We start from the raw sequence: 70,749 nt of genomic DNA, 5'->3' as shown, positions 1-70,749 counted from the left end.
CCACCACCCGGTCTCAGAAGGGCTTTTAAAGGCAAAATCACAACAGCTCTTCTGCTTGGTTAAGATTATATGGTCAAGGTGACCTCAAAACGGTACTTGAACATCTACCTAAGTAGGTTACACAAGCCAAAATTCAGCAGTTAGTCATAGCATAACAGCAGATGGTCACACTGTGGCTGTACATTTCTGGGTGGAAGTCAAGGAGTCAAAGTTGCAGGGAACTTAGCTTCCATGAGTTTGATTCAGAGACAAAATGGCTATTAGGTAACAAGATGGATGCCTAGCACAAAATGGAGTTTCTTTAGCCATCACATTGAAAACTGAATGGAAGGCAGCTGGTCCCATGGTGGGGTTGTAGTCAGATGGGGAGCCTTTCAGCCTTTCAGCAAATGGGGACCACAGGTAAGATAAGGAGCCTCAGGCTGAGGACTTTGAGGTCCTGGGAGACTCAAAGATGTCCTGACCAAACACAAGCCCACAGCCAGCGTGGTGGTAGACACTTTTAGTCCCGGCAGGAACAGAGACAGACTGATTTCTGTGAGTTACAGATCAACCAGGACAACATAGAAGGACCCTGTCGAAAGAAAGAAAAAAAAAAAACAAAAAACCTTCACCCTCCTCATGCAGCAGTACCTTGCTGACTGCACTGAAAGGGAATGTCTCCTCTAAGAATCCTCACTAGAGGCCAGCTCATCCCTCCTGCATTCTCTCTGCTGCCCCCTGTTGGTGGCCCCTGTTTTCAGGCCTTCGTCTCAGGATTCCAGCTTTTTTATCTGGAAACCCAGCCTCTGTGAAGAATGAGAACCTTGACAAGTTTCCCCTGGGAGCAGAGCTAGAGAACAGAAAGCTGACTACCCAGGAGCTCCAAGAAGAGACTTTTATCAGACTGCCATACTTAGTTCACATAAAAACCGAAGAGAAGCCCTGCCAGTGGCTATTGGCATTTCCAGGGCCAGACACCCTTGTTCTTTATTTTTTTACCCTCTGACTTAGTGTACCCCAAGATTAAATGTTCTTTCAGGTTCACAGTGCCCCCTGGGAATGAAAACATGCATTCCAGGAAAGACTTTGAGCCAAGAGGTGTTTAAAGTAGAAGAAGACACTGTCTGCACAGGGCATAGCAAGGGAGGGATCACAGAATAGAGGAAAGGCAGGAGGGGACTGGACATGTGATAACCTGGTGTTATGAGGATGGGAGCTGAACCCCGCAGCTCAAAAGAACACAGAGGACATGCCAGCCCAGAGCTGCACTGGGTTAGCTCACTCAGGAGAACCTGGGATTCAGACTTCAGAGAAAGTGGGTAAAGAGGAGATGTGACCAAGAACAGCTATTCCCATGGAAAACAGCCAGTGCTGCTAAACAGACATATGGGAATTGAGGTCTCAACCAGAGAGGGCTTCATAGCAAGATGGGAAGAATCACTTAGTTATCCTGAGCACACTGCGCCCTCTCCCAAAACAGGATCCTGTGTACCAGGCTGGCCTCAACTCACTATGTAGCTGAGGAAGACCTTGAGCTTCTGATCCCCCTCCCTCCACCTCCTCTCTGCTGGGATCACAGGTGAGCACCACTGCACCTGTTTGTGTGGTCCTGCAGGTCAGACTTGGGGTCACTAGTGCCAGATGAGCACTCCATCCACAGAGCCACACTGCCAGCCTTCTGATGTGTTTTTCTATATTTGTTCTTTTATTTTATAATTTAAACTTTCAGGACTGAAGAGATGGCTCATCAGTTAAGAGCACTTATTAATCTTTCAGAAGGCCAGAGTTTGGATGTCAGCACCTATATTGGGTTGTTCATAAACATCTGTAACTCCAACTACAGGGGATTGGACACCCTCTTTTGAACTCTGTGAGAGCCCACACACACACACACACACACACACACACACACACACACACACACACACACGTCAAAAAAAGTTAGTCTTTAAATTTTTTTGAAATGGACACATTAAAACATGGAATAGTTACACATGTTGAGAATATGTGGTGGTGCTCTAATGCATGTACAAATTATATAGTGTTTAAATTGGGCTAAACATGTCTGTCTCTTTAACACTGGTCATGTTTGAATGTAGTTTTTATATATATGGTCGTCCAAGGCGTCTTAGAAGCATCAGGAAAACCCTAACAAAATGTTCTGCAGATATTGAGTACTGACCTGCCTCACCTGGGCAGCAGGGATTTCTACATTTTCCCAATGTAGATGGGTGCCATTTGTAGACAGGGGTTCTGTTCCACCTGGTCTAGTAGCCGTTTAGCCCAAAATAAATACACAGAGGCTTCTATTAATTAGAAACTGTTTGACCAATGGCTCAGGCTTATTATTAGCTAGCTCTCTCTTAATTATTAATCCATTTCTATTAATCTAAGTATTTCCATCTGGTCTTATCTTAACGGTGAAGCATCAGGACCTATTACTCCTTCTTGCCTACATGACGTCACCCTAGCAGCTTCTCTCTCTCTTCTTCCCAGAATTCTCCTCATCTCATATCCCCACCTATATTAATGAACAATCAGTGTTTTATTAATCAACCAATAAGAGAAACATATATACAGAATGACATCCCCCATTTAACCCAACCCCCTTCAATTCCCTTCAGGAACAGATAATTCTCACCTAAGACAGATGGACTCCATCCAGGATATATTTGGAAGAATTTTTAAGCAAGAAAAACTTAAGATGCAGAGCAATCTGAGTGTCAGGGAGAGAGGCATCTCTTCAAGCTAGATCACTGTAGCAACACAGATGTTGAGCTCAGGGCCAGGCCTGAGATCATGGGATCATGGGATTGCCTGGATGAAGGGTCGCTTACAGATGAAAGGGAACTTAGAGTCACAGGAAGCATCATTCCACGCCTGGAGGGAGGACACCCTGATGTTGCCACAGTGCTCGTTGTTCCCAGTATTGTTGGGTTCACCTGGAATCCAGAACCTACCAAGTGAGAAAAACAAGGACACTTTGTGCACCTGGCAGAATGCTTGCCTAGCACGTAGGGAGCCCTGAATCAGATACACAACACCATATGCCTTTATCCCAGCACTCAGGGGGTAGAGGCAGGAGGATCAGAAGGTCAACCTAGGCTACATAGCAAGTTTCAAGCCAGCCTGAGATACATGAGATGCTGTCTTAAAATAAGTTACATAAGAGGCCAGAAAGATGATAACTCAGTGTGTTACTGGCAAGCAAAACTGATGGCCTGACTCTAATCCCTGGGATCCACACAGCAGGAAAGAACCAACTTGGACCAGTTGTTCTCTGACCTCTGCACACGTGTGCCATGTGCTCCCACATATACATCATGTAGACACAATAAAATTAAATAAAAAATACTGTTGATGAGATACTTCATTCCCAGTTTCCATCCTTGGTGACAACACTACAAGGTTTTGTTTCCAAACATAAAAAGATGAGTAGACCTTCAACCCTAAGCCTCTTACTGTGCCCCCACCCCCTTCTCTCAAGGCTCTCACAATCCTATATTGCATAGGCCTGGACTTGGGTCAGACCCTCACCCCACCTGGGCAGAAGCTCTTGCTGCCAAGCCCCATAGGACATGCAGGTTCCTAAATGGCCTCAGGTGACACCCAATGAGCAGCATTAGTTAGCTGGATGTCCACTCCAGTGCTGCCATGTGCTAGGACAGCCCTGTGTTCGTGGGAACTCACCACCAAACAAAACAGTCTGGTAAGGAGGGCACAGCAGACACTCACCTTTTACTTTGTTCCTTGTTGAATAACGTCCCATCCACCCAGTACCAGTGCCCTTCAGTCCCTGCCTTGGTGAGACCAATCCAGCATGGAAGCCTATCTGCTGACTTGTAGAGAAACTCCTGTGGGGAACAGAGTAAGTGAGGGGACGCCAGCTGCCCACCACACCTTGAGTACCTACCCGTTGGGTACTCTTCACTAATGCACAGCAGCAGCCCTGAACTTCACGGTGCCCCCACAAGATTTGCAGCATCTTCTCTCAGTGTCTCTATGACCCTGCCTGCAGCCCAGAGCCCACTTCCAAGTTCTAGCTGCTCATTGCTTACCAGCTAACAAACTTGAACCTTGTTCTTTCTAGTGAGGTGTCAGAGAATAAGGGAGACACAGCCTGCCAGGTGTAGCAACAAATACCTGTGATCCCTGCACTTTGGAGTCTGAGGCCAGAAGATTGAGATTTCAAGGCCATCCAGAGTTACATACCAAGACCCTATCTCAAAAGAAAAAAAATAAAAAACCCACAAAATTCAGCTAAACGGCAGACAAGGGACATCAAGGGGATGGCCTGAATGGTAATTCCTAAATTACATGAGACCTTAATTGTGCCAGATACTAGAAGACCACCTATGCCTCCCTCCCTCTTTTACCCTCCTAGGCAGGCACTGTTTCATCAATTCACTTAAGGTGAGGCCTGGGAAAAATAAGTCATCTCCCCAAGGCTCCAGGACACGTTTGCTGACAGACTACGACACTTGGCTGGTACAGACCCTGGGTCTCTTCTGCTTCACTTCTCCACCTCCCAGATCAATGAGACCAGTCTGCACTCTGTCACCAGGAAGGAGGCCTCCTGGGTCCTGGGGTATCGTGATGTTTCTTTTTTAATGTTCGTGATGTTTCTTTTTTCTGGCGTGTGGAAAGAGCGCCCCCTCGCGGCCCTCCTTGAAGCTATCAGTTTTGTGTGACTGGCTCTGGCAGAAATGACGTGGTAGAGGGCAGGAGATTTAACAGCCAGTGACGCTTACTGTGGACATGTGTTGAAATAAAGAATCCTATGGCTTAGGTCCTTGATACCCATAACAAACAAATCATTGCAGTCTCATGCAAGATGTGTAATATACATGAGAAATAAACCTGGGGGGGGGGGCACTAGAGAGATGTCCCAGCGGATAGGAGCACTTCCTACACAAGCATTAGGCTCTGAGTTCACATCCCGGCACTCATATAATCCCAGCCCTGGGAAAGACAGAGGCAGAGGATCCCTAGGACTGTTTGCTGGCTACCAATCAGTGCTTAGGGAATGAGAGACGGAGATACAACAGGACATTTGATGTCCTCCTGTGGCCTTGACACATGCATGCTTCTACACACACACACACACACACACACACACACACACACACACACACACACACACACACGAGAGAGAGAGAGAGAGAGAGAGAGAGAGAGAGAGAGAGAGAGAGAGAATAAATGAGCCTTCATTCTTAAGTCATGGACTGCTAAGGATTTTTTGTTACTGCTGCAAACTCCTGCCCAGCCTCTCTGATGTGCCGCTCACACAGTCTGTGATGATTGCACTCACTTGCTCCGATTCTGAGGTCACTGAGGTCAGATGAGCATCCCTAGAAATGCAGGACTGCTCCGCGCTGTACCAGGTCTTGGGGGTATAAGAAAAGTAATATAAGTTCCCCCCGAAGTACTTCCAGCCTCGGGACACCATCTCCAGAATGTCACCTGGAAAACAGGGGCTGAGGTAACTGCGATGCTCCTGGTTTGCTGCATTCTGACTGGGCATGGGGTGTTCAATGGGATTCTAGGGACAGCAGTGAATGGATCCAGGGTCTAGCGGCCCTTAGGTTCCTAGTGTCAGGGACTGGGGACACTCTGTTGGAACCCTGAAGATCTGAGGCTTGTGGATAGAGCCTCTGAGGCTGGAAAAGGTACAGTGTCAGGGAGGGGAGACTGTGAGAGGAACGCAAGGGACCATTACCCTGGGCCCTGGCTCACAGTAATGAACTTCATGGGGAAAGACAAGACACAGGCTTTGTGTAGCATATTGTATTAGTAAAATACCACTGTGTGAGCTCAGTGAGAAGCTAGCTCTGGAGTGGGGATGCCTACCCCTCCCAATTTCAGACCCAAGCATGTTTGTCTCAAAGTGCCCTCTAAGGAGAGAAAGGTCTGTTTCAGCTTCCTCAGTGAGTTTCTGCTGGATGTTTGTAGTTCCAGATTTGATGATGTGACCTTCCAGCCATTATTTGTTCTTACCCCAAGGGACCCTCTGCTCCTCAGGGACTCCCTAACAGAAACTCCGGCTGAAGGTCTCAGTGTGGCTTCCCCAGTTGATTTCCGCTGGGTGTTTTGAGTGTCCAATTTGATGTTTTGCTACATCAATCTCTCACCTGTGTATCTGTCTGTCTGCCTGCCAATTCTCTATCCATCTGTCGATTGTTATTCATTCTTTTATTATTAGTTCACTATATATTTAGTAAACTCACTCTCTCAGAACCCAAAATATGGCTCTTCTCCAGACCATGCGGAACTCCAGGTTCCCCATATGGAACATACAGACCCCCGCCCCGCCCCAATGCTTCTGCACTCTGCACTTAAGTGTAGAGACCCAAGCTAGGCCCAGTATTTTCTCTCCTCACTACCCCCAAGTTCTCTCAGACCCAGACCATTGGTAATGCCTGTCCACCCACAAGCCTGTCTCCTGCCCACCCAAAGCCTGTTCCCTGCCCACCCACAAGGCAGCCTGTCACCTGTCTGAGACAGGTAGGGTTTTGCAGCCTGCAGGATGATCTTGTTTACTTACTCTGTCTTTGGAGCAGCTTGTTGACATTCTCCAAGCTGTTCTGCAGTCCTCGGACCTTCGCATTCAAGGCGCTGGACTTATCCAGATCTCTTTGCAGCTCCGGGATTTTGGAACTAAGACTATCAACCTCTTCCCAGTTTCGTGTTAACACACTGATTTGAGCACTGGCTTGCTCCATGATGATCCGCAAAGACAGAATCTGGGAACGCGCCCGGGTTAGGCTTGTGTTCAGGATCTGAATCTGAACTTCAGCCTCCTCCACACGGCCTCTGTCCTTCTCCAGAACAGAACCCAGACTGCTGATATTGTCCGCACGATCTCTCAACATCTGAGCATCGCTCTTCACATCCAATATTTTGTCCACCAACCTGGGATCTGGATTTGAGAAAGTCAAGCAGTCAATTGAGAGGTTACTAAGCCACAGAGATGGGGTGTTGTCTGAAGAAAGTGAACGATGCAGAATCAAGCTTCCCAAAGGACCAATACAGTCCAAGGAACTGCCACCTACTCTCCACTCATTCACTAATGTGCACATGGGTGTGCTATGTGCCACCATGTGTCAGGAACGCTGGGTAACACAGGCCTGGCAGAGACCAAGAGAGCTCATCAACAAACAGAGGGAGAGCCTAGTCCTGAAATGCCTTAGAATGGTCAGGGTAAACTTGGTAAAGGGGCACTCTTCATCACCCCCTCATCATTCTATCACTGAGTCCCCTCTGAGCCTATGAGATAGTCCCCAGCCCTCTGCTGTCAAAGACACAGCCACCAGCTAAGGCAGCACACCCTCCCTTATCTGCCACAAGCTGGTCTATGGCCATGGGCAGGGCCATATCCATGCAGACTCCAGAACACATAGGAGGGGCATTGAGCTATTTCTGCCCTTCCCAAGCCCTGTCTTTCATACTCTACTAAGATCATAGGGGAACCAATAACTATCAAAAGAGATCTGTGGGACTGAAAATGACTCAGCAGGAAGAACAATTACTCTTTCAGAAAACCTGAGTTTAATTCCCAGCACAATTTGGCAGCTCACAGCCATGCATAACCTCAGTTATAGGGAGATGAGATGTCCTCTTGTCTCTTTGAGAGCTAGGGCTTGTGGTATACACACACACACAAGCAAACCATTCTAGGGCATGTGCTGCACATCCATGCAAGCAAAACACTTGCATACATAATAAAATAAAATATGAGATTTCCAAAAAGAATCATATGAAAAAGGCAGTGCTAAAAGCTCGAAACAGCCAAGCATGGTATCACACACCTTAATCCCAGCAGAGGCAGGCAGATCTCAGTGAGTTCCAGGCAGGCCAGATCTACTGAGTTCCAAGCCAGCCAGGGATAAATAGTAAGACCCTGTCTCAAACAAACAGGAGACAGAGGGTGGGGGTAAGTGGAGGAGAAGAGACAAGGCCACCAGTTGAGGATGAGGGTTAGGGACTTGGAAAGGTGTGGCTGAGCATCTGTGACCACGCATGTCAGTCATGAAAGTAGAAACATTCCCTCCCTATACTTTCTAGAGACTTGGCAGAAAGGAGAAAGGTGTGACCACAGAAGAGACTAAGAAGCTTCTAGAAGGGGAATAAGAAGATTCCAGGTAAGGACATACAAGAGAATGAGACTGTCTGGGAGATTTGCTGGCTTGGCCAAGTTCCCTATCTGCTCAATGGAGACAAACTGCCTTGTGGGTGGTCAGGAGTAGGATCCCTCCCACTGTTGGGAGCTATCCACAATGTTTTGAACCAAAGGACCTCAACGCTGTGAGTGACAGGATGCTAAGGGAGGCAAAAGCAGGCATGACAAGCTTGGTGACTCTTTCCTCAAGACTGAAGAGTACCCCTGAGAACAGACAGTTCCTAATGCCAGGCGGGAAATCTTCCAAAAACCCAGAGTTGGAAGGAACAGCAAGTCGGCTTCCAGAAACATCAGGAAATTTCCTGAAACATTATACACTGAAGACACCAAGAACAGCAGCAAAAGGACTGGGTCTCCAGGGACCTGGTGACTTACAGAAAACAGCTTGAAGCACAATAGAGGCGACCAGCACCAATGACAGACAGATGAAGGCCACACGGAGGCTGAGAGGTTTCCTCAGGACTGGAGACAGATCTGGCTTGGGAGGAGGCTCTGGTAGGAGACACAGAGGTTTGTTAAGGATCAGTGAAGAGTGATGGGCAAAGCACCAAATGGGCTTGGAGCAGTAGCTGGCACTTGCCTCGAGGCCAGAGGGAGATGTTCTGCTTGTCCACTGTGAAGTGGGCATCAGGGGCCTCACTCTCCTTCATCTTCACCTCTGGCATGGGAGCTTCTGGCTGTTTGTCTCTCCTAAGGCCTTTTATCCAGAAGGAAACGGGAAATGAGTCGCAGAGCAAGTCACTGTGTCATGCCCAAGTTCCCTGTTCTTGGCTTAGACATTTTACCAGGCTGAGACCACAGCTTCATCCCCTCTCCAAAGATCCAGGCTTTGCAGGGATCACTTGCCTTCTTCCCTGGGACACTGACATTTTAATCATCTAATTCAAAGGTTCTCTATTTCTTTTGTAAAGAGCCCCTAGCCTATCATTCAGTCAACATCTACCCACCCACCATACAAACACATTATGAGCCCAACTCAGGACCCCAGAGATGAACTACTCAATTTTCTAACTCAGTTTGTAATCTGACAGAAAAAATAGCCTGAGAAAGTAAATTACAATATGAGGTGGAGAACATGGCAATGGATGGATATCCACTGTCAAAGGACGTACAGGGAGCACAGTGATGGGAGTACTGAATGAGGGATGGACACACTCGGTGTCTGGGAAATAAGACTACTAGGATGCTATGGAAACTGTCGATAGCTCTGGCCCTATGTACATGTGATGTGTGGCAGGAGGTGGGTGTGGGTTTAAGAGGCATCTAGTCAGGTGATGAGGGTCCTTTTGGATCATCTTAAGGGGCTTTACCTCCTTCCAGTGGGTTCAGGAAAGGGACTAGAAAGAGCACTCTGAAGGGCTGGGAAGAAAAGTGATGGCCACCTAAGCATGAGTTCATGTCTCCAGAACCCATGTAAAAGCCAGGTACACCAGAAGGCACCTATGTCCCCAGGCTAAGAAGGCAGAGGCAAGAGAATCCATGTAGATCCCTGGCTAACAAGTCTGGCAAAGAGAGAGCTCTAGGTTCAATGAAAGACCCTTTTTCAAAAATAACGTGGAAAGTGATTGATGAAGTTATTGGATATTGACCTCTGCTTTCTAAATGCATGCACATGCATGTGCGCATATATATGTAAACACACACACACAAACATACACAAAATAAAGATTCCTCTGACCATGGTTAGAAGCCATCGATGTGGATACAGGAGTCTGGAAACAGGGAGACCGATTAGGAGACTACTGTAATGAAATGTTCTCATATACAATTATGCTATTTTATAAAATGCAACATAGATTTCCACATTGTTGAGTGTGAGTCTTGGGTTCTTTTCCATGCGTCCTGCAGCTTGGGCATCTCAGATAAAGTAGGATGGCTCAGTAGCAGTTAACCCAGACTGGTTCTTTTTCTCTCTCCTCTCTCCCTGCTTCTCTCTCCTCCCCGGGAATCATGAACAGAGTTCCCTATGGAGGAGAAGCTTGGGGTACAGAGGAGCTGGTCTGGGGTTCAGTGAAAAAGTAACTTTTCTCCTGAGAAAAGGTTTAAAGGTTTAAAGAATCCTCAAGGTTTAAAGAATCCTTCTAAATCTAAAAGCCATGGTGCACAGTAGACTCTAAACAAATGTTTCTCAGAAGGTAGGAAGTAGAGAATGGTGAAGAAGAAAGAAAAAAAGAACAGGAAGAAAATTAAGAGTTGGCACAGATGGATGGATGGATGGATGGATGGATGGATGGATGGATGGATGGATGGATGAATGTAGATGGGTGGATAGATGGGTGAAAAATAAGCAGTTGGTTGCATGAGTATAAGAGAAGCAGATGAGATAATGAATGGAAATGTGTAAATAGAGTAATGATTGGACAGCTGATCAATGGATGGATGGACAATGGGTGAAAAGATGAATGGATGATTAGTAGATGGATGAACTGTAGAACAACAGATGAGTAGGTGGATAGACAATCAGGGGATGGATGGATATGCATAGTGGAGCAATGGAGAATAGGGGAGAAAAATAAGTGGATGAATGGATGGTATGATAAATGAGCAGGTGATTTGAGGGTTAGTCAGGACTCCCACAGTCTATAGTCAGGAAATCTGCTTTCTCAAAGTTTCTATTTCTCACCACCACTGAATCCAATTCTCATTCGCATGAGAAAGGCATAAAGATGTGTGATTAATACCTTACTTGAACTCAGAGAGATCCATCTGCCTATCTCCTGAGTCCTGGGATTAAAGGTGTCTGCCACTCCTGCCTAGTTTCTGGTGTGGCTTTGATTTCTGATACTTCAGGCAATCTTTATTAAATCATAAATAATATATCACCACAATTCACACCATTCCAAATACCAGACAAAGATCGCAACAGCAAACATGTAAAGGCACAGTAGAATCCAAAGACATTCCAGGGTCTGTGGTCTTGGGGCCTTGCTTGTCCAGATGGGCCCAACAGAGAGTTTCCTCCTGGTGTACTGACACCTTGAACTTCAATTACCATCTGCTGCTCCTCTGACATGGCCACCAGCATTCTCAATGAGCAATTGCTGAATTGAAGCAATGATGCTCTGAACTTTCAAGAATGGACCTGCCTCTTCCTGATGCTTACCTTGGCTCCAGCCAAGTGAATAAGGGTGAGAATATCCTTTCTGGACCTTCTTGCCTGCACCTGTGATGGTTAATTTTAGTTGTCAACTTGGCGGGATTAATAAACACCTATGGTGGTAGTGAGACACTCCTCTGGGTGTGTCTGTGAGGGAGTTTCCAGAGAGGATTCACTGGGGAGGGAAGACCCTCCCTGAATGTGGATGGCATGGACTGGGAACAGGCTTGGAGTAAGAGAGGGAAAGGAAAAAGCTGGAAGAACTGGCACTCCCTTTCCTCTGCTTCCAGATCCACCATGATGTGAGCAAGCAGCCTTCTGCAGCCAGACAGGAGCCAGGGCCTCCTGATATGCCTGGGTGGACTGTACCCCCTGAGCCATGATAAGCCCTTCCTCCCTTGAGTTGCTTCTTGCCAGCCATGAGAAAAGTAACTAATAAGCCAGTGCCCTGTCTAAGCCAAGCCTCCCCAGCCCTCTGCTTCCGACCCCACATCATCAACCTAGACCTGGGGCCAGGAGGTGGAAGACAGTACCAGACCCTGGCAGAAGGGCCCAGGTATCCTAGGGTGTTTGGAGTAAAAAGTTGCCACCCAACATGTGGGACATCTGGTCCCTCCCTCCTCTAAAAAGACATTGATTTTTCAATAGAAAACTGGATAAAGAAGGTGTGTGTATACACAATACAATTTTTTTTCAGCCAAGAAGGAGTATAAAATTAAGGCTAGAGAGATGGCTCAGTGGTTGAGAGCACTTGTGTCTCTTCCTGAAGACCAGAGTTCTATTCTCAACATCTATATTAAGTGGCTCTAATCACTTGTAACTCAGGATCCAGAAGATCCAATACCTCCTTCTGACCTTAGAGGACACCTGTGCTCACACACAGAGACAAACACAGAGTGACACATGAATAAAACTAAAATAAATATTTTTAAAAGAATAAGATCATTGCATTTGCAGGAAAATGGATACAACTAAAGAGCAATATATTAAATAAATTAAGCCAACTGCAGAAAAACAAATATATGTCTTCCTTCATTTGTGGATCTTAGGTTTTATATAGCTATATAAAAATCACATACATACACAAATGCATGTATACACACATACAGATGGTTTGAAAGTATAAGTAAATCTGCCTAAGAGAACAAAGAGTAACCCTCACCTGCAGAAATAAGGGTCCCCAATGGTGAAGGACCAGGGATTGAGGAATAAAGAAGACAAAAGCAATAGCTGGGACCATAAGGTCTCAAATAAGCTGATGACTTATGCTAGGAAAGCTTATTTGAAAATACAGCATCTTATACACTATTTGCAGGGGTAAACGGCCAAAGTCAGCAGAGAGATGAGTCAGGCAACATTGGCAAAGAGAACACAGAATCCCTCAAACACAGCTGTCCTGGGACTGAGAACCACAGTCCAGAGAAGCTGAAACCTTGACTCTTGAGGCTCACTGGACCTTGCCATGTCCACTCCCGGACAAGGACACAGAATTGACATTCCCTTTGTCCTTTCATCAAGGCCTCTGAGAAAGTCTTGGATCAGTCAGTCTGAACCCCACAAAGGGGACCAGTGGAAATGGGAAGAACAAGAAAATAAAAGGTAAGGGGTTCAAGGAGAATATACCCAACATATCACACACACACACACACACACAAATAATTTTCTTTTTAATATTTTTATTTTATGTGCATTGGTGTTTTGCCTGCATGTATGTCTGTGTGAGGATGTCAGATCCTTGGAGTCACACACAGTTGTTAGCTGCCATATGAATGCTAGGAATTGAACCCAGGTCCTTGAAGAGCAGCCAGTACTCTTAACTACTGAACCAACTCTCCAGCCATGTGCTTTAATTTCTTTAAGATGACTTTCTGTTGGTCATGGTAGTCCAGGCCTTTTATCCCCAAACCCAAGAGGCAGAGATAAGAGGATCTTTGTGAGTTCAAATTTAGCCTGGTCTACATATTAAGTACCAGGGCAGCCAAGTCTACACAGTGACACACTGTCTCAAAATATAAAAATTAAAATATAGTTCACTTTTCCCAAATGAGAGCAGATCTCACTGTTGTGTTAGAGATGGTCCCAGAAGTCCCAGGAGGCATTGGGGAGCCCTCACCTGTAGAAATAAGGGTCACCACTAGGCTAGGGGCCTTTTTAGGAAGGGCAGGGTGGAAACACTTGGTCCAGGTGGTGTTCTCCTCATCTACTGAGCCAGAGGCTGACCAGTGTGAGAAGGGTGAGAAGCAGGGAATCTTGGCTCGTAGCCTCTTGGGTTTCAGGAAGAAAAACTTCTAGGTCAGAGGAAGTTTCCTTTCCTACTTTGCCCACTGGAAAGGAGGGAATGCAAATCCTCTTCCTATGGAATCACAGAGCACCCCCACCTGCTGGCCCCTACCTGCCAGCCCCTGGTCTCCTCCCTGAGAGGAAACAGACAAAACAAGGTGCCTTTCAGTCAAGGAGCCAGTTCTCTAGCGCTCTCAGAACAAACCACCTCTTCCTAACCAAAGAGGAACTCTGTCTTAACCTCAAGAGACCAAAAATCACTCTGTGGCAAGAAAAGATATGACTATGCCCATTTTTCTGTTTCCCCTTGCCATGTTCCTGGGGTTCTCAGACTTCCTCTGGAGAAGAGCAGAGGAGGGGCCTGCTTGGCCACTTCTTCCCATCTCAAGATGAGCTAGCCTGTGCTTCAGATGGAGTATGGACAAGACTAGAAACAAGACTCAAGGGTGTGGGGACAAGGCTCAGTTGGTGGAGTGCTTGCCTAGTGCACACAAAGCCCTTGGTTTGAGGCCCAGCACTGCATGAACCTCGAAGGTAATCCCAGCCCTTGGGGGGTAGAGGCAGGAAGACCACAAATTCAAGGTCAGTCTTGGCTACATAGCAAGTTCAAGGCCAGCCTGGGCAACATAAGAACCTTTGGGGAACAAGGGAGGGAGGAGGTGTGTGTGTGTGTGTGTGTGTGTGTGTGTGTGTGTGTGTGTGTGTGTGTGTGTGTGTGTAGACAAGAGGTCCATGTTTCTCTGCCTTACATGTTACATTTTAAGACACGGTCTCTTAAACCTGGAGCCCACTGATCAGCTCAGCTGACTGGCCTGAAAGCTTAGGGGATCCTCTGTGTCTGCCTCCCCTGTGCTGGGACTGCAGCTGTGCCTGCTTTTATATGGGTGCTGGGTATCCACCTCTGGTATTCATGCTTGAGCAGCAAGCTCTTTCCTGGTGGACAAAGCCATCTCTCCAGCCTCCTGAGTCAGCATTCTTTATGTGTATGTGTTTATGGAAAACCACACGATGTTTCATGTGCAGTGAAAAGACTCCAAGTTCTCTCCCCCGACCCCTTTTCCTGAGACAGGGCCTCACTGTGTAGCCCTGGCTGTCCTGGAACTCTCTCTGTAGACTAGGATAGCCTCAAATTCACAGAGATCCTCCTGCCCCTGCTGGAATTGAAGGCATTCACCATCACACTCGGCTCCCTTGGCTTCTTGAAACCCAGTCGTCATGCACAGTGGCCTTACCGAGTAGCCATATGCCAGCTCTTCTCCACCTTGGCTCCTGTGTAAATATCACTTTGGTACCCACTAATCAACCAGAATATCATTTAGAACTTCCTCCACCAAGAAGTTGCAAAGATCAGATTTCCAAACAAGGAAACCCCATCTGTCATCTGGAGGCAGGGCTGGAGGAGGGGAACACAGTGGGAAGACAACGGAGCCATCATCTCAGACCCAAAACTCAGCCTGTCACAGGACCCGGAGCCATCATCTCAGACCCAAAACTCAGCCTGTCACAGGACCCAGAGCGGTGCTAACCCTGTGGGAGCCTGAACTTCTCTGATTATTTGAGTGGACTTCTGTGGTATATTTGTATGAACAGGGAGGGTACATCCTGCCTGAGATTCTGTCCATGGATGAGGAGAAACAATCAAGGAAGCAACTTTGAAGGAGAAGTGGCAGGAGAAATAAAGTTTTCTCTCTCACCAGGCCAGTCCCCTCCGTATCTCAGCAGTTCTGGAGCACCAGAGACCCCAAGTTCAGCTCTTCACTCTGCAGCCCAACCTTTGTCTTCTGGACATCACAGAATAAGCTGCCAATTATTACAAGGAAGAGGGAAAAAACAGGGAGGGAACTGAGTGACCTTCAGCCAGCAAGAGAAGATGTCAAAGAACACCCGAAGGAACCCATAGGATGGAAACTGTCCACCTGACCACAGTGGTCAAGAGTTAGCACGAGCTCTTCAACAAGGAGGAACCAAAGCTAACCACAGCAGGAGCCATGACAAGGGTCCTGCCATCCATTCATTCAGAAGTCACCCAGCTCTGGGCCAGAGTCTCCTCCTTGGGAGATGATGGAATATAGCAAGATTGAAGTTGAGCTGTAGTCCATAAGGTTAAAATACCTTTATGCAGATAAACACCAGCCAAACGCAAACCAGAGAAGTGCATTATCCTTAACCTCCCCTGACCATGCCCCTGCAGGCGTTCTCAAGCGCGCCTGTACCTAGCTCCTAGGAGGCGGGGCTACAGTGTCTTCCTACAATGGAATGAAAGAGCTGGTGGTCAGTGTATAGTTTCACTGTGCATATGCATCACAAATGTCATGCTTCCTTGGGCCTCACATGCAGTTTGGTGAATTTACTTGGCCCTTGACCACAAAGATCTGGCTTGGTGATCAGACTGAGTTTCCTGGGCCCAGAGTAGGCAAAAACGTCCAGCTCTGTGCCACCAACTAAACCTAGGCCCAAACCCAGAGAAAGGGTAGGGCCACCAAGACCCTGAAATTCCACAGTCATTCATCTGTGGGGGTTTGTCAACTTGTTAGGACTTAGACTTCTATGAGAGCCAATGAGGTGACTCGGTGGGTAAAAGTGCTTACTGTGTAAGCCTAATGACCTGAGTCCATCTCCAGAACCCACAAAAAAAGTCAAATATGGTGGCACACATCTGTAATCCCAGCATTCCTATAGCAAGATGGGAGGCAGAGATAGGAGAAAATCCCAGCTAGCCTGGAATATACAGCACAGCCAAAACAATCAAACCCCTGCCTCCTAAATACTATCTATCTATCTGTCTATCTATCTATCTATCTATCCATTATCTCACACACAATAATAATAAGACTGATAATGATAATAATAATAATAATAAAATATTTTAATGTAAAGAAGACACACCTCTGAGAGTGTCTGTAAGCACATTAAAACTATAGACCAGGATTCTCAACCTTCCTAATGCTGAAACCCTTTAATACAGTTTCTCATGTTGTGGTGACCTCCAACCATGAAATTATTTTGTTGCTACTTCATAACTATAACTTTGCTAATGTTACAAATATCTGATATTCAGGATATCTGATGTATGACTTCTAAGGGATGGCAACCCACAGGTTGGGAACCACTGTTCTAGAGAATGGCCTGAGGAGATAAGGTTCACCCTCAAAGTGGAAATCACCTCCTAACAGGTGGCTCAGATATAAAGAGGGAGGAAAAACCCATGTCACCTCTCTGTCTCTAGCAATTGAGTCTATCGCTGCTGCCACCATCCTCTGTGGACACTGGACCCCTTCAGCCTTCCAGCCTGAACTCAATAGCAGCAGCTCTCTGGGGAGCTCCAGGCCCTGAGCATTACATGGGGACTGCTGCGGCTGGCGGACTGAGCAGCTCAGGGATCTCAGCCTCTCTGTCTTGTAGATGGCTGCTGTTGAACTACCCAGAAACCTGTAGGATTATCTGCAGATGTTTCCCTTCTCCCTTTCCTGGTAGTTTTGATAAAGGATGGGGAAAGATCTCCCACCCAGGTTTCAGAAAGGGAATAGTAAGAAAAGTGAAGATTTAAGAATAGAGGTGAAGCCAGGCGATGGTGGCATATTTCTTTAATCCCAGCACCCCGGGAGGCAGAGGCAGGCAGATCTCGGTGAGTTTGAGGTCAAACTGGTCTCCAGATTGACTTCCAGGACAGCCAGGGCTCAACAGAGAAACCCTGTCTCAAAAAACAAAAACAAAACAAGCAAACAAACAAACAAAAAGAATAGAGATGAAGGTCCCCAAAGACAAGGACTAGCCAGTCATCTCTGAGCCTATACAGCCCTATCGTTCACAATGGTTCCATCAATACCTATGTCCCTCCAGTCATTTATATAAGAAACCCAGCTACACAGAGGAAACCCAAAGCTACTCTTCCGGAACAACTTACATTATTTTTTTTTCTTTTTAGGTTCAGCTTTTTATTGAACATGTTAACAAAAGGGGTTTAGTCAAAAAGACCAAAGCCCATATCATCATTGGACTCCTCAGATTCTTCCTTCTTTGCTTCCACTTGCTTCTCCTCCTTTGGAGCAGCAGCAGTAAAGGGGGCAGAACCACCTGCTGTCATGGCTCCAGCTGCTTGAGTGGCCCACCAGCCCCTAGGTTGCAGATAAGGCTCCCACTGTTGATATTGGCCAGGGATTTTGCAAACAAGCCGGGCCAGAAAGGTTCAACCTTGACACCAGCTGTTTTAATGAGGGCATTGATTTTATGCTCTGTGACCATCACCTCATCGTGCAGGATGAGGGTGGAGTAGATGCAGGTGAGCTCAGAGATAGAGACCATGTTGAGGACTGCCAGCACGGTTCTAGTAGTGGCATAAAGTGAGGGTCTCACCCCAAGGGAGCCTTAGCTTCCTCAGAAGACTGAGCACCTTGGCAGCAGCTGATGAAAACAACAAAAAGTTAAGTTTTAACCCAGGGGGAACATACATATTTCAATGCAAATATTGTTACCAAGCATTCAAATTGTTGAGCAATAAGTTTGTGGAATTATGGACTTTGAAAGTTAAAGTGTATACCTAAAAATAGAAATAGAGCCTAGAGAAATGGCTTAGTAGTTAAGAGCATATACTGCTCTTGCAGAGGACCTGGACCCAGGTTCATTTTCTAGCACCCACCTGTATGGCAGCTCATACCATCTATAACTCCATTTCCAGGGGATCTGACACCCACTTCCCTTTGGCCTCCACCGGCACCAGGCCTGCATGTGGGGGACATACATGCATTCAGACAAGTATCCATATGTGTAAAATAAAATACATAGTTACTTTTAAGTATGATCCAGCTATTTTACTCCTGGGCACACAGCCAGAGAACCCCACACCCTATCAGAGAGACACTTGTGTAGCCACGTCTACTGTTGCTTTGTTTGCTATAGTAAGGAGATGGGACCAACCTGGATGTCCACCAACAGATGGTTAGTGGTACATTTAAAAATGAAAAATGCTATTCAACTCTAAAAAAAACGAATCACAAAATTTGAAAGAAAGCTTAGAATACGAGGCAAGGTCACCCGATCTCACAAGAAAAAAAAAACAAAAACACATGTTCGTCCTCATATGTGATCCTAGAAACAAATGTGCACATGGGTGCCACACAACACGTGGATGAACATGAAGGGCAGCATTGGGAGAGGAGAAAGGACAGAAGGCCGGGAAAGAACACGTGGGTCCTGAAATAGGATACAAGGCTAATCGTTTTTTCTAGTTTTAACTCTGTCATGGGTTTTTTCAGCTTTTTGTGGCAGATAATGAATAAGAATAGGGTTGATGTTAAAAAAGTCAAAATCCAATGAAAAGCCCCCCAGCTGCAATGACCACCATTCCTACCCACACCACAGGACCAGAACTGTTTTTCTCCTCAGGCCTCAGACTATCCAATAAAAAAGGCTTTTCTCCAGTGGGAGTCTCCAGGAAGCAGAGAACAGGCACTGGCTACAGATTTGTGATCAAAAGACTGTGACACTCTTAAATATCACCAGGGAGACACAAAGTAAGGGATAGATGCAGAGACCCCCCTGGAGGATGAGATGTGGTAGCCTGAGCCCTGATCTCCTGGGAGTTCTCTAGCCTCAGAATGCACTGATCATTTGCACCAGGTCCACCAGTAACAGACCTTTGCTGGTTGGAGGTTCTGTCTGTAATCTCCAGAATGAAGTGTTCCTCTTTGCTGGCCACAGAGGCCTGGCTGCGCCACCACTAGCACCACCACGATGCCCTGACGTAAGCGTGGTTCCCCACCCTGAATTTGGCTCATGATCACATTCTCAAAGCAGGTGACTTGCCAGGGAAACCCCCTTGGAACTGGGTACTTCCTTGGAGCAAGATCCACTCATACCACAAAGCCCCCATGCTTGGCCTCCAGCGACATGGTAAAAAAGGGACATATGTGTCTATATGAAACTAAGTCCCTCTCCATGGGTAGGACTAAACGACGTTTCTTGGGTCTGTGAAGACAGTGGTGATACTTAGCAAACGAGCAGTAGCAACCAATAGAGGCTGAATGGAGGGTGGCTGGGCAGGACTTGTGGAAGGATAGTCTACAGAAGACACCTGTGGAAGCTTGTAGTTTTGGAAGCATCTCTGTGACGACCAGGCAATCTTGTGTAAGATTGTGTAAGAACACTTTCTTCCCACTGTCCTGGATTTTCTCACTTTGTTGTTGTTAGGGTTAACACTGGTGACTCCATTTTGATTCTGACACCTTTGTGCATCCTTCCCAGATCCTTTTGGACCTAGCTGTCATGATCCGGGGGTGGGACTACACAGTCTGAGGGAAGCATCCTCAGCAAGAGGCAAAAACCTTTGGAGGAACTTTACCAAAAGCCTATGGATTACTCATTTCATGGTCCAACTGATGAGGGCCAGCCACCACGCCTTCTAATCCTTCCAGCCTTGAGAGGGCCCCTCCCCTGCTTGTTCATCTGCTCTGGGCAGTGATCCCTGTCTTACACGGTAGTATAGGGGAGTAATCCCAGCACTTAGGAGGCTGAGTCAGGGGGATCACAAGTTTGATTCCAGCAAGGACTACAAAGTGAAACCCTATCTTAAAACCAACAAACAAACAAATGAATTAAGAAAAAGGAGTCTGTTCTTGAGCCTGGGAAGCATGTCAGGACAGGTCCTTTGGGAAGCAGATGTCAGGGCAGGATTAAACACACATTAAATACACCAGTCTGGAGGAGGTTGGTGACCAGGAGACCACAATGACAGCCTTGCACACTCCCCCATGAAGGCAGGAGGAAGGGAAGCCTGTGAGAGCATTTATCCCAGGCTATTTTTTGCCTAAAGAGTGTCTGCAAGTCACCTACAGCCATGTTCTGGGATGCACAACTGTAAACAAGTGAGGCTCACATACCATCATTTCTCATATTTCTCTTAAACATACGGTCTTCAAACAGAGATCAGGTCACTGTGGAATTCACTTCGTGCAAACCAACATGAGTCTGGAGGCCTTACCATTATTAAACTCACGCTATGCACTCCCTTCCATGACCAACAGATGGCACCATCAGACACAAAACACAGAAGCTCTAGCTGTTTCACTAGGATCAGGAACCAGATCCTCCACAGTACAGTTGTAACTGAATCCTGGAGTTAAGAAATGCAGTTAATGGGCTAGGGATGGACTGGGCTGGGCTGGGGATGGGCTGGGGCTGGGCTGGGGCTGGGCTGGGGCTGGGGGCTGGGCTGGAGCTGGGCTGGGCTGGGCTGGGCTGGACTGGGGCTGGGCTGGGGCTGCAGTTGAGTTGGTAGAGTGCTTGCCTACCATATATGACACCCTAGGTTCAATCCTCAGCCGCACAGAGATGGTACACTCCTATAATCCCAGAACTTTGGGGTCAGAGGCAGAAGGATCCGGAGTTCGAGTTTATAGTCAGACACACAATGAGGCTAAGAACAGGTATGGGCTATAACAGAACCTCTCAGGGGGAAAAAAGGAAACAAGGAAGAGAGGCAAAGAGAATGAGCGATACCTGTGATTGTGTGGCATCCTTTACTCCCTAAACCAGGACTGAAGATATTTTAGCAAATATCAAAGCTGATGTTGAATGTAGCCCAGAATTCAAATGTGCAGAGAAAACTAACCCTTACAGGCTGTCCCCTAACATGTTCCCTTCACACACACACACATACACACAATGAGGAAATAAATATAAGTTAATAACATAACAAACAAACTAACATGTTGCTGGTGGTCTACAAGGGCCTGTTCTTTGGCAGTCTAAAAGATGTAGGATGAAAAGCTGGGAAGGAGCTAACCTGGAGCCTGAATGCCACAGTCATTAAACCCCAAAAGTTGCTGCAGCTGCTGTCCCTTCCACCCAGCTTGACTCAGGGGCTGCCTCTATGACGTGTCTGCCTCCTGAGTGTAGCTGCTGCACTGTGCCTAACTATTCATGTGTCATTTTATGTTACCTCTTGTCATCGTTCCATATCTGTGTCCTCTACAGACACTTCAATGTCCTCTATGAGAACAGGGAAATCAACCTTAGCACCACCTCACTACTCAGAAAACATTTCTGGAAAGGGCAAGATGTTCTTAGGAGAATTTGGTACACCCACTCCCAACCCCTTGAGATGATCTGGAATTGGCAAGGATGTCAGGTGCAGGCAGCAATTTCCCAGTACCACCCAGAGGGCCTGTGATGTGCACTAGGGAACAGCAGGGAATAGGTGGCCACTTTCCAGGAGGTGGCCCATTAGGCATGGGAGCTCGCAGGCGATAGTCAGGTTGTCAAGGAGAGGGAAATTGGTGCTGGTCAGGGGAGGTATGAATGTCCTTGTGCTCACAGATAAGCACTAGGGGAACCAGGAATATTAAATACTCAAGGTTGTCCCTTCCAAAGGGGGAGGGGATATATACCCTGCTTTCTGTCTGGAAGCTAGGGACAGATGTGGTTAGTAACCTGGTGAACTTTGCACTGTCTGTGTGGCCGACACCACACTGGATCTTCATCCTCCCTGGGCCCTTATCATGAGCTGGTTAGTCTATCTTTATGGAAGGTGTCGCATGTACTCAGTCTATAGAGCCCATCTTTATGGAAGATGTCATGTATACTTTACTAAGAGTTTTCATGTAGTCATGAATTGAGATTTTTGTGCACACAGAATTAAGTTGATTATCACCAGGAAATTTTTCACCAATTAGTTTTGTGCTTAAATATGCCTAAAGTAAACTACTCATGGTCAGACTCCTGAGGTTTGAACCAGCACTGGCTACTTAGTCTATGTCGAACCAAACTGTCTTCTGGCCTCCAGGACCCACCTCTGCAGCTAGTGTCAGAGAAAATTATTCCCAATGACCTGGGTCTGAACACATGCCTGGTCCTCAGGAGACATAAGTTACCAACTCCATTCTCCACCACTACAGCTAGCACGTCTAGGCATTGACCCAGTGATGGAGGAAGCTGGCTTTCACATGGCTCTGGACAAATTATCTGACTATCTGAGCCTTGACTTTCCTATCTATTAAGTGGGCCAGGGGGGCTGACTGGGTGGGTAAGGAACTCAAGAACCTAAGACAAGAGGCTTGACCAGAGGGAATCCTTCTTGGTTTTCTTTCCTTTTTCCTTTATTGAGTCTTTGTAGCACATGCATGCCTGGTGCCTTTGGAGGACAAAAGAGGGCATTGGATCCCTGGAACTGGAGTTGCAAGTGGTTATGAGTTAACCTTGTGGGTGCTGGGGCTTGAACCCAGTCTTCTGTAAGAAGAGTCGGTGCTCTTAAGCTCTGAGTCATCTCTCTAGTCTCTTAGCACCTCTCTGAACACTCCACACTTGCCTGAATGAACATCTGTTTTATGACTTTTTCTGGGGAGACATGAAGGGCCATTTGTCCTGAGTGATCACCAACCACAATCAAAGTGACCAATCCACCCAAATCTCCCTTGGTGAACCAAGGAGTCTATGTGGATTCCTTATGGGAGCATGGGTGACTTAAAGGCAGTTGTCATTACTGAAAGGCCACCCCAGTATAGGTGACAACTCAGGAAAGCTGCAAGCCTGGTGCTCCCTGCCCAGCATACAACCTGCTCCACAGAAGAATTTCCTCTCCCCAAGAGTCAGTACTGGTTATACAACCCTGGGGAGCAGCCCTGTGTGTCCCTTGAGCCTCCAGAGTCCCCTGTCCCTCCCTCCCTGCAGGAGAGAATTCTCCACTAGGGGGAGCTAGAGTCTTCCCTTTCACTGTTGTCTTAGGGGTTTGGGAGAACTTCCTGGGGATCTCTCTGTCCAATAGGAGATGCTCCTCGGGTAAATGTTGGTCATCTTGGCCCTGCCAGGACCCAGCACTGTCACAGATGGAGGTGGCTGCAAGGTTGTGGTGATTTGAGTGAGAATTGGCCTCTGTAATATCTGGTATTTGAGCACTTGGTCCCCAGTTGATGGCACCATTTGGGGAGGCTTAGGGGGTGCAGCCTTGCTGGAGGAAGTATGTCACTGGGATGGGCTTGAAGAGTAAGAAGGCCTCATCCACTTCCAGTCATCTTTCTGCTGCATGTGTGTGGTAAAGGCTGTGCATTCTCAGCTGCCAGCGCCTACTGCTTTGCAGGCTGCTTCTGCCCCGTGATGGACTCTTGTCCCTCTGGAACTGCAGGCCAAAATAAAAGCTCATTTGTAAGTTCTCTGGGTCATGGTGTATTGTCACAGCAACAGAAAAGTAACCAAGATGCCAGGCCCTCACTGGCCATCAGTCCCTGGCTCAAACCTCAAGCAGAACTAGGCCCCTGAGTCCTGTCCCATCTCCTCCCAGGAGCAACCTTGAACCTGACACCTCTTTTAATCCCACCACTCATGAAGAAGCTGTATCTCTGTTGAGTTCAAGGCCAGCCTGGTCTATATAGGGAGTTCCACAACATCCAGAGCTTCATACACACAGACAAACACACACCCTTGAAGGTGGGTAGGAAGCAGGTGAGTGTGACTGAACAGCCCTCATGGAGTGCTGAATCACACACACACTTTCTTGTTGTGGACCCAGGTGCTCTGATCCCGAGTGAACATCTCAGAGATTCTTTTCAGCGGGTGATTAGGGGAATCTGCACGAGGAGGCTTGTGGTGGTTTTTGAGGTGACAAGGGTGAATGAGTGGAGCCACCTGAGTTTTTTGTTTTTCCCCCCTGGAGGAGAACAATAAGAGGGAGCTGTCACACACCAGTCCCAGGGAGAGGGTGGGATCTTAACAATGCTTCTTGCTCTTCCCTCCTGGAAAGTTCCCTCAAAAGCCAATAGGTGGAGCCAAACCAGGCCAACTTCCCTGCCAGGAAGGGTGTGTGCCACAGCAACAGCCTGCTCAGTGAGCATCTAAGCCCCACCCCGGGGGTCTCGACACTTAGTGTGGCGCAGTAACAGGAATGTAATTACACATCAGGGAACCCATCAAGTCAACTGCTAAGCAGGTTTCTCAGAGCCAGATAAAAGAGTGACATAAAAGGGGAAAGAGAAACAGTGAGGGGGTGGGGCTCAGAGGGTAGAGTGCTTGCCTGGATGCAGAAAGCCCTGGCTTCAATCCCCAGCACTCTATAAACTGGCCTTGGGGGCTCATGCCTGTAAGCCCAGCACTTGGGAGGTGGAATCAGGAGGCTCAGAATTTCAAGGTCATCTTTGGCTATATAATATGGGGCCAGCCTGGGCTACAGAAAAGCCTGTTTCAAAAAACAAAGAAAAGAGGGTGTTGAATGCCTTGAATCTCAGCACTCAGACAAGGGGAGGTGGATGTACATGGTACATTCCAGGGCAGTTAGGGCTACATAGTGAGGCTTGATCTAAAGAAGGAAAGAGAAGAGGGAAGGAAAGGGGATGGGAGAGGGAAGAAGAGGAGAGGAGGAGAAGGAAGAGCAGGACACTCTAACAGGTCCTTAGGTTAATCCTAGGTAAGAATTATGTATCTCAATAAAGGAACTGCGGATGTGTGAATAGACTCCGTCCACCAGGAGATTTGTCCCTCACTCCCCAGCAGTAAGTCCAAAACCAGAACCCAGATCCTGCCTTCTAAATCATGCAACATTACAGAACCTAGATTCCTCGGGAGAAAGAATTGACTGGGTCAAAGCTGTAGCACAGAAAACCACATGAGGAGCTTGGCTCTTGTACTAGAAATTAAGGAATACTCAAAGAAGGCTAAAGACTGGATGGAAGGAAACAGGGTTTATTTTTCTTTTGGTGCTGGGGAGGATGCTGGAGTCTCACACATGCCAGGCAAGTGTTTGCCAGTGAGCCACAGGCTGCCTTTTCTGGGTGATGGTACATTCTAAAATTGATCAGAGGGTGACTCCATGATTCTGAGAGATTGCTGAAGTCCACTGTACCCAAGACAATGATATAACAAGTAACTCAGACCTCAATAAAGCTGTCACCAAAAACAGGATGAAGAAAAGACCTTAGAAGACTCTGAACACTGGAGAAAATCAAATAAATAGCGATAGGAAATAATAATCAATTTAGCACAGCAGGAATCCATCTGATCATGCATGCTAATTAAATACAAAGTTCAAAGTAAGTTTTAAGGGTGAAGTCTGTATCCCACTTCATTCTGTTGCTGAGATAAAGCACCCTGAAAAAGAAAACAGCTTGGGGGAAAAGGTTTGTTCAGCGAAGGTTCCACGCCATAGTTCATCATTGTGGAAAAGTCATGGCAGGAACTGGGAGGAGCCAGTCACATCATATCCACTGTCAAGAGCAGAGAAGAACATGCAGCTTGTGACTGCTCAGCTCACTTTCTCCAGTGTTGTACAATCCTAGACCTGAGCCCAGAGAATGGTGTCACCCACATAAGACTGGATCTTCCCACATCAGTTGTCATAATCAAGACGATCCCCTGACACCAAGCTGATGGCCAGCCTGATCTAGATCTCTCATTGAGTCTCCTCCCAGGTGACTCTAGGTTGGGACACCCTCACCAAATGCAATCTCTCCAATGATCAGGTAGTTTCCTCAATAAGGGATGAACCATGTCCCACCTGAGAGGATCCTATGAGTTCTCACCACAGGTAGACAATTTGAGTTGGGTAACAAAGACACATGAGGCAAATCCACACTGAGGGACATTCTACAGGACAATTGGCCATGAAGGTCAGGCAAAGACTGTCTTTAAGTGTCCCCAAAGGGAAAGGGACCAGAGAGAAACAACAACCAAATACAAAACCTCAGAACCTGGATCCATAAATGAGGAATACTTCCAAGACACTGGTGAGGCTTCAAGGAGCTGAGGTCTCAGGGACACTGCAGGTTTCCTGATTTTAGTGACAGCATTGTGACCCCAAATGGATGCCTTTGTTATTAGGATGTAAAATAAAACATTGTGACAGCAATTTATGCACAAATAGGTCAAGACAAGGGTTCTTTGTACAGCTCTTTTCTGTGTCAGGGTCCTTAAACTAAAACAGAAGGTAGCTGAGGCAGGAAAATCATGAATTTTCAGGCTAATCTGAGCTATGTAGTAAGACCCTGTCTCAAAAATTAATTAGTTAATTAATTAGAAATCTAAAATGTATACAAAAATTGGGTGTGTCCTTCAAAATTATATTGCAAAGACAAACAAAAAGATAAACTGTAACTTGGATCAACTAAAAGGGTTTTTAAGACAGAATGTAATGGATAATATTGGGTTAAAATCTGGGCCAAAAATAAAAAAGGATAGAAAGGATATTATTGAGATTTTGACAAAATTCGAATAGGATGTGGAGACTGTATCAGTGTTAGATTGTCCTGATTTTGTTTCCAGCAAGGAGGCGGGTGAATTCGTCCTTGTACAGGGAGACACTGTAACTCTGAAGAGCAAGGACACGGTGGGTGTCTGCGATTTACTCTCAAATCACACAACAGGAACTGTATAGGTGTGGCGGAAGAAATGGATACAAAGGCTGTGGAGAAGTCCAGTGTGCTGTGGCCTGTCTACTATTCTGGTAGCTTCCATAACCTTGAGATTTGTTTTCTTAAAATCAAAGCTAAAATTAAATGAGAAAACTCATTGCCACAATCATAGACACACAAAGCACCACATATCTTTTGGGAACAGGGATAGATATACTAAACATAGCAGTTTGGGAGGGGAGACAGGGAAGTAATATTGCAGCAAAAGAGACTATCTATCTATCTATCTATCTATCTATCTACCTACCTACCTATCTATTATTAATTATTATTATTATTATTATTATTATTATTATTATTATTACTGGAGAGGCCATCAAGCAGAATAACCTTCAAGTTTCTCTCAGATATATCCCAGGGTGGCTTCAAATTTGATCTGTGACCAATGGTGGCATTGAACTTCTACCTACCCCCACCTTAAACTAAGCCCCACAGTGCTTGATGACAGGTGAGTACCACCAAAGGAGAGTAACTAAACCTTGTTGCAAAAACAGAATAGCTTAGACACACACATTGTCCCATAGCCATGCTTAGCTTAGATATACACATGGTTCCCACAGACATGCTTAGCTTAGACACACACATTGTTCCTTCAGCCACAGTTAGGTTAGAAACACACACGGTTCCTACAGCCAGGCTTACATTAGACACACATTGTCCCACAGCCAGGTGGATCCTGGAGCAAAGACAGACTACTCTACACACTTCTGACTAGTTAGGGTAAGCATCTCTTCGGAGTCCCAATTTTAAAGTTAATCTTACAACACATACATATTCTCATTACCACAAAATTCAAATCCTGTATTCAATGCTTAAATTGTTTTACACTGTGGCCAGGAGAGGGGCACACACCTGTCACCCAGCATTGGATGGTAGAAGCAAGAGGATCAAGAGTTCCAGACCAAACTGAACTCCAGTCTGTGTCTCAAGAAAGAACTAAACCAGCATATGTGCCAGGCTGGCTCAGGGAAGGAACTGTCTCTTAGAGGACAATTCCCAATAAGGAAATGTCTCTTTCAACAAAACCCAAACCACAATGATTATGTAATCTAATGATACACTAACCCTCTCCAATCCTACAAATGCCCCAGGATGAGGAGGTCTATTTCCTAGTCCCTTGACCAGAATGACCAGGGGATGGCCTTCCCTGGCTTTCCCACCTGTGCTCTGACATAAGAGTGTCCCTCAGCAAACCCCAGAGTCAGATTTCTCTGTGCTGTTGAGCCTGTAAAATAAATGATCCAAAGGCTGTGAGTGGAGAAGGCTGCAGACAGGATGGCTTTGGTTGTGAGCTATTTCAGCACTGACTAACTGACTATCCCTGGTGTCTACAGCTGAACAGTTAAGCAAAGTAGAATAGGATATTAGCTGGTATTGAAAGGGAGACTTTTGAAGTCACTTACTGACTTATCGGCTAACCTTGGAAAACCCAAATTAAGACACTTGATGTGGGACTCTGGTCTGTAACCATAGTAGGGGTTGGAAGTTCAAGGTCATAATGAACTGGCAGCCAGCCTAGGTCACCAGACCCTGCCTCAAAAACATAAAGAAGGGGCAGAGAAATGGCGAAGTCCGTAAAGGCTCAGGTCGCCAGCCAAGCTAATGGCTGGATTCAACCCACCTGGTAGAACAGAACCCATTCCTGAAAACTGTCCTCTGACTCCAGGCTTGCGGGTGCGCATAAATGTACACACATAATAAACAGGCTGAAATTTAAAATACTATTTAAAGAAGTTAGAGGGATGGCTCAGAGTTAAGAGCCCTAGCTTTGGCTCCAGCTATAAAGGATCCGATGCTATCTTCTGCCGTCCAGCAGCATCTGTGCGCGCTCACGAACACACACACACACACACACACACACACACACACACACACACACACACACACACCTAATAAAGTGAGTCTTTAAAAATACTAGTTTGTTTATAAAAAGAAAGGGCTACATACAGCACTTTCACCATAAATTTATTCAAAAACAAGGATGCACAGGGATAGGGCAGGGGACACAGATGAACGGCAGGAGAGTTCTCCTGCCTTCAGCCCCATTATTTCTGGGACTGCCGCGGAAATGCTGTGGTCTGGCAGCACGCTGCTTTGAGGAGAATCCCGCCTCCTTTCAACCGCTAAAGAACGGAGAGACAGAGCCGGTGTCTTCAGCCCCAGGCGCTTTTCTAGTGGAGAAATGCCGGGCTCCGTTGAATTGGGAGCCTTAAAAGGACATTTGCATTGTGTCTGGGAGCCAAGCCACATCCGCTGACTCCACTTGGACCCGAGTCCGCCTCCAGCTGAGGGTTCATCCGTGCCGGCCGCTGTGCACGGAATCGAGCCGGCAGCTCAGGCACCCGGGGCCTGCAGTGGGAAGTATTTCGGGACAGATCACCGGAGCCGCGCGGCACGAGGGCTGCGGCGGTGGAGCCCCGAGCTCCACGCTCAGGACTTCAGATTCCCTCGGAGCACAGCCCAGGCCTCTCCGAAGCCATCTCGGCTCTCCACCGCTCCCTGCCACCACCGTCTCAGTCCCCGGAGCGCAGGAAGCGTGAAACTTCTCCCCTGCCGGAGTCCATTCGGTCTTTCTCCAAAAAGGTAGCCCGAACCGACTCCAGACCCGCGGGATTTCAACAAGACGAAGTCCACCACCAGTACATTCCCCAGTCCGCCCAGCGCGGGGAGTGGGAGGGGAGGGGGCAAAAAGAAGGCGGAGGCCAGGACCCAAGAGCCGGTTGTGCCTGCGTAGAGAGGCTGGAGGTGGCGACCCGGGCGGGGCCATGTCCGCGCGAAGACAGGAAGGATTCATCATCCCACCTTCCTAGCTGCTTTGTGAATCCTGGTCGCCAGCAAGGCCAGGATTTCGAATTCTACAGCATCGTCACGTTTGTACCCCATGAGAACTTAGGAACTTTGGTGGGGGGCGGGGATGCGCACTGCCCTACAAACACTCGGGGCTCGGAGTCACACAAGCACTTATCTCTCTTTCGGAAAGAGAAGGCTCCTGAGTCTCAGCTCCTCCCCGCTTTCCCTCGTCGGCGCCCGGTGCCACAGGATGCACTCGAGGGATGTGATTATTTTATGCTGTGCCTCAGAAGTCCTCCCCTCCCCCATTTGATCCACAAGGTCACTGATGCCAGAAGGAGGAAGAGATTCTTGAGAAGAAAAATTTACCTGTGTGGGTCGAAAGAAACGAGATACTATTAAAAAGAAGAAGCGGGGAGTGGGAAGTCACGACTGTGATCTCAGCATTCGACAGGCTGGGGCAGGGGGGTGGATGGCCAGGAGCTGGAGGCCCACACTGGGCTACTGAGTGTCTCACACAGAAAGAAGGAAAGAAAGAGAAAAAGTTAAAATGTAAACGGATAAGGAAAATCTGTCCTTCAGATGGGCACACGCTCACCTAGAGCGCTCTAATGGGGTCCTGTAATTGTCGCAGAAGAGCATGGAGTTCCTTTGCCGCCCTCTGGTCCCCGGGTAGGCAGCGGACAGGCCTGTGCGGCTCCCTGCAGATCCCCGAGCCAGCCTCTGCCAAGGACCTTGACCTAGCAGGGACTTGGTCGCCACGCTTAGCTCCCCCTGACCTGCTTTTGAACCCGCTAATCCCACCCCAACTCTTTCCCCGACTATGTTCGCTCCACGCGCTAATTCCCGCTGGCCCCGCAACCCCCACTCTCTCTCTCTCTCTCTCTCTTCTCTCTCTCTCTCTCTCTCTCTCTCTCTCTCTCTCTCTCTCTCTCTCTCTCTCTCTCTCTCTCTCTCTCTCGGCCCAGGAAGCTCTGAAGGGCACCACCAGGGCTCCACACCGTGTGCCGGACTCACGCCTCACGCCGGAGCTCCCCATCAAAGGAGATGGCCTCTACTACAAACATCTCTTCTCTTGGCTCCCCTTAATTTAATTCGTTTTTATAAATAATAGCCGTACTAATATCACAGTCTTCAGCAACGAATCTGACAAACTGAAGGTGAGATGGAGCATTGGTCATTGTGGCTGGCCAGAGACTAGGGATTGGGAAGTAAGCCTGAAGCTGGTGGCCGGCCAAAGACTGGAAGAACCGCTGACCCAGAGCAGACCCAGCACCTCACTTCAGGTTTTGAGAGAGTTTTGTCTACGATGGCACAACAACTTGAGTCCTAAAGATGGGGCCTGAATCTGCAGGGACTCTAAATTTGCCCTTTTATAATTCTTCCTTTCTAGAGACTTTTCGTAAATGTATGTTTCCATCTGTAAAAATTAAAACTGGTTATTATTTTAAACGTTGGTGAAATTAGTCCACACCTGCACACCTGCCCAAGCTGTGGGTCTGTAGGTTTGCTAGAAGTTGTTAGTTTTGTTTTGTAGCTGAACAGTGCTTACTTCCTCGTCCTCAGAGAACGGTTGTATAAATGTATCTTCTGATGCTGTTAGGCTGAGAACCCGAGTTTAGACCCTAGGCCGGCCTGGTGCACATCTGTAAACCACCTGGAGAGGTGCCCCAGCCAGGACCTCTGAGATCCCTAGCCTTGGCTCTGTATCTCACAACACATTTAACTGTCCATGGCAAAGAGACAATCTCCAGAGGTGCGTGTCTGTCTATAGAGGGATTTGGGTCTGTTTGGCTCCCAAAGGTGCCTGACAGATGAAGGCTATTTGGAGTGCAGCTTTTCCCTGAGAACTGGGGAAGTCCTTGGCGAGTCTTACAGAAAGTCCTTAAGCTGCAACCTGCATGGGAAGTTCTGCCAATGGCTGGCATTTTCTAGCGTTCCCAGGAGGCTCAGCAAGCACTGTTCTTCAACTCCACATCTTGGAAGTAATTTCCCAGAGTCAAGTCAAGACCCTGTGTTCAATCCACAACAGCTTCTAGAAGGTGACTGGAGACATACATACCAGCAATGCTACCCAGAGCCTCTCCTCTGTCTACTCCCCAGAAATTCCCCTCCCAGTGGAGCTGCTGGCTGGACACCCAAAACAGGACATGGGAGAAATTTGAATACAATGTAAACGCGCAAAAGCGCCATTGTCACACAGTGGATGTTAGCTGGCATAGGAAAGAATGTAATGCTGGTAGATGCTACACATGCATGAGAGAAAGAAGCCAGCCATGAGGGCTCAGAGGAAACACCCCAAACACTCAAATCCACAGTCACAGCTCAGGGCTGAGAGGGAATGGGGGCTTGAAGGGTGAGTTTCCCCCGCAAGGTCTCTTATAACCCAGGCTGACCTTAAACTTGCTATGAAGCAAGGATGGCTTTGAGTTCCTGGTTGTCTCATCTCCATCTCCCAAGCATTGAGATTACAGGTATGTCCACCACACCTGGTTTGGGGGGTCTCGGAATTGAACCAGGGGTTTTCTGTTTGTTACACAAGCACTCTATTTGGGCTGCATCTCTAGCCTATGTAAATGCTTTAGTGTTTGTGGTGGTGATGGCTGCACTTATCTGTGATACCCTCAAATCCATGGAACCGAATCTACACTATAAAACGATGAGCTATGTGAGCCATATCTCAATGAAAGTTCTGTGGCCCTCAGGTGGGAATCACCGGGAGGTTGTCTATGTATGTCTGTAAGGTACTTCTGGGTAACCAGGAAGCTGTAGCTGAGCCCCAGAGGTTTTATTCTATGTGCTCTGGGTGGGTTCCTATGGAAGAGCCCTTTCTCCCCTCCTGCCTTCCTTAAAATTCTCTGACCCTGGTGTCATAGCCAGAGCTGCCTGCTCTACACCTGCCTGCTCGGCACTAGAGGCAGTTACCAGACCTTGCTTGTCACCATGTGCTCCTCCAGTGTGTCTTTCCATGGTCTTCCCAAGGTTGTCTGAGAGCCTGGCACATGGGCAGTGGGTGTTGGCTCACTTTAGAACTCTGGCAGCCTAGCTACGTTTCCTGCAAGAGCTGAATGCACAGAGTGAATTACGGGGAAACAGCCTGGATACCCCCAAGAGACAGCTTAGACAGGTCAGAGCCACGTCTTGGAACCCAGAATACTAGGAGAAGAATCCAGTGACAGTAACAATTACCTGCCCTGTGGCCTAGAGCACTTCAGCCAACTACCCCTCCCCCAGTGGTGGACAAAGGCCAGCAAAAGCAGAGCTCTAAGCAGCAGACTGGTGAGTCCTCTGTCCAGAGGTGATGCAGTATCTGTGATAGTTGGTGTCCCCAACTGGGATCAGTAGCCCTATTCACCTTCAGTTTCTGCCCCAACCTCAGCAGCATCCTCTCATGTTCTGTGCCCATTCCCCTTGTCCTACAGCATAAGGGCCCAGCTCCTTGCAGAACCCAGATCACAGACACACCTTCATCAGCTTGTGTTACTTAAAATATATCAGTAGGAGTTGGGAGAGATGGTTCAGTGGTTAAGAGCACTTTCTGCTGATGTAGAAGACCTGGGTTCAATTTCCATCACCACATGGTTGTTAGAATTCTATAACTTTAGAATAATTAACTATCTGTAACTCCGGGAAATCCAACTCCTTCTGATCTCTGCAGACACCAGTCATGCACATGGTGCAGACATACATGCACACAATGCATTCGTACAAAAAAAAAAAAAACAAACAAACAAACAAAAAAAAACACCTCTTTTAAAGGTGTGTGTCACTGCGCATGACAAACAATGGTGTGTTTAACTTTTTGTTAATGTGTCTATGAGCCTGTAGGGTTCAATTCAGGAGGAGGCTAGGCACCAGAATATGAGGCACCATGTCCCCAGCACAGGGATCTGCCAGAGAGCTCTTTCAGCATGGTTACTCTGCCCAGATGCCATCCTCTCCCTCTGGCAATGGGATGAAGCACAGTGGGTCCTTCTGTAGCATGTCAGTACAGAGGTCTGGCTCCCAGATGGGAGGCTGGAAAAGGAAGTGGGGGGGAGCATGTAGACCCTCTCTGCGAGCTCTGCTTGCTCTCTGAGCCAGGACTGGGTCTACAAGCAGTTTTCCCTGCTCACCGCCAAACACCAAGCTCCGATGGTAACAAATCTAAGCACTGAATTCTCTAGGGACAATACAAAAATGCTACTCAGGACCTCCCCAAGGATCTTTGAGAGGACTCCCAAAGTAGGAAAGAGGCTGGGAGTGAGTGAGCAGACAAATTCAGCACAACCCCATCCCCATCCCCATCAAGAGGGAAGCAGCAAGCAGAAACTGACGAGGGAGCTGTCAGCATGTCCTCCTGTCCTCCTCCACCATCTTTGTGTTGTAATTTCAGCCCTCTCACTCGGGTTCTTCAATACCTTTCAGAGGGGAGGCTGACGTAACTCAGTATAATGCTTGCCTGTATGCGAGAAATTCTGAGGTTGATCCCCAGCTCTGCATAACCCCAGTGTAATGAGTTACATCTACAATTCCAGCATTCCAGTAGAGGCAGAAGGATCAAAAGTTGATTGTAAGCCTGGCGTTGGTGGCGCACTCCTTTATTCCCAGCATTTGGGAGGCAGAGGCAGGCGGATCTCTGTGAGTTTGCGGCCAGTCTGGTCTCCAGAGCGAGTGCCAGGATAGGCTTCAAACTACACAGAAAAACCCTGTCTCGAAAAACAAAACAAAACAAGACAAAAAAGTTGATTGTAGCTACATAGCTGTGAGTTTGAGGCCAGGTCGTACTACTTGAGACCCTGAAGAGAAAGGGAGGGAAAGAGAGGAACGAGGAAGAGGACAAAGGGGCAGAAAGGAGGAGAAGGAGGAAGAGATTCTCAGGGTTGTGGCCAGGTTGGGATATTAGTGAGGCAACATGCAGGCACTGATGGCCAGGAGAGTACAGTAGGAACAAAACCTACAACCTCATCAGGAAGAATTCACAAATTCACCATGCTGCCAATCCTGAGAGCAAAAGGGATCCTCTGAGACATGCCTCTCTACAGGTCCTCCCTTCCCAGGACACTCAGAAGAGGCCAACACCATCCCATCAACCACTCGAACTGTGGCACTCACTGCACTGTACACCCAAACTTCCTTTGCCTGGACATCACTAAGAATGCTGTCTCCCTAGGTGGAAGGATGCACAGGGCCAGAGACCAGTAACACCGGAGGACCAATCACCTGAGTGCTCGAGGATCACCAGAAGAACAGCCAAACCTCGAGAACCCTGTTCCAAAGCACTCTGTAAACTCTCGCCTTTCCAGGAAGGATGGTCCAGCTCACTGGGGGACTAACTCCAGAAGAGGCTCATGGAATAAGACCAATTTCCTGCCATTAGAGAAATGAAGACTTAAAAGTGGGAAAAGAAGCAGAGCTCTTTGGAAGGGTCCAGAAGGTGCACTGCACTTCTATTGGCACAGAAACAGCTTCATGGGTGGTAGGGGGAGCTTCCTGGGCTGAGAGTGTGAGGTCTGGCTGCCGCTAGCTTGTTCTTTTGTTTGCATTTTTCTACACTAGCTGTAAGGCATAATTTTAAAAATTGAGAGAGGCAGAGATGAGATAAATGCAGATGGCATGGGCGAGGTGGCCAATGTGTGTGGGAGCAGCATACCTCCGTGGGCCTGCTGACCTCCAGGAGCTATTGTCCTGGTATCAGTTGGGACCCAGAGCCCCGCCTTAACTATTCAAAGAGCTGGTGCTCCCCCCCTTCCCACAATTACTCTATGAACTCCAGGCACCTAAAGTTAGTCCACACTGCCCCCCACTCCCCATAGGCTCTGTCACATACCATACCGTGGAAGCCATTCCCTCTCTGCAGTCACTGGGTCAAATCATTCTAGCAGTGTCTTCTTCCTTCTCCCACCCTTCCAGGATTCTCCCCTTCCTTTCTTTCCTAGTATGGGCTAGCAGGTATTCTCTCTTTATCCCCTCCTCTCCTCTCCTCTCCTCTCCTCTCCTCTCCTCTCCTCTCCTCCCCTCCCCTCCACTCCCCTCCCCTCCCCTCCCACTTTATAAGAATCAGTGAGAGTCACTCAGTCACTGATGCATCTCTGCCAACCTCCCCTTTGGCTAAGGACACCTGGGATGACAATGCACACAACCATTTTCACACACATAGAACACGGGCTAAGGCACTGACTGACTTCCCAAATTTAAGCAACCTGTTCACCTTCAGGGCCGGGGGGGGGGGGGGGGGGATGATAAGGAATACTTGGCCCTGTCAGAAGTACAGAGAGCCAACAAGCTCACTCCTGGTGGTCACAGACACCCTCAGCCAGATCTTGGCGCCTCCTGAAATACCTTGGCTTGAACTCACACCAAGCATTTGGCTCACCCCTCGTACCTGGACAGATGGAAGAAGAGAAGGGACTGGGGTGGGGGGGTCCCTGGCCTTTAGAGCTCGGTCACACATACACATTCTCTCTCAACCTTTCCCCCAAGATTCTTTAAATCTGATCCAAAAAAAAACAAAAAACAAAACAAAAAACAAATGAAACGAGTACCCATACATTCTAACGCTGCCTGTAAAGAAGCTGGACTCTGCAGGAAGTGTAGCAAAGCAGACATCTGAAAGCGGGCTCGCGCCCAGGGCTCTCTCTGTTCGCGATCTGTTCTCACAGCCCGAAGCAGCACGGAGTAAGTGACTACTCCAAGACACAAAGTTCCAGAAAAAGCCCGAGCTCTGTCGTCCCATTCTCTAGGTGTCAGTCCCGGGAGGATCAAGCTCAGAGTTGGGGGAGAGCCCGGCTTTCGCTCCTGGCCATAGAACCTGGCTGGCTGGCTGCCTGTCCAGCTCGGCACCTCACCTTGGCCAGAGAGAGTGCATCGACCTCCTGAGCTTGTCTGGACAAATTTGTGGGTATTCTGCAAGAGGTGGCGTTCTGTTGTTCTGTTCGCCTGAGTGTGTGTAGGCTCGGGAGGAGCACGGGCGCTCTGAGCTCCAGGCCTGCACCCCAGTCTCCACGCACCCCACCCCAAAGCACCAAGTGCTGGAGCCCAGCAAACCTCGTATTTTTCTGCAGAGTCGCGCCGGGGTCGCCTTCCTCGCGCACTGGCTTCCAAGCGGAGCCAGCCTGAGCGCTGGGTGCATTTCCTGAGGATACAAGGGACAGACAGGAGAGGCATCGAGGAGGACCGGTGGGGTGTAATAAAGTTCATAAGAGGGTGTGGGGCGGTCCAGTCTCCCACTGCCAGTCTCTAAACAACGCCCCACCCGAGGAGGCGCGAAGACACCCTCCCGCCCCTTCCCTCCTTTCTCTCTTCCTCCCACCCCTCTTCCTCTCCCCCTCCCCAATCTCCCGCTGCGTTGTGCCCACCGGATCCACCCAGAGTCCCCGAACCCTAGCTGGCACCCAATCGCCGGCGGGGGCGAGGCCTGTGGAGGGGGCGGGGCCGAAGGAGGAAGGGGCGGAGAGGGGCGGGGAAAGACCTGCTACCCGGAGCTTAGGTTAGCGGCCGCGGCCGCCCAGGCAGCAGTGGTGGCGGGCATGGGCGATGGGGGCGCGGAGCGGGACCGCGGCTCCAAGCGCCGGGAGGAGCCTGGTGGCCGGAGCGGGCGCCACGGAGACCACGGCGGAACGGAACACTTGCGTGTTGACGCGGGCAGCGGGAGTCCAAGGGAGGTTGCTACGACCTCCGCCTCCAGCCCCGCGGGCTCCAGAGAGAGCGGCGGAGACAGCGACGGACAGCCGGCCCTCGGTGAGACGGACCACTGCCGCCGCATCCTGGTACGAGGTAAGGGGACGGCCGCCGCTCTGGTTCCTTGGGCCACCATCCTGCCCTTCCTGGGGGCCTCTGACCTCTCTCAGTTCATATACTGGTTCTTTCGTTCGGTAGTACATCCAACAAATATTCCGAGTGCCTATTGTGTGCGGGACATTGAGCTGAACGCAGGGGACAAAGCAGGGGCTGGAAGGAGTCCTTGTTTCTCGCCCTGCAGTTCGTCCTTCTGGGCTGGTACTCTCTCTAGGCCCACCCTGGCTGGTTGCTATAGAAAGGATGCGAATCAGTCCGGGAAGCAGGACTCCGAGAGCCAGGGCCCTCTCGCAGCGGTTCTCAGAGCAAGGGAGGAGAAAGTGTCACGCGCGCTCTGCAGGGACAAGATAGGGAGGGACCCGAGTGGGCAGCTGCTGAAGAAGGCCAGTCCTACAGGCGGGCGAAGTGCTCCCTCCGCTTACCCCAGCCATGTTTCCCAGCACTGGGCCTTGCATGGGTTGGAGTCCAGAGAGGGCTCGGTGGGCGGAGGTGGGTTGGCCCGCCGCGGCTCCGTTGCCCCAGTTCCCACTGGCTTGGACTCCGATGCCTCTCCGCCTAACCTAGCTGACTCTTTCTTCCCCTGCTCCACTCACCCTCACCCTGTTTCCCAGTCCTTTCCCATCAGCGAACTCTCCTTCACAGCTCTCCCGCGCCATCGCCCATCCAGACCCAGGGTCCCAATATCAGCCTCCTAGGTCTGAGCCTCTCCAAGGTAGAGAGAAATCTTGGGTCCTACCCTCAACTGGATCTGGGGCCTGGGGCCTGGGGCCTGTTGTCTTCCGCCATCCTGGGGTTTCTGGGATTGGCTCACTTGACTTCCCCTAGCTGCCCTTTCCGAGCCTCTTTATCAGGAGGCCGCCCACCATAGACAATTTCCTCTCTACTGCCTGGGAGAACCTAGGTTTCTCTCACCCACCCGAGTCTCCAATACCTTGGAGCCGGTGGAGTACAACTTCCCTGAATCCCTGTCCCCGAATGTGAGCAGTCCTGGGCATCTGAGACCCAGCTAAGGCAAGGCATGGGGATAGCCTGCCTGAAGGCATAGAAAGCTGTCTTGAAACCAGATGCAGGAGGGGAACCTTTCAAAAGAAACACTCCTGAAAATAGGTGTGGTCACTAGAAGATTGGATGGCCGCTGCCACTCTAGGGACCCGCAGGGCGTTAAGGCATTTGTACCAGCAGGATATAAGGACTTGTTGGTTGCTTGGGGCTAAATTAGAATTCCATTCTGTCATCTGAGGGGTTTAGAGTGCAAGAAGTGAGCCATCGGTTGAGTTTCACTGAGGAAATCTGTAAGAGATGAAGAGAGTCTAAGGTTCCCAGCTCCTAGGGTAAGGTCCTTGCTGATGCTATGCAAGCAACCTAAGCACAGGTGTTTCCCCTTCTCAGGATGACCGAGTTCTGAGCCCAAACATCACCCACCTCCATTCTACCAACCTTTATGTAGGACAAATCATCTTGTTCATGGGCATCAATGAGATTGTCCCTGGTACAGACTCTTAGAGTAGGAATAAAAAGTGACTCTCCTCTGAGGGAGAGACACATATGTGGGGTTGCCCAGGGTACATCTTCAGGGATACACTTTTGTACTGTACTCTCACTCGTCAATTCTCTTAACATTTGTAAAGTATAATGGAAATATTAAATATGAAGTACGGTTATTCACCTGACTGAAATGGAAAGCAAATGCAGCCCTCACAAATCCCTCTGCCCCTCCCCCATTTAATGACAAGGATGTTATTACAGGCCTGAAATGCCCAGGATGTCATTTACTGCTAATCCCTCCTAGTCAGGGTCACTAGTGTCAGTCACTGCTCCATTACTCGAAGCCCCACCACAGATAAGGGCGGAGGCTACATAAGTGAAGCCTGCCCAACACTGGGGAAAGGAAGCCTTCACTGTCCAAAATAAACAGCTCTCCCATAAGCCCTAAGCACATTTTACCTTGTCCTCCAGTCCTCTAAAGACATACCCCCTTCATATCTTCCAAGGAAGCATTAAAAGATGCAAGGGGGGATTATCGGCCCTGACCGCTATGAGGATAGGACCCTCTGAAGAAACCCTCCCACTCTCCCCACACCTTCCACCATCCCTCCCATCCCTGGTTGTGGGATTGCTTGAGAGAGATCTTTAGCACTGGAAAGTCCAAGGACAGCTGGGGCCAGAGCTGAGCAGCACTGATGGCTCACCTCTGGCTTTGCTGCCCTCCAACCTTGGTGATTTCATCTCCAGGAAGCTTACTAAGGGTCCAGGGTGCTGCCAAGAGCACAGAAAGCACTCTGCAGGGTCTCTGTAAATATTTGTTGAAGGAAGGAGTGGGTAGCCCTGGGGTGACCTACAAATCCTGTCTAATGGATGGGGTGACACAGTTTGGTAGTCAGAGGCCCCTGTTAACTACCCCCCCCCCCAACACACACACACACTATGGACCCAGGGACTGTGTTGCTATGGAAAGCCTGCAATTTAGAAGTAAAGAACAGATAAAGGCGAATCAGACCACTTTGCAGAAAGCAGTGAGGTTTTCCTCTGTCCTCTGGGTAACCGTGCTTGGCCAATGTCTCAGATTTCCTCTGAGAATACAAAGCTGGGAGCCTAGGAAGGCCCCTGTTCTGCTCACCCTGCCTTCAAAATGGAGGCATTCACTCCAGCGGTTGTCATGAGTACTGTGCCACCAACATGACAGACCAGACACGGACTCGGACACACCACAGCCTTCCACACAGGGAGGCGTCCTCCAGGATTCCACAGTCTCTAAGGCCCCTAGACATCCCTTGTGCTGGGCCTTTGGCTAAGGAGGGTAGTGTGGAAGGAACCTTTTGTTTTATCTTGGAAGAGCTCGCCAATGGGGGCATGAGGCCATCAGAAGGAACGGGGCCTCCAAGCTCTAACCTCATCCTGCAGTTGGCCCACCCTGTGCTGACTTTTTCAGTGGAGAGGGATTGGCACAGGCCAAAGAGAGGCAGTATAATTCACAAATCCCTGCAATTGGTAATAAGCCTCCCATCGCCTTTGGCTGAGACCAGTGGTGCTTTCCCTTTCAATCCAGTTGAGAATCCAACTGATATTGATACATCTGAGAATGCTCCACAGTTTAATGGTCAATGCCAGGAGTCCCCAATAATCTGTTCTCTCAGAAGTGCCTCTTGGAGCCTGCTTGCCTCCTCTGCAGATCTCCAAACATTAGCCAAGACTCACCCACCATTCCCCAGCCTTTGCAGAACAATTTCTGAGCATGGCAACTCCTTCAGAGGAGTGATACACCGGTCATTTTCCCGGCTAGCCTTCCACCCAGCTAAAAAGCCCTTGAGAGGAAGCTGAACAGAGATGCACCTGGTGCTCCGGGGTCCAGCCCCCTGCCCCCTGCCCCAGAACACTGGGTCTTTGGCTTGAAATGTCTTGAAACAACTTGAACACGATCTGGCTCTTCAAAACCTGCAGCCTGTCAGGTCTGAGCACCCAGCACAAAGACTGTGTGGGGGCTGGCCTGCCCTCTACAGCTGCACCCTAAAAGCAAGGCTTTTAAACAGCTAATTGCGGTCTCCTCCAGCTTCGAAGGCTGGGCTTGATTTCCATCGGCCCCTGAGCCTGAGGAGACCTCCAGGCTACAGGCCTGGCCTTGCTTAGCAGGCGCTGTGCTGCAAAGCCAGGGCCAAAAGCATTGAAGTGTTGAACTGCGGAGAGCTGGACCAGGCCCCAGTCCTGGGCCTCTAGGAAAAGAAAGGGGGATCTCCATATCTTAGTCTGGGGATACATTCGGAAACCCGGCCCAGCGTGCATGCTGAGGCAGATATTGAGAGCTCTAGAAGACTCGTTCAGAAAACCCGCACTTTGGGAACTTTTGGAGGTTTTGGGGGAGGGGTTGTTTTGTTGTTGTTGTTGTTTTGTGTGTGTGTGTGTGTGTGTGTGTGTGTGTGTGTGTGTGTGTGTTTGCGGAGAGTACTTAATTTTTTTCCCAGTGTTTTTTCCGTTGCTTCATTTGTTATCAGCAGAAGAACTTCATTTGTCGCTGCTGGTCCGTGCGGAGGTCATTTGGTTCTGTATTTTCCCTTGTATGTACTAGCCGCCCTCCCCACAGGAAGCCGAAGCAGGCCTTGTTGCTGCTCTTCGACCAAACCTTGTTTTCAGAGAACGATGGGGACGAGTTACAGGGCTCTGCTCTCTCAGGCTTTCTTCTCCTGCATAGTCGCGGTGGATCCCCACATCCACAGGACCCAGTGAGGGGCCGCTGAGGACAAATCCTTGGAAAGCTGGAGCAGGGAGTGCCTATCGCTGGGACTGGGGAAAATCGAAAAGCTCAGGGAGGCCTCTGCTCTAAAAACTCACCTCAAGGTTCCAGCACCATCCGCTAGAAAGGGCATCTGTGCATCATCACGTCCTGGACGCCATTGCTCAACTGCCTCTGCCTCCTATTTCTCTCTGGATCGGATACATTTCTTCCATTACATTTTAATCGGGAGCGACGCGGGGAGAGGGGGAGCCTATAAGGGCTTTTGTTGTTATTTTTTCTTTCCTGTTTGTTTAATATGAGAGAAATTGTCCTAGTTCTCCAGGGATCCGGAGGCTGTGTAAGCCCTTGTCCTGCACCGTGGAGCCGATCTGAGAAAGGCTCAGAGGGGAGCAAGCCCTTCCCGGGAGACCTGGGGTAGCCTAGGAGCCGGGCTTGTCCTGCTTTGCATCCCAAAGGGCCGGCCAAAGGGAGGTTAGGGCTCTTCCACCACCTGCAGATGCCTGAGTTTTCCGTCGGCCTAGACTTTGCAGAGAAGGTGCAGTGACCAGCGGGAATCTGACCTCGAAGGCCAAGGGTGGGCGCAATTAAGTCCAGGTTTCCTTGCTGTGACCTGAAACTGAGTGTCAGCCCGAAGAGGCGGTGCCCTCTCTAACCGTTTGCTCTCAGAGCTGTGCCCTTCTTTCTTTTTGACTTAGTTCACAGACACCAATGTGCACTCCTGTGTACCTGAATGGTTGAAGCCTGGGGTACTTCTCAACCTAGAGATTTGCTGCCAAACTGCAACCCCCCGCCCCCCCCCACACACACTGGGCTCCTAGAACTCTCTGTGACAGAAAGGGGAGGTGTCAGGAGAACAAGGAGCGAGCGGGATTCCCCAGTCCGTCTGCCTCTGGGAGGTGTACACCATGTCAGCCGAGCCCACGCCATTTTTCCTTTCTCAAGCACACAGCAGGCACTCGAATATTTGCCAAATAAATGAGAGAACATTTGTTACTACTACCTCTCTCCTAAGCATAAGGCGACTAGTGACCTCTCCCCAGCGGATCTACCTAAATTGTTCGTATGGACAGGAGCACACAATGTAACTGTTCAAGTATGAGGTTGATGAAACCTTACTTTTAAAATTCCTAACTTTGGGACTTGCTAAAAACTAAGGCGTGTGTGTGTGTGTGTGTGTGTGTGTGTGTGTGTGTGTTCTGATCATAGGGCTGGAAAGGCATCACGAGTCTCTTGAAACGTCATGGGAAATGCAGGGCTACAGTGGTTCCACCAGAAAATCAAGCCTAAATTGATTTGCCAGAGTGGTGGCAAACAGTTGGTAATGCCGACACTAGGAAGCAGAGACAGGAAGAATGCCTCACGTTCCAGGTCAGTCTTGGAGTCTATCAAAAACCAAAAGGAAAACGAAAACAAACCAAAACAACAACTCTGCCAACGAACTTGCTAAAACCACTATACAAATCTGCACTCTGCCAACCTGGAACTATTCTCTCTTTCGCTGGCGGTTTGACCTCAAGGAACCTGGACCCTGATATTTGCACGGTGCCCTTTTTCGGGGAGGATCCCACACCCCAAGATCCAGCTTAGGTCGGCCACTCTCACTATCATCGGACTAGCCAATGGAGGGCCTTAATTCCAGAATATAAGCTTCATCGGAAAACAAAACCAGTGGCAGCTAAGGCTGCCAGAAGCCACTTGCCTTCTCCGAGTGCCCTTCCAGGCGATTTCCTTATGCTGTTTTGAAACTCACATTTTAAAAAAAAATCTTAAACTGCAGTGGGCATTTGCAGTTCCACCAGTCCTATGTCCTTTCGCAGTAAGATAATTGTGTAGCCTGAGAAGGACCTGTACTTTGTCTAATTTAGTATAAATACGGTGAAATGAACTCCAAAGGCCCCAGGCTTTGTGCAAATTTTTAATGTTTCAGTGAAATAAATTCCTAGCAGCAAAACTGATGGTTTGAAAGGCTTACTCGGTTTTAAAAATATTTCACTTAATTGTCAAGTAGGGAATTCACCAAAACATAATACTCCCTTTTAATTGTGTGTGTGTGTGTGTGTGTGTGTGTGTGTGTGTGTGTGTGTGTGTGTGTGTTGTATACATGATACTAAAAGAGGCTGTTGGATCCCCTGGAGCGGGCAGCTACAGACAGTTGTGAACTGGATCACACTCTAGTCCTTTGCAAGAGCAATATGCTCTAAACAAGAGAGTAGTATGTACTCTTAACTGTTAAGCCAACCCGCCAGTCTCTGGTTTAGTTCTTTTACATTTTTTATTCATTACTGTATGTGTGAGTGTTTGGAGGTCAGGTCCCTTATAGGAGTCAGCACTTTCTACCATGGGAACTAGGGGATGGAACCCAGGTCCTTGGCAGCATAGCACTTTGACCAGCTAAGCCATCTGGTTGGCCCCTGGTTTTGGTGTTTTGAGACAGAATATACATGTAGTCCAGGCTGGTCTAGAACTCACTACATAGCCAAAGTTGGTCTTGAACACTGAATTCTTTGTCTCCACTTCCCTGTTGTGTATGAGAGCCACCACACCTGGCCTGCTTACATATCGATAGATATTGTCAAATTATTCTGCAGAAGTGGTCTAGTAATTCGTATTCCCACCTTTGCCTCATCCTAAACATTGTGGATCATTTAGACACTGTCAGTGTCAAGTGACTGGAGCAGCTGGCATTTTACTTCACTTCTTTGTTAGTGAAGCTGGGTGTCTTCCCACACCCGTGAGCCCAGGAGTGTCTCCTCTGCAGCCAGTTGCTGACTCTTCCTTGTGACCATATTTTCAAATACTCCTTTCCTCACTGGTCCGTGGAAATTCTGTATTATACTCACCCCATTGCTCTCAATATTATTGTGATTGTTCTAGTTTATAAGCTTGCTTTTCAATTTTGTGATGGCCTTTGTTTTCTTTGGTGTGAGATGTCTTTTCAGTCATATAGTCCATCAAGTTGGTTTGTCTTGCCATATGTTTAGAGAAGCTCTTTTACCTTACTGCACGACCTGTGTCTACTCCAAGGATGTCACATAAGCATGTGAATTACGTATGGCAAAATCAGGCATCCTTTCTCATTTAGCAAATATTGTGTGGAAATATGTATAGAATTCCTTCATTCTTTTTTGAATAAACTACTAAACTACACAGTGTGCTATTGTGTAGCTAGCATGTCATTCATTTATTTTAACTAATTCTCTACTGATGGGTATTCAGATAGGTTCTTTTTAACAATTCTAAACTCTCTCTCTCTCTCTCTCTCTCTCTCTCTCTCTCTGTGTGTGTGTGTGTGTGTGTGTGTGTGTGTGTGTTATTTGTGGGAATGTGGGTGCACATGCCCTAAGCACCTAGTACAAGTGCATGCAGAGGTCAGAGCAGGACAAGGCATGTTGTCCTCTACCCCTTACTCTCTAATTGCCTTGAGACAGGGTCTCTCACTGAACTGGAAGCTCCACGTTTTGCCATTTCAACCAGGCTGGCTGGCTTATGGGTTCCGATCCACTTGTCTTTGCCCTCAAGTGCTGTGATTTCAGGTACATAGCCTGGCTTCCTTTGTGGGTGCTGGGGATTCAAACTTAGGTTCCTCTGCTTGCAGAGCAAGTTCTCTTACCCAGTGAGTCGTCTCCCTAGCCCAAAGGAGATTTAATTAGTCTTAATTAAACAAGATTAAAAATAAACAAGTAGTTTTTAAAAATATCATTTATGGAAAAATATAATAATGAGATATTTACTATTAAGGAATTGTTGCTTTCATTTTTGTTGTTGTCACTTTGTTTTGTTTTAAAATGTTGTCTGGTCATGAACTTGCAGTAATTCTCCTGCCTCAGCATCATGAGTGCTGGAGTTGCAGGTGTCCCCACCATACCTGGCATGGAATCGTTGTTCATTTTTATTGCAGTAATAATACTCAAGTTAAGTTTCTTATAGGGGTCTTTTTGAGGGTGAAGTAACATGATGTCTTGCTGCCGTACCAAAGAAATAGAACTGTTTCTGAGGTGATAACAGTGAACACTGGGAGACAGTGAACATCTATTATACTATTCTCTTTAATTTTGTATATGTTTGAAATTTATCATAACAAAATATCTATAATAATTGAAATTGTTTCACATATGCATGGTATGGTTGCAATTACCAGATAAAAATTTAAAAACAAAAATTTAAAAATATGCTAGGTGGTGGTGGTGCATACCTTTAATCCCAGCACTTGGGTGGCAGAGGCAGTGGGATCTCTGTGAGTTTGAGGCCATCCTGGTCTACAGAGTGAGTTCCAGGATAGCCAGGGCTACACAGGAAAACTTGAAAAATAAAAAATAAACAAATTAAAAAATTTATATATTTTATGCCAAAACATGCTAGCTCACATTCCCAGCAAGCAAAAACACATGTGTCATTTCATGGTTTCTTCCGATAGAGGCCATGCTTTTAAAGTAAAATCTTTCCAAGTAAAATACCCAAACCTTATAGTTTCCAACTGCTAGTGGAGTTAAACTGCTCCTGTCTCTTCTGCATTTTATTTTATCTGCTGTGCACTTAATCGCTCACATGTTGGGTTGGCTTCAGTTGCCTTGGGTTTGAAAGAGCTCTTTTTAAAATTTGTGTTTACTTATTTTGTGTGTATGAGTGTTTTGCCTGCTTGTATGTTATGTATGTGTGCCTTGTGTGTGCTTGTGAGCCACCATGTGGGTGCTGGTTGTGGAACCTGGGGCCTTTGCTAGAATGGAAGTGCTCCCTATGGCTGAGCCATCTCTGCGGCCCTGAAAGGGCTATTTATACACCAAGGAAACAACAAGTCCTCTTTTGTGGCTCGTGTTGCAGACATCCCTCAGGTCTTTCTCTTTTTAAAAATCATTCTGAGTTTTATTTTGTTGGAGAAGCGAAATTGAAACTGTCATCACATCTAATGGTTGTCTCCTTTGGGGATTCTAAATTGTAGTTCCTGATTAGAAATGGAGAGGGGAAGGAAGGGAGTGGGAATGTGGAAATGCTGAATCTGTGGACGGATCAGTCCATTCCACACAAGCCCATGAAACACTCAACTCACTCAGAGACAGTGGTGCTGGGTGTTGCTTCAGCAGCACACATACAAAAATTGGAACCATACAGAGAAGATTAGCATGGCCCCTATGAGAAGATGACACACAAGTGTGTGAAGCTTTCCATATGAAAGGTCAGACAGTTGGAAGGAAGGGAGGGAGGGAGGAAGGGAGGGAGGCAGGAAGAAGGAAGAGAAAAGAAAAGGGTGCTAGGCACACTCATTGCCCATACACACCTTCCTGGCATTTTTTTTTTTTCATCACCAGTAACATGCTATGCTATGTTACTAGTTGTTATGCAAATGCTATGTTAATAGTTGTTAAACTGCATTGTTTTAAGAAATTCTTAACTAAACATTGATCTGCATTTACTTGAATCCTTGAATAAGCACACAAACAGACATCTTAGGAGTTGCCTGATAGGTGGGGGAGGGGAGGTTGGGAGGACTGTGGGAGGGCGCTTGTCCTGTTTGCTCAAGGTGCTTGGTGCCTTCCTTAGTACTGGGGGAAAATTATTTTGTCTTCAAAGCAAACTAAATACTTCAAAAAATTATAAAAGGGTGGTTGGAGAAATTTTTCTTCTCTGATCAACTTCTAGTCCCCAAAGGGAACAGAAGGGGAGGTGGTTTCCCTGCCAGACTTGCTACTGTGTAGGTAGGAGTTTACTCTACAAATACGTACATACATACATACACACACACACATACATACATACATACACACACACACACATACATACATACATACACACACACATACATACACACATGCATACATACACACATATATACATACGCACATACATACACATGCATACATTCATATATACATACACACACAGATACATACATACATACACACACATATATACATACATACACAACCTCACATGTACTTGCTATTGACAGTATCTGGTGAATGTCCACCCAGATAATAAAACAAGACATTCCTCATTCTTTTTTTTTTTTTTTTTTTGAGTATCCCAAAGGTTTATTTAGCAAAAAGTTTCTTATGAAAATGTACATGACCCAATTATACACCCCAGTCAAACAGTCCTTTGGAGAAGGATGTGAACTCCTCTGCTGAGCAGCCATTGCTTAGACTCTTTCCAAGGCTTCTAACATGATGATGCTGTTTCCTCGTATGACCGCCATGCTGACGTTATTCTCACACACTCGTCAATCACAAGATTCACAAAGGGATCAAAGCCCCGGAGTATTCCTTGTACGTGTCTGCCACCATTTAACTTCAATGATAACTTCTTGTCCATAAATTTCTTCAGTTTGGGAGGGTGGGCCTTGCTCATGGCGACTCTTCGGCGGGCTCAGCAAGATGGAAAGGAACAGGCAACCTCACGAACAAGCCCTCAGCAGGCCGGGCGCTAGTCTCCCTCATTCTTACTAATGGCTCCAGAGTTGTCAAAGGCTCACTGGTTTCTTCAGCCATTCTATTATCAAACTTTCAACATATTTTTTGTTTGTTTGTTTTTTTAATGAAATTACATTATGGTGGATTGACCTCATCAAATTACAGTATTTCTTTGGGAAAGAAAATGTTCAAGGGTTCTAGGAGGGCTCACATATTTATTGTTGTTTGTTTATTGATTGTATTGATTTTATGTTATTTGTTTCGTACAGACAATGGCTCTCCAGTACACAATCAGTTTCCTCTCCCTCCCCCCCCCGCCATTTCCTCTTGTTTTTCTTCTGCTTTTATGGTGTGTGTGTGTTTGTGTGTGTGCGTGTAAGAAAGAGAGAGAGAGTGTGTGTGTGTGTGTGTGTTTACACATACATACATGATTTTCAATGTCCCTCAACAATTCTAGGACTCCAATGTGTGAGAGAGCACATGTTTTTTTATCTTTCTGATTCTGTCTTATTTCATTGAACTTCAGCTAGTACAATAACCTCCACTTGCACCTATTCTCTAGCAAATGACTTCTCTAGTTTAAAAAAATCCATGTTTAAATCTCTGTGTGCATGAGTGGTAAGCCACGGCACTTGTATGGAGGTCAAAGGACAACTTTGTGTGAGTCTGCACTGTGTGGATCCAGGAGATGGAAACCGGGTCACCAGTCTCTGAGGCAAATGCTTTAACCCACTGAGCTCTCACCAGCCTCCAATTTAGTTCTTCTTTATGGCTGAATAAAACTCCATTGTGTTACCACATTCTGTTTTTCTGCTCATCTGTTGACGGACACCTCTGCAGATCCCATATCTTGCCTATTGTGAATAGGGCTGCCGTAGCGCCTCCCCCGCCCCAACTTTTCATATTGTATCCATTTGTGTTTCTATTAGCAGCTTCCGAGAACCTAATTACTCTGACTCTGGCCAGTAGTTTTCCTAATCTGAGAAAAACGTTGTTTGTTGTTACAAAAATCCCAAGGACCTTCAAGCTGCTCCTGGTCCCTTCTCTGACTTACATGTGAGTCTCCGCGTGTTCCCATTTTCTTTTATTTTTAAAGATTTGCTTATTTTTACTTTATGTGTGTGAGTGTCTTTTTCTGCATTTGTGTCTGTGAACCACATGTATGTGCAGCGCCCATGGAGGTCAGAAGAGGGCGTCAGATAACCTGGAACCAGTGTCCTAGACAGCTGTGAGCTGCCATGTAGTTCTGGGACTCAAACCCCTGTCTTCTTCAAGATCGGACTGTGCTCAGTCACTGAACTATCTCTCCACCCGACACTTTTCATTATAATTAACCACTTGTGTTTCCTCTTCTCTGAGTAATTTGTTCAGTTTTCCACTGTGCTGCGAGCTTTGGCCCTGGCCTTGAGCAGCTTGGTGCTTTCTGATCCTAGACGTTATGAGTCCGTTCTCCAGGTCTGTGCTTAACTCATTCACTCCCTACAAAAGCATTTGCACAGCCATACCATAACTGCTCGTTGCTTTGCTCTGAGTGTGTGTGTGTGTGTGTGTGTGTGTGTGTGTGTGTGTGTTTCCTTGATTTTTGAAGCTCTGTTTTTCACATTTAAATATTAATTTGGTACTGCATGCAATGTCAGATGGATCTCCTTATTCCAAACAATGAGCTAACTGTCCAAGGCCCATGTCTTTAACAGGCCTGTCTTTCCTCCAACTAATTTGAAATGCCATCTTTGTAGAACATTCAGGATCCCTGAGGGCATGTGGCTCGGCTTCGAGGCTCTCCTTTCAGAATCACACCACTTTAATGATTCTTGATTTGTAATAGATTTTGCTGTGTGATGATGTATGCATTGTCTCCTTTTTCTGTTTTTGGAGTGTGTGTGTGTGTGTGTGTGTGTGTGTGTGTGTGTGTAAAACTTTGTAAATAAACACATATATTTGTTTGCTTGTTTGACACAGGGTCTCTCTGTGTAGCCTGGCTGTCCTGGAAATCATTATGTAGACCAGGCTGGCCTCAAATTCACAAAGATCTTCCTGAGTCTGCCTCTCAAGCGTGCCACCACACCCAGCTTTAGTTTGATGATTTTTATTGTCATATCGTCATTGTACATGGAGTGGGTTCACAGAGCCTTCTTTTTTTTTTTTTTTTTTTTGAGGCTGGGGAAATAGTTCTCAGTAAAGTGCCCATGCACCCATGGACTGTATGGGGCTGTTATCCAGGTGCTAAAAGGTGGAGACAGGAGGATCCCTGGAGCTTGCTGGCCAGCAGTCTAACCAATCCATGAGCTCCAGTTTCACTGTGAGATTCTATATGAAAAAAAATAAGGTGGAAAACAATAGCAGAACATACCTGACATGGACCTCTGTCACACACTTGAATACCCACACATATGTAGACACACAAAGACATTTTGAACAATTTCTACTTCCTTTCCATTTCTCCCCTTGATCATTTCCATTTGTTTCCCCAGCCTTGCTTCTACTTTTAATGTATATACTTATATATACATATATGATTTAATATATCTATATATATATATGTCCAGAGATGAGAGAAACATATTACTTGTATTCTTAATTTGTCTTATTTCAATTAATACTGTGATTTCTGTTTGCATCCATTTTCTTGCAAAATTCATAAGTTGATTCTTCTTTCTGGCTGCACAAAACTCCATTGTGGAAACTCGTTACCTTTTCTCTGTCCGTTTATCTGTTGGTGGCCAGCCGGTCTGAATAGTATTTCAATAAAATTAGATGGATGGGTCTTCAACATGTCTATTTTTGCCTCTTCTTTTTTTTTTTTTTCCTCTTTTTCCCAAGACAGGGTTTCTCTGAGTAGCCTTGGCTGTCCTAGAACTCACTCACTCTGTAGACCAGGCTGGTCTGTGACTCTGAGATCCACCTGTCTCTGTCTCGGGAGTTCTGGGATTAAAGTCCTCCACTGAGTGCTGGATTAAAGTCATGCACTGTCACCGCTGCCGCCACTAGCAGACACCACCCAGGTGCTTCTTTTTGAAAGACTTTTCCTTAATTATTTAAATCTCCACAGTAAACTCGACAGTGAATTTTCCACAAGAAATTTTTATAGTGCCAACATTATATTTCTGGATCAAGCCAGGAAGAATCTAACACACTAAAGTCAGGTGTAGTGGCATGTGCCTGTACTCCCAGCACTCTAGAGGCTGAAGCCGGAAGATTGCTGAGTTCAAGGCCAGTCTGGGCTACATAGCACAATCTTGTCTCATAGAAACAAAATGAAAATGAATAACAACAAAGCCACACGCAAACAGCTTCTTGCAGAAAGGGCCTTCCTGGGGCGAGGTAGGAAGTGAAGCCAGGGAGGGCTACCATCAGGTTTCTGTAGGCCCTATTTGGCCTGGAGATTGGGTTTGTAACTTCCAGTCTTGTTTTTTTTTATCTTCTCTGCTCCCATTGTTACCTTGCTTTGTTTAAAAAATTTTTATTGAAAATAAATTAGTTATATTTAAAAAATAAGTTAAATGTATTATTTCTCCTCCTTCCCCACACAGGATCTCTGGAAACAGAACCTTGTCTACTTCGCTGGTCCCTATGTCCTCAGAGTCTAGATCAGTGCTTGGCACATTGATAAATATCTATGGAATGGTTAAATAAATATGATTCTTCTTATTTACATAGATGGGATAATAATGTACATGTTATTTATTTTCAATAATATTTTATGTGTATAATAGCTTTGCATGTACATGTATGCATGTATCTACACCATGCATATATATACATATATGTATATATATGTGTGTGTATATATATATATGTGTGTGTGTGTGTGTGAGTGTGTGTGTGTGTGTGTGTGTGTGTGTGTGTGTGTGTGTGTACCACATACATGGAGTACCTTTGGAGTCAGATTCCCAGAAACTGGAGTTACACATAGTTGTGAGTCGTCACAATGTGGATGCTGGCCACTAAACCCCGGAGGTCCTCTGCAAGAGCTGCAAGTGCTCTTAGCTGCTGAGTCATCTCTTCAGCCCCCTAAATGTGTTCTTTTATAAGTTACTTTCTTGCACTTAGTGTCAGTTCACATGATCATTACTGCACTCTCTTTCACTTCTATTAGATAATTTATAGTATGGGTCACAGTGTGTTCAGTCATTTCCCTGTGGGTAGCATTGAGGATGCTTTGAAAAAAAAATGTTTTATTGTTAATGTTGCTTTGAGTCTGGGTCTCACTGTGTAGCCCAGGCTGGCCTGGAACTCATAGAGATCCACCCGTATCTGCTTTTTGAGTGCCAAGAGTAAATGTGTGCACCACCAAGCCAAGCCTATGCTTTGAGGTTTTAGTTTGTGTATGTGTGGGTATGGGGTGTCCTAAGTGCATAGGTAGAGACCAGAGTCAACATTAGATGTCTTCCACAATCTTTCTTCATGTGTTGTTGTTATTATTTATTTTTGTTTTGTGTGAGTATTTGCATACATACATACATACATATATACATACATACATATATACATACATACATACACCACACGGGTAGAGAACCCACAGAGGCCTGAGAGGGCTTTGAATCCCCTAGAACTAAAGTTACAGATAGTTGTGATCACCTTGTGATCAAACCAGGGTCTTCTGCAAGAGCAGTAAGTGCTCTTAACTGATAAGCTGTCTCTCCAGGGTTCCACCTTGTTTTTTGAGACAGGGTCTCTCACTAAACCTGGAACACATCAATTTTCATTTAGCTGGCTGGCCAATGAGCTCCAGGGATCCACCTGTCTCTGACTCTTGCTGGGATTACAAACACCCACCTTGCTCAACTTTACCTGGGTGCTTGGAATTAGAATCCAGGTCTTCATACTTGTACAGCAATCCTCTTGCCCACTGAGCTATTTCTACAAAACAGTATTTTCATCCAACTGTTTATTGTATGTTTTGGTGTTTTGCTCAGACAAGTTTTCCACTTTAATGGAGTCAGAGGTATCCTTTGTATTTCTTCCAGTCTCCTGTGTTCTATCTGCATAGGACGCTCCTAATAGAATTGGGTGTGATGTCTCATGCCTTTAGTACCAGCACTCTGGATGCAGAGGCAAGCAGATCTCTGTGAGTTCATGGCCAGCCTGGTCTTTAGATTGAGTTCCAAGACAGCCAGAGCATGAAGCTGGAGAGATGGCTCATAAGTTAAGAGCACTGACTTCTCTTCCAGAGGTCCTGAGTTCAGTTCCCAACAACCACATGGTAGCTCACAACCATCTGTAATGAGATCTGATGCCCTCTTCTGGTGTGCAGTGCAGGCATATATACAGGCAGAACACTGTCTATATTTAAAGAAAAAAGACAGCCAGGGCTAAAACACCCTGTGTTGAAAATAAAAGCAAGTTCCTAACAAACAAGTTCATAAGAAAGTATCCTACAGGGCTGGCTGGAGAGATGGCTCAGAGGTTAAGAGCACTGACTGCTCTTCTAGAGGTCTTGAGTTCAATTCCCAGCAACCACATAATGGCTCACAACCATCTGTAATGAGATCTGGTGCCCTCTTCTGGCCTGCAGGCCTGCATGCATGCAGGCAGAATACTGTATACAAAATAAATAAATAAGTCTTAAAAAAAGAGAAAATATCCTACAGATGGAGAGACTGCTCAGCAGTTAAGAACAGAAACATGAGTTCAATTCCCAGTACCCACTCAGCGGCTCACAACTTTCTGCAACTCCAGATCTAGAAGATCTAATGCCCTCTTCTGTCCTCCTCAGTCACCAGGTCCACACATGGTACACAAACATACATGCAGCCAAACACTCATACACACAAAATAAAATAAATCTGAAAAAAAGAAAGTACCATACCATGTTTTTTAAATGTCTTTACCATATTAATTTTTTATCATTTTTAATTCACCATTTTATAATTGATGATTTGCTCTGTTATTTATTTGAAACTTGGTATTTATGGTGTGAGATAAAGTTCTCACTTAATTTTATTCCAAACAGGTGATTTGTGGACACCAGTATATTTAAGCTTGCTTGTAAGCATAACCTGTCCTTATTTGGAATGCCCCTTACAGGCTGGAGGAATGGCTCAGTAATTAAGAACACTTGCCTCTCTTGTAGAGGACCTAGCACCCATTCTGAGTGGCTCACAACCAACTACATCTAACTCAGCTCCAGGGCATCCAACAACCTCTTCTAGCCTCTGTGGGCACTGCACACACATTGTAGGGCAGTATAGTGGTGAATAGTTTTAGAATATCCCTAACCATAGCTCCATCTCTGTACATACATATCTGATAGCGAGTGTACCCTCCATCCTGTTGCCTATCTGGTGTTGCCACTTGGGCACCTTTCCGTTTCTGTCATAGTCATACTCCACCTATTTACTTAGTATTTTATTATGGTGTGTGTTTTTACATTTATTAATTTGAAGAGGCATATGTGAAGGTCAGAGGATGCTTCTCTTCCACCATGTGTGTGTCTTCTAGGAATTGAACTCTGGTCATCAGGCTTGGCAGCAAGCAACTTTACATGCCGAGCCAGCTCTACAACTCTAAAACTAAATACTCACTTTAGCCCCATCCTAGCCATGTAAAATCATGGTCTATTAGTTACTTTTCTGTTGCGGTGATAAAATACCATGACCAAGGCAACTTATAAAAGGAAGGACTGATTTGGGCTTATGGTTCCAGAGGAATTAAGAGTTCATCACCATCCTGGCAGGAAAGCATAGCGACAGGCAGACATGACAACTGGACTAGCAAACTGCAGCCAGTAGGCAGAATGCGTGAACTAGTCATTCTCAGTGGCTTTTGGAAGCCTCAAAGCCCTATCCCAGTGACATACTTCCTCCAGCAAGGACACACCTCATAAACTTACCCAAACAGTGCCACCAACTGAGGACTAAATATTCAAACATCTGAGCCCATAGGGTGGAGTTGCTCCTCCTAGATCTTGCAGGAAGAGAAGAGTATGTGCCCAGGTGTGGCTTGACCTCCTGGTATTCAGGCACAGAAACTTCAGGGAGCTGCCCAGGAAAGGTGTGAACATTACCAGGTGTAAACACCCTCCCTCCTGCCTGTCTCTGCAGATAGCCTGGTCAGACCTCCACCTTTGCAGTTGGGCTCTCTGGGAGTGGGAAGGAAGCCTTTGGGCTCATCTCACCACTGGTAATAGTGGAAGCTGAGCAGAGAAAACCACCCCCTTCATAAGGTTTCCATATTCTTCTGGAATATGGAAAGTACTAGACCTAGGGTGCTAAGCCATCCCAAGAGGCCCATGGTTCCTACAACACGCCAATAGCAAGACCTTCATCCATCAGACATACTCAGCTGCAAGCCTGGGTGGGACCTGGGCTGGAGTGGAGATGGCCTTCTCCCCCCATGCCATCCCGCCCCCTCCCTGACTCACCTACTTCCAGGGCTGCCTGCACATGAAGATGTGATCAGAGCCAGGGCACACCCTGAAGGTTGAACATCCACTGGGGCAAACAGGAGCCATAAGGGTCAGGTCATGGCATGGGTGTTGGAAGGAGGGGCCAAGGCTACCTATCTGGAGCAGAGGTTCTAAAAGGAGGACTGCAGTCCTTCGGGGCTGAAAGGCAAGCAGCACCCCCCAAATAGATATCCTGCCTCCTGTTCTCCAAAGAAATAATGGGCTTTTCCAGAAGATTCCTGTATACCCATTGCTAAAGTCTTTGCTGAAACTTGTCAGCTGTATTAAGGATGCCCCACAGGGTGTTCATGCAGTGAGACAAGGGTAGCTGGCAGCTATTGTTTGGATGTTGGGGACTGAACCTAGGGCCCTGTGCCTACTAAGGCAAGTGTTTCACTGAGCTACATCTCCAGGCCCAGCTTGTTGCTATTGCTGTTACTGTTTGTTGAGAAAGGCTCTCACTATGTAGCCTAGGCTTGCCGCGAACTTGCAGTCTTCCTGCTAACATCCCCCCAGCAGTGGGATTACAGGAGTGAGCTACCACTCTTGGCATAGTCAGTGATTCTAGGGTTTATTGAATACTGACAGTGGGACCTTCAGGGAGTTACTTAAAACTTGCTCCTCATCTATAAAGGGGGAAAATGACAGCTCCATCTCCATGGAAACGCTGGGAAGGTTCAAACTCAAGACCCAACAGCCTTGAAGGCAGGGGCTGAAGAAACACCCTGACCCCTTTGTTCTTACTGCTGCTCGTTTACATGTATTTAATGTGTTAGGACGAAACCCACAACCCTGTTACCCTCACACCTCTGGTCTCTCTTCCAGACAAGTCTCGTGCTTTCATATCTTTAAAAAAATACTTTAATTATGTGTATGTGTCTATGGGGACATTTATACACAAGTGTATAAGTAGCCAGGTGGCAAAAAGAGGGTGCAGAATCCCCCAAAGCTGGAGTTATAGGTGTTGTGAGTCTCTCTATGTGTGTGCTGGGAGCAGAACCCAGGTTCTTTGCAAAAGCAGTTGTCGCTTTTCATGGCTGAGCAGTATTTCCAGCCCCATCTCACCCTTCTTAGGACCACTATGTAAGACTGTTTAGCTAATAGCTTCCCAGCACATAGCAAAAAGCTGTTTCTGCGCCCCCTGGTGGAAGTGAGGGTCCTTGCAGCTGCAGGAGGTCGCATGTTGCAGGGGCTTCCTGAGCAAGAGCTGCCTTCAGTTGCTAAATTGTTGCTGTCGGTGTCATTGTCTTTGTTTGGAGACAGGATCTTTTGTATCCCAGGCATGTCTTGAACTCCTGGTCCTCCTGTTCCACTTCCCAAGTGCTGGGCTTGCAGGTGTGCAGCACCATGCCCTGCTGAGCTGGTGGTAAGCTTTCCAGGCCGCTGCTCCTCCCTTTGTGGGGAATTACAGCTAGTCCCGTCGTGTGACTTCCCACGGGGTACGGTGCTGCCTTAGTCCATCGTCTGATTATTACCTGTGCTAACAGTTTTCACATCAGTGGCGGGGCGCTTTGATTACAGCATTTTCCCTTTCTGAGCTTTGTGATGCTCTGTGGTGATGGTGGGCTGTAGGTTTTATGTGAAAGACATTGGCCGAAAGCCGGAGGTGGCTCGGCTGTATGGGGACACAGCAAGTGGAGTAGTTCCCTGGCTAGAAGATAACCCAGCACCCTAGCAGGGTGGTGCCAGCCCTTGGGCTCCTCCTAGGGTTTCCAGCTCCTATTCTGCTCTCCATATCACATCAGCTAACCTTATGGGCCCCAGGAGGGACCAGGGCTCGGTGTCTCCAGGAAGCCTCTGTGACTGACCACATGCAGTTCTAATCCATCTTCTCTGGACTTGAGGACTTGGTTTGTTTTGTCCCAGTTAGTCCTCACTCTGCAAAGAGAACAGAGCCCTGAATGAGCCACAGTGGGTCCTTCCTGCCCATCATAGCCAATCTGATGTTTTTACTGAGGCACACCTGCCCTTCTCTTCCTCCCTCCCCTCCCTCTCCCACCTCTCTCTCTTCCTCTGTCTTCCTGCCTCCCCTCCCTCTCAACTTCCCTTTATCTATCCATCCATCCATCCATCCATCTTTATCTCCATACCATGGCATACGATTCCCTGCATAGGGCTGCTGAGGAAGCTCAGCTCAGAGAGGCTCGGCAAGTTCTCTGGGATCAACTATTCAGGAAGGGACAGAGGATTCCTGATAGGATCTTATCAGGCCATGAGTTTAAGGTCAGCCTGGACTACATGGTGAAACCCTATGAAGAAGAGAGGGGAAGAGGAGGAGAAAAAAAAAAAAAAACAACCAGATGGTCTAATACAGCTAGTGAATTAACCTAGCTTCCTTCATGGCCCTTGCAGATGCCAAGGGGACCATTCGGGAAATCGTCCTGCCCAAGGGCCTGGACCTTGACCGACCCAAGCGGACCCGCACCTCCTTCACAGCAGAGCAGCTGTACCGCCTGGAGATGGAGTTCCAGCGCTGCCAGTACGTGGTGGGCAGAGAGCGCACAGAGCTGGCCCGTCAGCTGAACCTCTCTGAGACCCAGGTGAGAGTCAGGCCAGGCTTCCCACCATCTGGTCCTGGTATCTGGGGAATGTCTTGGCATATGAGGCCACGAGCTGACATAGAGGGGCATGACTTGGGAAGAACATACACACAGAAGAGGAAAACTTAGAGCCACAGGCAAGGCAGGGCCAGTAGTGTCAACAAGAGTGCTGTGAGTGGTGATACATGCCTGTGATCCTAGCACACAGGAGGTGGAGGCAGACGCATAAAAAATTGGAAGCCAGCCTGGACTGCAGAGTGAGACCCTATCTCAAAGCAAACAAAATTTAAAAGATAAAGAAGAAAGTGAGGGGAAAAAAAGAAGAAAGTGAGGAAAGAAAGAAGGAAGAGAGGAAGGAAAGAAGCAAGGAGGAAATGGGAGAAGGTTCAATGGGTAGAAGCACTTTGCTGAGCAAACATAAGGACCTGAGTTTGAATCCCCAGAAGACACATTAAAAACCTGAATGTGAGCGCCTGCAATCCCAATGCCCCTGTATGGAAATGGAAGACAGGGAAGGAGAGTCTCCTCAGCCTTCTTGCCACAGGCATTTGCAGTGCAGTGAAAAGGCAAGGAGACCCTGTCTCAAACACAGTGTATGGCAAGGACCAACACCCGAGGATGTCCTCTGAACTCCACATGCAGGCTATGGCATACACACGTGCCCATATCATACTCGTGAATGTTCACAGCACACACACACACACACACACACACACACACACACACACACACACACAGAAGGAAGGGAAGTAGAGGAAGGGAGAAAGTCAAGTCTCAACAGAAGGGATCATTCATATGTAAGGAAAATGGAAAAGGCCATGGAGATAGGGGACATTCACAGGCAGGGAATGAGTAGCTTAGAAGATGTGTATTCTGTATGCCACTGTTCTGCTGCTGTAAAGGGACACCATGAGAACAGGGGAGGTTTTGATGGATGCAAAGGTGAGAGCCTGATTCAGTAGTCCTTTCCCTCTACTGGCCAAGAGATGAGCCAAGGACAAGCTGCCAAACCCCAGTGCTGGCAGAGTCACCAACTAGCTTAAATAAGTGCTTCTCTGGCTCTTCAGCAGTTTTTTGTTTTTTTGTTTTTTTCAGTCAGTCCCAGTACATTGCCCCCTGCCCTAGAAGTCCAAGACAGCGGACTAAAGGGACCTCCCTAACATAGGGGGGAAAAAATCAAGCCACCATCCACACTTAGACATCCAGATTCTGTATGAATCCAGGTCCCAGGAAGTGGCCTTTGAAGGATGAGTGGCTAGTGTATGCCTATCATCCCTGCATCCAGCAGGCTGAGGCAGGAGGATGTAGAGTTTAAAGCCAGCCTAGGCTTCACAGGGAGACCTTGTCTGGTTCCTAAATTATTAATGGTATTTTCATTTTCAAATGAACAAGTCTTAGAATTGAGCACTAACCCCAGACCCAAGGAGATATTCTCCCAGAAAAAAAAAAAAAAAAAAGTCTCTCAGCCCTGGAAACCACGCTCCTCTTCTGCTGTGTGCCTTTCTGGCCCAGCAAAATATTAGGACATGAGGCCACCAAGCAGTCCATGAGATCCAGGGATCCAAGATGGCAACCTGCAGAGCAACCCAGCAGGGCAGCTAGTGCCCAGGAAACACCCTGCAGGAGAATGCCCTGGCTCTTCGGGAGTCAGCCAGCAATGGCTTCCTGGAAGAATCAGTACAAGAGGAAGGAGGAACCAAAGGCTTCTTGGAGGAGCAGGGGTGGTTCAGGGGGTTTGAGCCTCTTTCAAGTTTACTGAGCTCCTGAACCAGTCTCTAGAAGCCCTGGGATTGATGGTGAGGAACACAGAGGCATGGGTTGGAATCGCCCCCAGGGTTTTCTAGCAATCTTGATGCCTGGGCTGGAGAGATGATGGCTCATTTGTTAAGAGCACTGGCTGTACTTCCACAGAACTAGGGTTCAGTTCCCAGCACCCACATGGCTGCTCACAACTGTCTGTAACTCCAGTTCTGGGGGATCTGACACCTTCACACCAATGCACATAAAATAAAAAAGGAAATCCTGATGCTTCCATCTTGACCCAACTCCAATGGAAAGAATGGGAATGAGCTCTGGGCACTAGGAGTTACAATGTACACGGGAAACTTGAGTGCAGCCAGGCTTAAGAATCTACACATGACAGCAAATGAAATGCCAGGTCCTAGCCTCAGCCTCGCCTTCTCTCCACATCTAGGGCCTACCTGCTGGGAGTCTCCCTTCCCATGCCTTCCTCTCTGCCTGCTCATAGAACTCAAGGCAGGATGTAGTAGGGAGCACAGCCCCAAATTTTGTGCATTGGACATACCCCTTGTCATTGTCACCCATTTCTGCCCAGAATGGTTTGTACCTTTCCCAGCCCAGGTCACATGACTTTGGACCCCCCCCCCCCCTTGCTTCTCAGAGCCACTCAAGTGGCTGGACTTCTGAGGTCCCGTGAAAGCCGAAGAGGGTGAGAAAATCTCCCCAGCCTTGCCCCTCAGGGCCTCTGGGCCACCATTCCTTCTCTTCCTGTCACATACTGTCCCTGCCCATGGATGAGAAGCACCTGTGACACAAACTCAGTTGACAGAGTGTTGATCTAGCATGCACAGAGTACTGAGTGGCATCCCTGGCAAGGTGTCCAACTGGATGTGGTTATTTAGGACTAGAATTCAGCACTGTGATCCCAGCAGGAGGTTCACCAGTTTAAGGTCACCCTCAACTACATAGCAAATTCCAGGCCAGTCTGGGATCATGAGACTCCTCCTTTCCCCCCGTCTAAAATACAAATAAAAAAAGTGGCAGTTGGTTGCTTGGCTTGCATCTCAGTTCAGAGGTCTGGGTCTAAGGCAGCGCTGGGAATTACCTACACATACGTGATGTCAAAGGCCAGATACCTGGCTAAGAGCAAAGTGTGCTTGCCATGAAGGGGCAATTTGATCCTTCAGTGGACTCCCAAACTCCACCTCCTGTCTGCCAATCTGTTCCCGTAGGCCAGAGCATCAGTGAAGGGGTGTCTATACTTTGAGACTTGAGGTGTCCAGTCAGTTCCTCAGTACAGACTGTTGTGAGGTGACACTAAAACCTGCTCTTCTTTCTTCCCCTGTTCCCCCACCACCACCCCTTGTGCCCTTTTACCCCACCCACCTCTGAACTCCTGCTCCTTTTCTCTTGGCTCCGCCTCCTGCCCCTCCCCTTCCGCCTGCCTAAATCTCTGTGTGCTCTCTTCCCCAAGGTGAAGGTCTGGTTCCAGAATCGCCGGACTAAGCAGAAGAAGGACCAGAGCAGAGACCTGGAGAAGCGGGCATCCTCCTCTGCCTCCGAGGCCTTTGCCACCTCCAGCGTTCTGCGGCTTCTGGAACAGGGCCGGCTGCTCTCCGTGCCCAGGGCCCCCAGCCTCCTGGCACTGTCCCCTGGCCTTCCAGGCCTTCCTGCCAGCCACAGGGCCACTTCCTTGGGTGACCCCAGGAACTCCTCCCCAAGCCTCAATCCAGTACCCTCGGCCTCAGCATCGTCCCCCCTGCCAGCCATCTGCTTCTCCACAGCTCCGCTCCTGGACTTGCCTGCCAGCTACAAACTGGGGTCCTCGGCGTTTGAGCCATACATAAGGCTAGAACAACAGAAAGTAGGCAGCCCTGGCCAAAGTGGCAAGAAAGCTGACACTTAAATCCCATCCCCATGTGACACTGAGTCCCCAGCACAGCACTACCCCAGCCTCCTGGCCCCTGTGGACTATACCGAGCAGGCCTGGAAGAGGAGGGGTGGGCACAGCATGCACCTCTCCACCGAGCCTCAGCTCAGAGACTGAACCAAATGACTTTGGTCCCAATGTACTCTCTGATGTGTGTGCACGGGCGTGTGTGCGTGTGTGTGCGTGTGTGTGCGTGTGTTTCTCACTGAAATAAAGAAGGGAACTGGTCCCAGCAGCACCAACTCACCCCCTTCTATCCTTGTCCTCAATGTCCAGCAAATAGGATCCTCAAGAGGGAAGGGGTAGGCACGGGGCTGGTGTCCAGAGGCATGGGTCCGCTATTAGCACAGCTTTTATCTGGGCTCCACAGCCTCTGAGCTTTCTCTGGTTAAGCATTCTCCTATGTAAACTTTTCTTTCAAACTTCAAAACACTTGTTCGAGTGGGCAGTGAGTCCTTCCAGAGGGCGAAGGGGGTGACAGGAGATCTGAGAGGGCATCAAAGGTACGGCAGAGCAAGGCTGGCCTGGAGAGAGGGCCTGCGCAACAGGAAGCACCCAGAAAATCCCATTATGCTCACATTGCTTTCATTTAACTTTTATTTGTAATAGCTAGAGGTTCTCAGGAAGTTGTCCGCCCACTGAACTCTGACTTTTCTAGTTCCTGTGACAAAGCATGTAGCAGAAGCCAGGTGAGGAAGGAAAGGTTTATCTTAGCTTATTGCTTGAAGGTGCAGTCTGTCTTGGCCGGAAGGCATAGCCACAGAAGTGAGGCAGCTGGTCACACTGCACCCGCAGTCAGGAAGCTGGGACTTAGGTCTCATTCTCATTTTTCTTCAGTCTGGGACTCCAGCCCAAGGACTGATGTCACCCACATTCAGGGTGGGTCTTCTCCTTAGTTAAGACTCAGGAAATGCGCTGACAGATATTCCTAGAGGTATGTAGAATGGAGGTGATTCTAAACCCACCAAGGTGACAATCCTGGCTCTGCGTCATCACCCACTTCTGCTAACTTGGCACATAAACATAACTTTTTAAAAAATTTTATTAGTTCAAATTAGGAACAAGCTTGCTTCAGATGTCAATCCCTTCTCCCTCTCCCTCCCCCCCCAACATCCCACCTGCCCCTAGCCATCCCCCCTCCACTCCCCAGGCAGGGCAAGGCCCTCAAAAGGGGCTCCACAAAGTCTACCACATCATCCTGGGCCAGGCCTAGGCCCTTCCCCATAAACATAACTTTTAATCAACAGTATTCTACCCCTCGTCTCTAGATGCTCATGTCATCTCACAGTGTGAAATGTTTGTTTTTTCTTCTATTTCTTTAAGGGATTTTCTCGTTTCCTCTTTAAGGGTCTCTATCATCTTGGTAAAATAGTTTTTAAGGTCCTTCTCTTCTGCTTCATCTGTGTTGGGCTTTTCAGGTCTTGCTGGTGTGGAGTCGCTAGATTCTGGTGGTGGCGTATTGGTCTTTCTGTTGTAGTGTGTGTTCTTATACTGTCATCTTTCCATCCCTTCTTCGAGTGGGTGCAGGTGGGGTCTCTCCCTCTCCTCTAGTCTCATGGTGGCATAGGTAGGCCAAGACTTCAATGTCTGCAACTCTGGATGGTCCAGCCTCTCCTGGTGTTCTCCTAACTCAAGCAGAGGGCATAGAGCATGCTGAGACTCAAGTGGAGGGCGGAGGGCGTACTGGGCAGGGGCAAGACTGAGGTGTGGCCAGACTCAGGGTGGTCGGGGCAGGTCCACTCTATGCACAGAGCAGTCCCAGGAAGATCCAAGGGGGGTAGGTGATGGTGGGAGTTGGTCCCAGAGCAGAGCCCATACTCACCTCAAGCCTCACTGTGTGAAATGTGTTTAGTCTATCTCCACAAGTACCTGAATCTTCACAATTCCACAGCTGTTCAAAAGTGTGGTGATTCAGACAAACTCTTAACGGAAAGAGCCTATTCTTAAAACATTACACACTTTCAATACACAAAGGCACAGAACCAATGTTCCCATTCCAAAAGGGACGAATGGGCCATAACAAGGAAAGAATGAGCCGAAGCAAGACCAAAACCCAGCAGGGTAAATAGAAATCCCGTGGCTCTGGCATCTGGGACCAGGTATCCAGGCAGGGATATGGAGGTGCCAATGACCTTGGGTAGCTGTCTCTTAGTTCTGCCACTTAGAGCACATATAAGCATCTGTCTTGAGCTAACTCCACGCTGTGCTCACAGCTTTTCTCAACAGATGTTCATGGCCCTAGCATCTTCATTACAACTTATGCTTTACCCTCAGAGTTCCACACAGTAGCTTCTTAGGGCCTCCTTGAAGGGGATTCAAACCTGCCACACATGGCCTGGCCTCAACAGCTTTCTAGAACCTTGGTGCAAACCCTCATGACCCTGTAACTCTTGCATTTTGCATACCCTTATCACCAGCAACACGTGGATACTTCTGCCAAGTTCTGCTATGAGTTTATGATGTGGTCTGACCCCTTCTACCACAACTTTAGTGGCCTCTGTGTTCTTCAGCAGTCAAACCTCAGAGAACTCTTAAGGGTTCCTCAGTCCAGTCTCTCTTCTTTCAAATGAACTTGCATTTTCACAAGTCAGAGAGTTTGATGGGTGCCGTGCTTCTCTATGGTGGCCTTAACCTCTCTAACAGCTGCCGCTGTGTTGCTTCCAACCTTGCTTTGACTGTAACGTTAAACTCCCTCTTTTTGATAAACTGTACACTTGTCATATCTTTGCTCTGTATGCATGCTGCTCCCTCTCACTGTAGACCTGCATAAGACCGATGAGCAGTAACCATGCTACAGCCTGAATGCTGTCCTAACGTTTTAATTACTTTTCTGTTGCTGTGATAAGATACCACAACAAAGGCAATTTATAGAGGAGTTTATTTGGGGCTCATAGTTGTAGAGTTAGAGTCATGACCATCATGGCAGGGTGCATGGCAGCATGCAGGCACAGTGCTAAAGCAGCAGCTGAAAGCTTTTACACAGATCCGAAAACAGGAAGAAGCAGAGAGAGAGAGAGAGAGAGAGAGAGAGAGAGAGAGAGAGAGAGAGAGCGCACTGGGAATGGTGCAAGCGTTTTGAAACCTCAAAGCCCAGCCCCAGTGACACACCTCCTCTAACTAGGCCACACCTCCTAATCCTTCCCAAACAGCTCTACCAACTAGGAACCTAGTATTCAAACATACAAGGCTACAGGAGCCAGTCTCATTCAAACCACCACACCTGCCATGAGATTTCCTCTGTCAAACAGATCAGTCCATCACTTCTAAGTTCAGTCTCACTCAAATTCTCAGGATACGGGCAGAATAAATTCAGATTCTTTTCCAGAATAAAATACGAATCACTTCTTGCCCATTTAATCATAAAGGCCTTGTTCCACTCTGAAACTTAATGTGCTAGCTGCAATGGTCCATATATCTCTCTGCATTCTAGTCTTCTGCCAGAGTGGCCAATTTCACTCTTCTTAGACCATTCTAGAATGGCTTCACTAGACTGCTGTCGAAAAACTTGTCCACATTCCCCTCACAAACCACTTGCAGAGGCCTAAAAAATACCACATGGCCAGGTTTGCAGTAACAAGTCCACTCCTGGTGCCAGTGTTCTGTTAGTTACTTTTTCATTGCTATGACAAGGTACCTGTTGTTGAAAGTTGAGTCTATTTTGGTTCATGGTTTGAGATTGCACTATGGTAGGAAAGGCATGGCAGTGGCAGGAGTTGGGAGAGCTGTGCATATTTCCTAGATGTTTCTAAGTCCTGTCAAGCTGGCAGTCAAAGTTAGCCATCACACCTAATTACCCACAATGGTAGCATTTTTAATATCTAGCATATATCACACAGAAAAGTAACACTAGGACCAGGGGCAAAAGTTCACCTCATCTCACCTGCTGTGTAGACTCATGGAAGCATGCAAGAAGGACTCTGCTCCTTCGTAGCCACACTCAGCCCCCAGCAGAAAAGTTCTTTGACAGATTGGGATGCATGAAAGAGGAGCAGAGACCAGAAATGGACCAGTGCTGGAGGGAGAGAGCAGGGAAGACAGCTCAGATTGATTCCAAGGAACATGGTAGCTTCCTGCAGGTGACCTGTAACTGGCCATGAGATGAACCTTTAAAGACAATGAGGTGATAGAATGGAGAGGGAGGGTACCCAGTATGGCTCAGGAAAAACGGTGCAAGTTGTGAGGACAATGAGAAGACAGTCTGCCAGAAATAGGGCATAAGGAGACCAAGAAGTGTTATAGTGAGGGACAAGGGCTTGTTGAAAGTAGGTAAAGCTGAAGCCACACTCACTGTAGGAACTGTGCAGAGGGACATTTTGGCACAAAAGTTAGGAAAAATGTCGCACACCTTGCTCTGTCCTTCATAGCAAGCTTTTGGCACCCAGGGGGCCAGCCACTACAGGATCTGCTCAGCCTGTACATGAGAAACTTTCGGAGCTGGTACGTGCCAGCTTCCCTGTTTACAGTCAACTTGGCAGAGGAGGGGGGAGCAAGGACAGAAGGAAGAGGAGGGGTGGCCACTGGCACAAGCTGAGCCGCCTGCTCCAGCTCCAGCTGGAACTGAAGTCTTGGAGTTGCCACCAGTCTTTTCAGGCACTGACTCCCAGCTCTCCACACACCATGGCCACGAAAGTAGACAGCAGGTCTGGGGGATTCACTAGCAATAGCTGTGAGTCAGTCGCAACCCGAGAGCATGTGCAGGCTGTGAGCCGAAACTACATCACCCACCCCCGTGTCAGTGAGTATTCATGTCCAGCTGGGGAGGGGAGTGGGCTGCTGGGAAGGTGCTTCAGCCTCTGAAAAGGAGGGCCAGGACCTAGGGAGATCAGGAGCCTCTGGGAACAACGGAGCTTCGGAGCTTCGCCTGGATCACCTCCGCAGGTGGAGGGATGGCGGTCCCCATTGGGGCTGAGGAGAGGGCTGAGTAGCAACTGTTATCGTCAGGATCCTAAGACTCAAGGTCCAGAGAGAGAAACAGTGGAGAGAGAGAGGGAGGGAAGGAGAACACATGTGGGCATGTGTGAGTGGGTACATGGATCTGCAGTGACGTGTAGACGTATCGTCAGTGGGCACTTGTCTTGAGGAATTTAGTAACCAGTGTGTTGGGCCTGAATCACCTCCTACGGGAGAGAATCTGGATATAGAAGCATGTACTAGAAGGCCATTCTCCACGGAGAGGGCAAAATGTGTGTGTGTGTGTGTGTGTGTGTGTGTGTGTGTGTGTGTGTGTGCTTGTGCACTCAGGGTGGAGGTGAGATATGTGTATGTGTGTATGTGTATGCTCTTGCTCTTGGACATAATGTGCATGTGTGCTCAAGGAGAGAACGCATATGGATTTATGCTTACATGATATATGAGAACACATGTAACTGTGGAAATGTGTGTATACTGTTGGGGCAGGAACATGTACTTGTTCATACATGATGTGCCTTTCCCATTTTGTCAGGAGGCAACTCTGTGCCTGATTTGTAAGGGTGAGTCAAGTCAATGCCAGGGACAGAAAACCTGGCAAAGGTCCACAGGGCCAAAGCCACCCCCCATGTTCTTGTCCAAGGTCACTCTCCCTGGCCCGGTAAAGTCTCAGGCAGCCCAGCTCACTGGAGTAAACCAGCCTGAGTGGCCCCAGCTGAGCAGAGCCTGAGGCTCCTAACAGGGGGTGCTGGGTGTTGGGAAGGTGCTAGACACAGCCATCCTTCTTTACCCTGACTCCAAAGGTACCCAGCCCCACAGGGAATCCCACAACTGAGCTCAGAGGGAGCAGGGTGCCTTTCAGCCTTCAGACAGCAGAGCCCTGGGAGCAGCTAAGCCTGAGACCCGTAGAGTGTGCACCAGCTAGCGAGAAAAAAAAGGGGGCAGGCCATGCCTCTCAAGGTGGCCTGAAGGCCCTGCCTCATGGACATAGAGTCTACAGAAAACCTCCAGGCAAAGGCCTTGGAGGTCACCAGGGCCCAGAAATCAGTGGAGAGGGGGGCCTCATTATGCCCAGGGCTTGGGGCCATGTGATACCCTGCCCCTGCAGGCCCAACCACCTGTGGGCAAAGGAGAGCTGCCAGGTTGGGTGGGGCAGGAGTCTGGACCTCCAGGCTCAGCTTTCCTTCTGGAATGTTGCCTTACAGGGATCTACAAGGATCTCCTGGCACAAAATTCATGCAGCCTCCCCTCACCAGCCCACCTTTTCTTCCAGGTGGGAGGGCTCAAGCTAGAGCAGCCCTCACCAGCTTCTTCCTGCTAGCAACTTATTTATTGTCAACACCCTGCAGGTCTCTCTCTCTCTCTCTCTCTCTCTCTCTCTCTCTCTCTCTCTCTCTCTCTCTCTCTTTCACAAGATCACACCATCAGTGACAGAACAAAGGCTACAGAAGTGTGCCTTCCAGACTCTGCCATGGTACCCCACCTTATCACAGGCTGAGAGTCCTCCCAGGACATGCTAGGGCCTGGACTAGCCCTCCAGGACACCCTCCTAGACCAGCTCAGCTCAGTTCCCCATACCCCTCCACCCATCTTGGGTACCTGGGTGGAGAATTCTTCCTGGGAGATGTGGCCAAAGGTAGGCGGCCCCTCCCCCAGAGCTGTCGCCTCCCTGACAAGGCAGGTGTGCTGTCCTCCTCTGCCTTGCTCCTCCAGCCAAGCCCTCTACTCTGAAACTCCAGGCACTCCAGAAACTCCACTGAAGAAGTGGAAAGGGAGTCTGGGAGACAGGCCAGCCCAGACAGAGTTCAGGGGCCCCAGGCCTCATGTAGCTTTGCATAGAGGTAGTCTGGTCACCCCAGGGCATAGCTGGGGCTGGAAGGGTAGCTTTAATGCTGGGCTGAGGGACAGAGCTGGCCAGAAAGGAGGAGGGCAGAGTTGGGACTGGACGTGAGTGCGGGCAATATCCTCCTTGGGAAGCAGGGCCCTCCTTCAGCGGCTTATTGTAGAGGACAGTGCAGCTTCATGGGATCGCTGGGTAGATGTCGAGCACTGCCTGTGCAAAGGTGCAAAAGGACAAGTGACAGCCTGGTTGGAGGGATGGAGCCATGTCAGGACTTTCATCCAGGGTTGGAGAGCCAAAGGGGAGGAAGTTACAGTAGAGTCCTAACAAGCAGGTTCTGATTCTAAGACCCCCACCTTCCAGTGGTGACCCCTCCCCCGTCCCCCCAGCTGGGATGGGGGTGGGGGAACTGGACCTGCTGCCCTAGGCTTGCCCCCCCACCGTGGCCTCCAGCCTGCTGGGGGAGGGGAGGAGACAGGACACTGCAGGTGTGGCTGGTCAGGCGCTAATTAGGACCTTGGAGGAGCCCTGCTGAGCCTTTGACCAGGAAGGCTGTGGGGAGATGGGGGTAGGGAGCTCTCTTCCACACTGCAGCCCCCAATGTCAGAGACAATGGGAAGGGGTAGGCAGAGGGGGGAGAGTGTCTGCTAAGTCTGGGGAAAGCCCATTGAGAGAGGGAATGCCCTGAGGTCAGTGAGCCATCACTCCTGGCAGCTCATCACCCTGTGTCTTTCTTCAGGGTCAAGTGGGACTTCCCTGGGTGGGCAGTGCCTTAATCCCCCAGTGCCCCAGAACCCGCTGAACCTCTCCACTTTAGTTTACCTCTCCATGCAAGGGACACAGTCAGGGTTCCCACCAGCCAAGGACATCTTTGTTGCTCAGTTTTCCTTTGCCTGAGTCCTAACTGGACAACTCAAGGGTGGGTGTGCTGGCACACCTATGAGGCAGGAGTTTGAGGTCAGCCTGGTATATAAGAGTGAGTTCGAAGGAAGCCTTCTCTGTCTCTATCTCTGTCTCTGACTCTGACTCTGACTCTTTCTGTCTCTGTCTCTCTGTCTGTCTCTCTCTCTCTCTCTCTCTCTCTCTCTCTCTCTCTCTCTCTCTCTCTCACACACACACACACACCAATGTAATGAAACCAGATGGCTCTGAGAAAAGGTCTAGTCTTATGTTGGGGTCTACAATCCCTCAGGGTGCCAGTCTGTGGTGTTGGGGATTTCCAGGGGAGAAGCACTGCAGGGATAAGCAAGGGCAAGGCCTGAAGATTTGTTGAGTAGAAAATGATACTCAATAGTTGTCTACAGTGAGGGCCCACAATGCAGAGAGCTGTGCCCTCTTCAGCTACTCTGATATTCCTGTCTTGAACTAGCCTAGTGGATGGATCCTGCAGTCTGAAAAGAAGGTTGGGGTGCTGTGGAGACTCCAGAGACCTCACAGTGGCTGCCATCTAGTCTGGCCTGAGGGAAGCTAAAAATCTCCCAACCTGACTCCCTAAGGGCCAGGTAGGCCACCCAGCATTGCCCATTGCTTCACGTCAGGCAGGGTGCCCAACACTGCCCCCTCCATCCCTTCCTCCATCACTCTGGCAGGGTGCCCAGCATTGCACCCCATCCTTTCTTCCTTCACTCAGGAAAGGTGTCCAGTCTCCAATAGTACAATGATATAGTAGCCCTCTTGTTAGGGTGGGTGCAGGGGCAGGAGGACATTGAGGGGGAGCCAATGAGCATGGGTGGTAGGGCTGGCCTGAAGGACAAATGCAGGGTGGAGAGCTGGCCCTTCACCCAGGAGGGGCTTCTCCTGGATCCTGCCTCAGATAAAGGTGGACCTCCTTCAGGGGCAATAGGTAGCTCTGGTAGGGAATGGGGCGTCCTAATCTGGCAGTTCTGGGATCATCCTTGAGTTTTACACTAGAGTCTTTGCACTAGGAGGGTTCTGGCAAAGAGTAGCAGAAGAATGGCCTTATGTATTTGATCTTTCTTGTGCATGTGCTGGGAAGCAGCTTAAATGACTGGGAAGGCATGGCCAGGGACACTGGCTTCCTCTGGGGCTAGGCATGCTGTGGGCCTCTTTGGATGATAAGGGGCTCAGGGCAGACCCTTTCCAAGATGTGCCACAAGCGTGCCCATGACTTTGAGCCAGGCTTTTCTCAGTCCCAGGCCCATTAAGCTCTGTGGCCTGTGAGTGACCCAGGATCCAGTTCCTTCCCAGCACCCAACTTATCTGGTCTGGCCAAATTACTTGTCTCCACTGTATTATTGGTGCCCCCATAGAATCCCT

At 48.0% G+C, this 70,749-nt stretch overlaps 3 protein-coding genes, 1 non-coding gene and 2 pseudogenes across 4 annotated transcripts in view; 3 read left to right on the top strand and 3 right to left on the bottom strand.

Annotated features, from left to right (window-relative positions):
* Nucleotides 1–2,582: 2,582 nt before the first annotated feature.
* LOC100757258 (C-type lectin domain family 4 member K) lies at nucleotides 2,583–8,826 on the bottom strand. Its single transcript, XM_027428532.2, has 6 exons — nucleotides 8,742–8,826; nucleotides 8,537–8,653; nucleotides 6,527–6,901; nucleotides 5,294–5,445; nucleotides 3,718–3,836; nucleotides 2,583–2,938 (listed from the first exon to the last, which is right to left on the bottom strand). The coding sequence occupies exons 1-6, from the start codon at nucleotides 8,824–8,826 to the stop codon at nucleotides 2,788–2,790; spliced, it is 999 nt and encodes a 332-aa protein (XP_027284333.1). The 3' UTR covers nucleotides 2,583–2,787.
* An 8,673-nt stretch (nucleotides 8,827–17,499) lies between these two features.
* LOC100755504 lies at nucleotides 17,500–17,840 on the bottom strand (annotated as a pseudogene).
* A 19,384-nt stretch (nucleotides 17,841–37,224) lies between these two features.
* On the top strand, nucleotides 37,225–61,700 carry Vax2 (ventral anterior homeobox 2). Its single transcript, XM_027428531.1, has 3 exons — nucleotides 37,225–37,471; nucleotides 57,867–58,054; nucleotides 61,269–61,700. The coding sequence occupies exons 1-3, from the start codon at nucleotides 37,225–37,227 to the stop codon at nucleotides 61,698–61,700; spliced, it is 867 nt and encodes a 288-aa protein (XP_027284332.1).
* LOC113830995 lies at nucleotides 46,784–46,889 on the top strand. The gene has a single exon (XR_003487523.1). It is a non-coding gene; the product is annotated as a U6 spliceosomal RNA (small nuclear RNA).
* LOC107978152 lies at nucleotides 47,713–48,098 on the bottom strand (annotated as a pseudogene).
* A 4,641-nt stretch (nucleotides 61,701–66,341) lies between the features above and the next one.
* Nucleotides 66,342–70,749, top strand: part of Atp6v1b1 (ATPase H+ transporting V1 subunit B1) — a 17,127-nt gene continuing 12,719 nt past the window's right edge. The window contains exon 1 of the mRNA XM_027428572.2: nucleotides 66,342–66,459. Coding sequence (XP_027284373.1) covers nucleotides 66,342–66,459 — 118 coding nt within the window. The remainder of the gene's footprint in view (nucleotides 66,460–70,749) is intronic.

This window comes from Cricetulus griseus, chromosome 8, assembly GCF_003668045.3.
Source record: "Cricetulus griseus strain 17A/GY chromosome 8, alternate assembly CriGri-PICRH-1.0, whole genome shotgun sequence".
Lineage (NCBI taxonomy): Eukaryota > Metazoa > Chordata > Mammalia > Rodentia > Cricetidae > Cricetulus > Cricetulus griseus.
Note: the sequence above shows the minus strand (reverse complement) of the source record. Positions and strands in the feature narration are given on the sequence as shown.

Coding starts and splice junctions, on each gene's coding strand:
- Vax2 (XM_027428531.1), top strand. CDS start 37,225: ATGGGCGATGGGGGCGCGGAGCGGGACCGCGGCTCCAAGCGCCGGGAG. Junction 37,472..57,866: donor CCGCCGCATCCTGGTACGAG/GTAAGGGGACGG, acceptor TGGCCCTTGCAG/ATGCCAAGGGGACCATTCGG. Junction 58,055..61,268: donor TGAACCTCTCTGAGACCCAG/GTGAGAGTCAGG, acceptor CTCTTCCCCAAG/GTGAAGGTCTGGTTCCAGAA.
- LOC100757258 (XM_027428532.2), bottom strand. CDS start 8,826: ATGCCAGAGGTGAAGATGAAGGAGAGTGAGGCCCCTGATGCCCACTTC. Junction 8,654..8,741: donor CATCTCCCTCTGGCCTCGAG/GCAAGTGCCAGC, acceptor GTCTCCTACCAG/AGCCTCCTCCCAAGCCAGAT. Junction 5,446..6,526: donor CAAGCTGCTCCAAAGACAGA/GTAAGTAAACAA, acceptor CCTGTTTTCCAG/GTGACATTCTGGAGATGGTG.